The sequence below is a fragment of the Phycodurus eques genome, chromosome 14, assembly GCF_024500275.1.
Source record: "Phycodurus eques isolate BA_2022a chromosome 14, UOR_Pequ_1.1, whole genome shotgun sequence".
Taxonomy (NCBI): Eukaryota; Metazoa; Chordata; class Actinopteri; order Syngnathiformes; family Syngnathidae; genus Phycodurus; species Phycodurus eques.
This window is the reverse complement of record NC_084538.1, coordinates 12,637,576-12,709,664: the sequence shown is the minus strand read 5'-3', so window position 1 is coordinate 12,709,664 and position 72,089 is coordinate 12,637,576. Positions and strand designations below refer to the sequence as shown.

The 72,089-nt window shown below is 42.8% G+C and overlaps 2 protein-coding genes and 1 pseudogene across 9 annotated transcripts in view; 2 read left to right on the top strand and 1 right to left on the bottom strand.

The window, feature by feature from the left end:
- The window catches only part of peli2 (pellino E3 ubiquitin protein ligase family member 2), a 22,863-nt gene extending 16,589 nt beyond the window's left edge, over positions 1-6,274 (top strand). The window contains exons 3-6 of the mRNA XM_061696112.1: positions 1,605-1,706; positions 2,186-2,383; positions 2,797-2,985; positions 3,785-6,274. Coding sequence (XP_061552096.1) covers positions 1,605-1,706; positions 2,186-2,383; positions 2,797-2,985; positions 3,785-4,363 — 1,068 coding nt within the window. The 3' untranslated portion in view covers positions 4,364-6,274. The remainder of the gene's footprint in view (positions 1-1,604; positions 1,707-2,185; positions 2,384-2,796; positions 2,986-3,784) is intronic.
- A 13,661-nt stretch (positions 6,275-19,935) lies between these two features.
- On the top strand, positions 19,936-54,273 carry tmem260 (transmembrane protein 260). 8 transcript variants are annotated; one of them, XM_061697185.1, is made up of 17 exons: positions 19,936-20,262; positions 27,942-27,973; positions 29,753-29,904; positions 44,066-44,243; positions 44,329-44,442; positions 44,541-44,720; positions 44,797-44,837; positions 45,763-45,849; positions 47,042-47,150; positions 47,258-47,430; positions 48,316-48,487; positions 50,313-50,452; positions 50,917-51,093; positions 52,119-52,172; positions 52,385-52,469; positions 52,619-52,899; positions 53,006-54,273. In XM_061697185.1, the coding sequence occupies exons 1-16, from the start codon at positions 20,154-20,156 to the stop codon at positions 52,877-52,879; spliced, it is 2,064 nt and encodes a 687-aa protein (XP_061553169.1). In that variant the 5' UTR covers positions 19,936-20,153; the 3' UTR covers positions 52,880-52,899; positions 53,006-54,273. The 8 variants fall into 8 exon arrangements, with proteins under 8 accessions (XP_061553169.1, XP_061553170.1, XP_061553168.1 ...); XM_061697186.1 differs by having other exon boundaries at positions 52,619-52,907; XM_061697184.1 differs by having other exon boundaries at positions 52,619-54,273.
- Positions 54,274-70,521: 16,248 nt separating this feature from the next.
- Positions 70,522-70,641, bottom strand: LOC133413281 (5S ribosomal RNA; annotated as a pseudogene).
- Between the last annotated feature and the right edge of the window lie 1,448 nt (positions 70,642-72,089).

The window sequence follows — 72,089 nt, the reverse complement described above, 5'->3', positions numbered from 1 at the left end:
TAGTCACATGGAATGATATAGTTTGGTTGAACAGTTTGGCATTTAAATATCCATCCATCCAATTTCAACATCGCTTATCCTGGTTAGTGTCACGGGGCACTGGAGCCTTCGGTGCGAAAGGCGGACTAAACCCTGAACTGGTCGCCAGTCAGTCGCAGGGCACATATAGACACGCGCAACCATTCGCACTCCCATTCACACAGTCACTCAGTGGGAACTGAACCCACACTGCCCGCACCAAAGTCAGGCGAGCGTACCACTACTCCATCAGACAAACAACTTGAAGCTCGCACGCTTTGCCTTTTATTTTGAGTAGAGGTTGCATGATTTCAGATTATCTTAATTCGACACCTCACTTGTCTATCTCGACTAGTCGTTGATTTTTTTGCAGTATTGCAATAATAAAATAACCAATATTCCAAACTAGTATATTCACAGACAATTTTACGCAGAACATGCACGTGAGAACACAGAAGTGTATCGACGTAGGCTGGATGAAGGCTTGTAGTAGTAGCCTGGGTCGAAAAGTTATTTAAAATCCTGCTGTGCCTGGCTTTTTTTTAACCTTATTGGTTCTCCCTCACCTACCAAAGCAGCACATTCAGAAATAGAAAACAATGTAAATGAATTGTGATGTACTAATTTTATTTGGCACACTCATCTGTTATTGCAAGTGACTCTGCTTCCTCCTCGACCTCACACTTTTCACATCATTGTGGACTAGTAAAGTCGACAAATCGACTAGTCTGTACGTCTTTAAATTTGTTTTTTTAAATATGCTATATGGTAAAAGCGTTTGGATGGGATTAAACAATTAAAAAAATTGTTTATATGGTCTCACTCTCTATTTTATTATATGGCCTGTATTTTAACCTATTGCGGGTAGGTCTGGAATGTAACCCTCGCGGATAAACATGGGTTCACTGCAGTGCTTTTCCTTTTCCTTTTTGTTTTTTGCCGTTGAAGAAGTGGAGCAACATTTGTTTGTGCAGTAAGCCTACATGTGATGACAGTTGTCCCTAACCCAAAAGCAGTGGCATCGTTGACCCACTTTCTCCCTCCTTTTCTCTTGCACGTGACAAAGGGAGGAGGTTGGTGGTGGGGGTGGGTTTCTTTTGGGGGAGTGGAATTTGCAGATTAGAGAGGCATGTGGTAAAGTGTCTGTGGGAGCTGAGCGGCTCTAACTTGATTTTAGCCAGTCTGGTGTGTCGGCGAGCTGGTGCTAACTGAGGCCAATGGGAAGTTTATGGTCACTGTCATGGGAGTGTTACCTTGCAGACATTTCTCACTTCCTTCTCCACGTATTTCTACTACAGACCTTTTGATGTCATGAACAGAACTCGATGTTAAGGCACATTGTATTATTGGTGCTATTGATCCCTTAAATCTGTAATTAGACCTGAGAAAATGCAGTGGTTGCGAAAGTCTTTTGCTTAAGTTCTTCTTTCCAAACCTCTGGTACACAAGCATGCATGGTTAGTTCCTTACTTTACAATGAACACACCTCTTTTCTTTTAGCAAGTTTGTGTTAGCATTAATTAAAAAGGTGCTTTAAAAAATAAAATAAAAAATTTATATATACATATTTTCTTCTTCAATTTCAGGCTGTCAACTCCAAAGGCCAGCACAGCATCTCCTACACGCTGTCCCGCAACCAGACCGTGGTGGTGGAGTACAGCTATGATAAAGACACAGACATGTTTCAGGTAAGAATACTCTTATCTGAAGCGTTTGTATAGTATAAGTATCTTTTGTTGATTTTGCATCTTCAGTGTAAAGTGACTGAATGAGGACCAAGGGAATAATAGCTCTGTATGAATGTATGTACTGTATGAATTTGGACACATTTTAGTTCTTCAAATTAGAACTGTTTTTTTAACAGTGTTCATTCACCCTGAATATTCAGATTTTTTCCCAACATATTTCATTTGAGAAGTTCCTATCAGCTTCTACGACAAGTGTTACCCGAAATGCTTGCTGCACAATTGAACCGCTGCATCAAAACTATGAACAAAAGTTAATCTATGCTTTTTTTGCTCACTACACAGCAGCATGAATGTCTTGAAAAACTGAAAAATTCATTCTTGCACCTCTACTACCACTAAAAGAAATCACATGAAGATATTGTGTTAGATTAGTGATTTGTTCCATTTCTGAACAATGTTTTCCTCGCACCCACAAATAGATTGGCCGTTCCACTGAGAGTCCCATTGACTTCGTGGTGACGGACACTATCGCGGGAGGCCAGGAGGGCGAGGAGACTCCCATCACACAGAGCACCATCTCACGTTTCGCCTGCCGGGTCGTATGTGAGCGCAACCCTCCCTACACCGCTCGTATCTACGCAGCTGGGTTTGACTCGTCCAAGAATATCTTCCTTGGGGTAATTACTAGTTACTGCACATCTCTTAAGAGCACTGCATCTGTTCTTGTTATGGAGTATGCTTACCCATCAATGTGTTCTCATGAGAATTTAGTGGGAAATTTGATGAAAAGTCTTTGTGTCGCTGTGCCTGCATGAGCAGTGTGTACATTCAAACCCCTGCAGTGAGTCAAAGATGGTGAGCATACTGCCTTGACAACACTGTTTTTGCCTTTGAAAAACAATATTTAAACATAATTCAAAAGTTGTATTTTATTAAAATTCTATTAAAAACAAACTTTGTTGAAGTAATAAAGGGGATTTGTTTTTGTAAGTAATCCTGTGAGAACATGCTGCTCCAATTTATAAGTTATTTGTACATATGAGGCCAGTACATCAGTTAACATCCTGATCCATGCCTCCGTTTCTCCCAGGAAAAAGCTGCAAAGTGGAAGAACCCTGATGGTCACATGGATGGTCTGACAACCAATGGCGTGCTGGTGATGCACCCCAAGGGCGGCTTCACGGAGGAATCCAAGCCCGGCGTATGGCGGGAGATTTCTGTGTGTGGGGATGTATACACCCTGAGAGAGACACGCTCCGCACAGACTCCAGGCAAACTGGTCAGTTGTTGCTAAACCTATACACAGGGTTGGTGATTGCCGTTTAAGCAATACAGGAGATGTCTTATAAACTCAATAACATACCTTATTTCCTCAATGGCTCTGCTCTAATAGGGATGTAACTGCAATGCACTAGTTTGCGCAATGGCGTAAGAATGTCATCACGTGGTACCAGAAGTCACACTCAGTAATTTCAATATCAGTTAAAATAATCTGCATGGCAATACCACTATACTGTGGAAATCTATTTGTAGTGATAGTTTTTTAAGGATTTGTACAACTGACTGTAATGCCCTCGTATCTGGGAAAGGAGAGCCACAGTCACCGATGCACTTTTTATTGAACATTAAAACAAACGTAATGAGCACACTCTCTCAGAAGCTACTCTCTCCCATAGTTAACGCTCTGACCCTCATACACAGACTCTGCAACTGTCACATGCCACCCCGCAAGGCCATGAGAAACATGCATGTGCGGTATCTACCACACTGACACTACAATACATATAGTATTTTCTATGGATTTTATGCTAAGTTTTTTTGAGTGTTCAAATAAGTATCGGAGGGGGTAACACTATATTTAAAATATTTTCTTTTAATATGGTCTCACTATAACACAGATTTTCACCTGTTGTGGATGGGTGTGAAACATATTTCCAGTGACAAATGGGGTTTCATTGCAATTCTGACTTCACTACTGCATTGGTGATTCTGACTTGTGTACAAGTCTGGGTTACCACCTGTATGAGGAAAGGCAATGTAATGATTATACAGTTACGAATAGCTTTTTTCATCGTTAGGTGGAGAATGAAAGTAATGTACTCCTGGACGGCTCGCTGGTGGACTTGTGTGGCGCGACCTTGCTGTGGCGCACTGCTGAGGGTCTCTTTCACACTCCCACCCAAAAGCATCTGGAGGCCCTCCGGCAGGAGATCAACGCAGCGCGGCCCCAGTGCCCCGTGGGTCTAAACACCCTCGCCTTCCCCAGCATGCAACGCAGCCGTGCCCTTTCCTGTCTGGAGGACAAACAGCCTTGGGTTTACTTGGCATGTGGCCACGTTCACGGTTACCACAACTGGGGTCATCGCTCAGAGCAGGAGCCCAACACCCAGCGAGAGTGCCCCATGTGCCGGGTGGTCGGCCCCTACGTCCCACTCTGGCTGGGCTGCGAGCCCGCCTTCTACGTGGACACGGGCGCCCCCACTCACGCCTTTGTACCGTGTGGACATGTGTGCTCGGAGAAGTCTGTTAAGTACTGGTCGGAGATCCCGCTGCCCCACGGCACCCATGCCTTCCATGCCGCGTGTCCCTTCTGTGCCACCCAGCTCAGCCTCGCTCAGGGCTGCTCCAAGCTCATTTTCCAGGGCCCCGTGGACTGAGCTGGTGGGGGATTCTGCTCTTGGACAAGAGTGACAACATGCTGTGAAACTGTTGAGAATATTTTGTGTTCCTTTTTCCTCATGTTAGACCCTCTGTGGGAAGCTCAGGTGGTGATAGTTTGGATTCTAAAGGCTGTCTGGATGTTCTGCGAAGGCCAGGTTCCTTCTGCAACCAAATACTGTTTCAGCTTTTCTACCATACAACCGCTTAAAAGAAGAAACGCTCTAGCACAGGTGGGCTACACATGTTTTACAGTAGCTGGTGGATTTTATGCTTTAGGTAGAAATAAATCATTGCTTTTACGCTTTTAAACTTGATAACAATGAGCAGGTGTTGGCAAGACTGAAGCAGGTTCACTGTAGCTCCTGGTGATTAGAGAGGTTTTGAAGAGCCAGACAGCTGGACTGTTGGCTTGGAGAACCTAAGGTTCTGGTGCACCTCATGTGCTTCTCATTTGGAACTTAAACTTCTAAGAGCATCTCCTTGCAGAGGTGGCTTTCATACACGTCATCTACACAGTTAGAATTCAGTGCCTCTAATCCCATGAAGCAGTGGGAACATATTTCACAGAAGAGAGAAGGATATTTAGTTGAAGGCAAGAGGAGAGGTAGCTTTGCATACTGGTGTAAGGAAATGACAGCCCACAACGATCCAACTCCGCATTTGTATACTACAGAAGAGCTATTTTGCGACACGGAGGCCCTCGCACTGTTTTCTAATGCAAATGTTAATATATTTTCCTGCATAAATAATGTGTGCGAGAACGTTTTGATTGTGTGTGTGTGTGTGCGTGCTGGACGCCGTGGGTGCCCTCGGGCTTTATTTTAAAGAAAGGCCCTGCATCATTTCACCCCAAAATCCTCCTTTATGATCTCTCAGCCCACTAGCCAAACGTTTGACGAGAACCTTGCAGGGCTTGACAATGATTGTACTGGATTACAACCTTTTGGTAGACTAGATAGATAAGACTTGAGACTGTATAGCAAGCATATGCATCACTGATAAGTGTCTCTCAGTCCCGCATGTGTACTGTACGCAGTCTGCACTGTTGTTGGCTTCATCCTGCGCCAGCTTCAATCCAGCGACTGTAGCGCCAAGAAACCTGGGCATCGCCTCAGCAGCGTGCAGAGATTATACCAAATATAAGGAGGAGCTATTTTCTCTCCACACGCAAGAAGCAAAAGTGGTTCTGTAAACAATCCCTAAACCCGGAACCGCTGCTGCGGCGCAATGTTGACAGCTTTGGATTGCAGTCCCATGCACCAGCTCCATGGGAATAATGATATTATCTCACATGATGCCAAATTTGTTCTTTTGTGTGCGCAGATGATTCAAAAACAAACTAGCGGATGAAGTGAAACTAAAAAATCGGGGACAAATCTGTGTATTTTTTTTTTGTGATGATAGCTCAACAGACTGTGTCCAAATGTGGAAAATATTGGCAACTGCCTTGATTTTCCCCCCTTCACAAACAATGCCAAGCATTCAAACTGTGAGTTGCTTCCAGTTGCTGCATTCAAGTTGTCTTCCAGAACTATGGATGGCTGAGGTGTAAAGCCACCTTGAATTCACCCAAAATGTTCTCCTCTCCCAACTAAAACTTAGTTTAAAAGTTGAAGCTCAGCTCAGAGGTGAAATGATGTCGTCACATTTGACAAAAAAGGCGGTGCGGGGTCAAGCACTACAGCATGTACCAGGCAGTAGCATTCCTCACTGCACGTTGCTTAAACAAGAGCGTGTTCTCCAACAGCTGCCTCAAACATTCCTCCTTGGTAAACATGGGTGGGGCCCTTGCTTCACTCAAGGGCATGTTCAAGATTTTGTCTCCTACAGGAAGTGTGTACACAAGCCATAGGATGCACTGATACTTCTCCCAATGCGAAGAAAAATAAAATATTTTTTAAAAGTAACCTGCATCAATGTCTTATTTCTCTTTATTTTAGCACTGAGAACTCAAATTTCACACTTGAAATGATTTTTTTCAAGAATTCTATCTACCTGAATGAGTATTGTACTACATAGCAACATGGTTACGCACACTTGCATTCACGTTTCATCATTTTCCTCTAGTGTATTTCCTTGGGATCTTCATTGCCAAATGAATTTTTGGAGATAAGAGGCAGCATTTTCTTGAAGTCAGTTTTAGTCACATTCCATGTTGTATCAGCTCTCTATCTCTTATCAAGCTCATCTCAAAATCCACCATAGAGGATTGGATGAGCTGCATTCCTTGGCGTCTCTACTTTGAACCACAGGGGGGCACTGTTTCCTCAACAATGGAGAACATGGGCACCACTGCAAGGTGCCTGCAGCAGCTAAGCACAGCTGAAAAACACCCTTTGGGTGTTTTTATTACAAACTTAGCTCTGTTCACATCAGAAGAGAGCTGAGTTAGCTAAATTATCATGGGGTATAGCCGCATGTTTAAGGTTACCAATTTTTCTAGTATATAGCTTGTACTAACAGATATTTTACCAAATTAAATATGCTATTCTTGAATTGATTCTTATTGAAATTCTGGAACGTGAGGGAACACTAACATAAATACATAGTTGTATGTAGTATTTTGGATAAATGTTGTAACCTGCCATGGTGAATGTAGTGCACTTGCAGTATATAGTGCTTTATCTACACCAGACTGTCCAAAGCACTTTACAAAGCATCACATTCACGCAGAGATTCACACACCAATGGGAAGTTACTGCCAGCCCCACTGGGAGCAATTTGTGTTACATTGTCTTGCCCAAGCGGACAGTCTGAATCGGGATTCCAACTACTGACCCACTCTACCAATTGCACCACAGTCGCCCGATGGGCAGCAGCACGGAGGAGCAGTATTTAGTACATCTGTCTCACAGTTCTAAGCAGTGCCGGTCCAAGCCTTAATGGGCCCGAAGTGTGATTTGGTTGTGGTTCTGTGAAATACAATGTTGATGTTTCCAAACCTTTATTCAGGCAAGGCACATATTTTGCATCAGAAAAACTCACGGCACACCATCAAACAAGAATGTACCAATAATGGATACACAGGGAAAATAATGTAGTTGTTCTGCCTGTCACTATACATAACTGGCATAGATGAACGAAGGTACATTGCAGAAAAAGTAATATTGTGACCAATTAAGTAAAATGTACCCACCAATCACGTGACTTCATCTGTCCTCCATAATAAGTGAACTGGAGGGAATTAAATGCATACCATGTCAGTTCTGATGAGCAATGGAGCAGGGGGATGCCTTCCTTTCTAACTAACGTTGCTGCCGTAAGAGGAGCTCATATGTCCTTATGTTTTTTAATGACAGACAAGGTGACACGGCATGCTAATTTCCATGTCTCTGTCTGTGACTCCCATTTTAAGTGGGCCACTGTTATGCAAATAAACTGGATCGATGCAACATTTCTTCCTTGATGATAGAAGCAAGGTTCACATGCTTTACTGATGCTGCTTTGGATGATAGCACGAGCAGCATCACCTTCATGAGCCTAATTAACCTCTCTTAGACTGCTTTACTTTATACCGTTCTGAATTTGCATCAGTTATATTACACTGACTCAAAAAAGGTGTTTGGGTTTCTGGCTGGCAACCTATTGCACCCATCTTGCAGCATCAAAGTATCAAAGGGGGAAGAGAACCAGACATTTAGAAGAAATTATGTTGTTAGTGCTCATGTATTCACTGTGGTTTCTACTTAGGAACAAGTCCTTTCACAGACATAAAAGGAGCTTGATGTTCTGATATGATAATTGCATACAGATTTTAGGGTTTAAGCGCAACAAACTTCCGCATTCGACAAAATAGGACGAAGTACTTCTTTCCGGTTCAGGTTACTGGTGGAACCCTATAGTAGGACACCGGTACAAAGCACCTGAACAAATGTTAAACATCTACAATGTCTTCTGTTTTTACACAAGATTTCTTCAAGAGCTACCAAAGGTGACAATCTCTGATGTTGAGGCTTCATTCATGTTTACATATATCATATCATAACGGTATAAATAAATCCTATACAAACCCTGATTCCAATGAAGTTGAGACGTTGTGTAAAAAGTCAATGAAAACAGAATACATCCATCCATCCATCCATTTTCAACACCGCTTATCCTGGTTAGGGTCGCGGGGCGCTGGAGCCTATCCCAGCTGACTTCGGACGAAAGGCGGACTACACCCTGAACTGGTCGCCAGTCAGTCACAGGGCACATATAGACACGGACAACCATTTGCGCTCACATTCACACCGTCACTGTGTGGGAACTGATCCCACGCTGCCCGCACCAAAGTCAGGCGAGTGCACCACTACACCATCAGTGACTTAAAACAGAATACAATGATTTGCAAATCATTAAGTTTGGACTATTTGCTCACGCAGTTCGCAAAGTGATAAACCCCACCCCATCCTTGCCTGTGAACAACTGAGCCTTTCAAGGGGTGCTCCTTTTGTTTCCAATTAAGATGCTCACCTGTTACATGTTTTAGCATTTCTCAACTTTCCCAATCTTTTGTTGCCCGTCCCAGCCTTTTTGGAACATGTTGCAGGCATCCAATTCAAAATCAGAGAATAGTTGCAAAAAAATAATAATGTTCAGAAGTTTGAACATTAACTACTGTCTTTGTAGTGTATTCAATTGAATATATGTTGAAAATAATTTGAAAATCATTGCATTCTGTTTTTATTTATGTTATACACAATGTCCGAGCTTCATTGGAAATTGGGTTTGTTTAGCCATCAATCCATCCATTTTCTGTACCGCTTTATCCTATCCCAGCTATCTTCAGGCGAGAGGCGGGGTACACCCTAAACCGGTCGCCAGCCAATCGCAAGGCACATATAAACAAACAACCGTTCGCGCGCACATTCACACCTACGGGCAATTTAGAGTCTTCAATCAACCTACCCTGCATGTTTTTGGGATGTGTGAGGAAACCGGAGTGCCCGGAGAAAACCCACGCAGGCACAGGGAGAACATGCAAACTCCACACAGGCGGGGCCGGGATTTTAACCCGGTCCTCAGAGCTGTGAGGCAGAAGCTCTAACCAGTCGTGCCGGGTTTGTACATATATGAGTGTATTTCACTTTAGTCCGAAGACATCAGCGATAAAGAAAACAATGTTCTAGCAAGTTCAGGTTCAAACCATCATGTCATCAGCCCGTAGTTATAGTTATCGCTGCACACACAGAGTGTGTGCAACCTGTTTTCCAGATTTGGTCATGGGACGTTCTATAAAGTGGATTAGGGCAAAAAATGCTATACATTGTTATATTCTCACATTTTAATTCTCAAGATTATAATGATGATGCACTAACATGCATTTTCAAGTTGCTTATAACGTCAAATCATGCCCTCACATATTAATTGAATGTATACTTATTACACAATTAGGGTCTTGGGTAACCCATTCAGTAATTGTGCTCTTCTCACATCAACTGATCAGCAAGTGTAATATAATGCTGACACCATGAATAGTGTCTCAGATAGACTTCATGAGCAATCTGATAAAACTGTCATTCTGTGACACTGACATGAATTTTGCCTTCCATAATGCACTCAACATATAAATATAAAAAGTATTTTTAATATAAATTAAATAATCTGGGGATTTTAAAGGACTATTCAAATTGCATCAACCATACTGCAAAAACTATAGTGCTGATCAAAGTTTTCTGTGTTGAAAAACACTATACTGGGGACACGAGCGGAGTGGTCACGACCTCCACTGGGGTGGCTGCGCCCGCTGCCGGGGATGGCCACGGCCACCACTGCCACCATGTAGCTCCGCCCCTGATTGGGAGACGGTGTAGTGCACATAGATGTAAATGTGAGTGTAAACGATATGTGCCCTGCAATTGGTTACAACCAGGGTGTACTACCCAAAGTGAGCTGGGATACAATACATGCCAACTCAACCATGACCCTAATGAGGACATGCGCTATAGAAAATGGATAGATGGACAATGTAAATTAAGAAATTACACACTATATCACATCACACTATACTGTGCTTCAACAAAGTGGAATATAAAGTTCAGCAATTATGACATACCTACATTGAAAAAGTTCATCATGTTTCTTTGCATCCTACCATATAAAGTGCCACAGGTGGCTGTGGTGCACGTGTCAAGCTGACAACAGGAACGCTTTCACTGGCAACTTGATGGCTGTGATATTTACCTCAATTACCCAGCATGCAGCTGAGGCTAATTGTATGCAGATCTGAAAATAAGAGATAGCTCTCTTTGCCCCCTGCATGAAGCAAGCACACGCGATGCGACAACCCAGGATTTATGTCTCTGATTTCAATATAGTAAACTTGGCTGTGCTGTATTATCTGCAGGCAAATTGGACCAAGATGACACATGTTGCTCTGTGCCGTTAAATTCTGTCTTATACTGATTTGAGGCTCCGTGTTGGGCCCTATGAAACACATTTGGGGCCCCACTGCTTCATTGCCACTGAGAGAAAATACTACATATTTTCTCGGGGACCTGTCACCCATGGGCCCTTGAGAATCGTCATCACCTTTCATCCCCTTCAGCACTTCTGCTCCCATGTGGTTGGAAAACATTTTTGACATTTTTTTTTTTTTTTCAATCAACATATGGAAATGAATGGCCTTGGTAGTGAAACATGCAAATGCAAAAGACAAGCGACATACAGTTATTGTAATATGTCTCCATATCAGGGGTGTCATACTCATTTTTGTCATGGGCCACATTGTAGTTACGGTTTCCCTCAGAGGGCCGTTATGACTGTGAAAACATAAAAATGTTTAATCGCCTCATCACATTATTACATATACGCAGAAAATTCATGGCGAACTGCTTTTTAAATCAGAAGTCAAGGATAATAATTTGTTCAACTATTGTACCGAATTGTTACTGTAAAAAGGAGTTCGGTAGCAAAAATGCTTGTAATATCTCAACATTATTTATTACATATGACAATTTGCAATTTTGGTACAGATTTAAACAAGAATTATGGAAGTTGACACATGATTTGCTTTCGTGGGCCACATAAAATGATGCGGCGGGCCGGATCAGGACCCGGGCTTTGAGTTTGACACTAGTGCCATAGCTCCTTCCTCTGAAATTCAAGGTCAATTGCCAGCTAAAAAAAAAAAAATGAATGAACTGAACAAGCAATCGCAATTGCTGACACTTGACCCTTTGACCTGCCAAAAGTTATTATGCCTGGTGAATATCAAAAGTATTGGTCTTGAGATGTGATTGAATATGAGACATTAGACACTTTTACAGAATTCATTGCATCATGGAAGGATATGTTGACTGAATAATTAAAAACTAGCATGCACCCATCAAGGCCTTTAATATTACATATAGTGTAGGTCGGTGTGGTTTGTTGCTTTTTTAACCTTGTTACTATGAAATGAAAATTCTTTATTGTAAAGTTCAGTTGCCAACAAAAATTACTCAGCTCAATGACAATCAAGCTACTATGTGTCCACCAAGTTTAGTGTCAGTCTAATATAAAGTGTTGACCCCCCCCCCCCCCCCCCCTTTTGATATGACCTGTTTAAAGTTTGTGTTTTCAGTATTTTTGTGGTGATATGTGAGCAAAAGAGATTGTAAAGCAATTGTTACAAACAAACAAAGTAACACAAATCATAACTGTGGTACATTGTGGATGATGTCAGATGATGGGATTGTACCATTTTTAATTCAGGGACAGAGCGATATCCTTCTATTAAGACTCAGATGGTGAAAAAGAGAAAATTATATCCAATGGACCACTTTAGCTCATACATATGTTAGCGTAACATGCTATTTCCTGTTTCATGTCAAATGACTTTAAAATGATGGAATTGAGAGAGAGAAAACTCTTTCTATTTCGTGAATATGGCATTGGCATATATGGCACATGAGAAGGTGTATGTCAAGCTACCATTTGCACTCTGAGGCTAAAGGGAACGACTATGTGAGTCAATGAGAAACTAAATCGCTCTGTCCACATTGACATCAAAATTTAATAGATTATTCCTCTACATGTGTTTTTGAAAATTGTTAATGTAGTTTTTACATAATCCTGCTAACTAACTAACCAAGAGCAAGCAAAACAATGGGCCTAACTCTCGCTCTTGTAATTTTATGCTTGGCAGATGTCATGACAACAAATGACAGTCATAAAGAAAATAGTTGCACATTTATTTATCGTACTTTATTTATGGAGTCGGTGCTAATTCAATCTTTATCAGTTCAAAAGTAAATGTATTGCTCCCACATGGGGAATGTTTTCCTCCCTCATGTTGGTCTCCCACTGAAATGATTGTGATAACCATAATTGGGGAAGGGGGTTGTTTTCCACACCCTGTCAGTAGCCAGCTGGTTCTTCCAAGTAATATAACAAACACCATGTTCGGCGTGAGGGAGTGTCCTCTGCTGGGAAACGAGATAGACGATTTATCTGAGCGTCCTGTTGCTTGTGACAAAATTGAATCCTCTCATTTTAATTGCTCTCTAGTAGGTGTGCTGCTCGGGGCCATGAGAGCACGAGCGCTCTATGTTGTCCCTCTTTGGACTATTATGTTCCATTGTGCAAGATGTCGATTACGGCTTGCTTTACCCTCGTCATCTATCTGACTCGAGATCATTTAGGTAGCCACATGTTACAAAGGAACAGCAGTCAACCCCGTTATTAGATGTGTTTGAGTCCCCAGCTTCTCGTAATGAGAAGCAGATCACAGAGGAGATCTAATCTCTCTGAAGACGTGGACTCATTCACGACCTTGTGACACTTCATACAGCATGAAACAAAATATGATTCATATGTTAAGGTTTGTTAAAAATTTGTTTGTTTAAAAGAGACATCTTATGGATTATTCACAATTTAGAACGGTTCCCTAGTTCCTTCAATGCTTTCGTCAGATATATCCCAAGGATCAAGAATTATAGTTTACGTTAAACACCCTATTCACTCAAAATACTGTCCGTAATTGACACCACCTGAAAATGTTGATCATTTCCTCTTTTAAGAGTTTAAACCATACAGTGAATATACTACAAACTACGATAACAATATAATTCAAATCTCATCGTACATTACTTTTAAAAATAAATGTCTTACTGATGATTAGATTTTTGTTTAGGTGCAGTTTTTTAAGTGCTCGTGTACATGCACATTCAGTGAAGACTCTCCGTAACTACCACTAACAACCCAGGCTAAACTAAATTCTTCCCCGGCATACAAAAATCTTAATCTCTCAATCAAGATGTATCACTTCAACAATACTTCCTGGACACCAATTACTACTTTCGTATTAGCCAAGGCTTTGGCACCGTCTTGTGGCATCTCAGGGCATTACAGCACCAAACAAATATGCAAATAGGTGAGTTTTCCCACAAATTGCTAAGGATAAGTTCTACAGCGAAAAACTTGATTAGGTGAAATAACTTCACTGAGCAATCATCCATCCATCCATCCATCCATTTTCTGAGCCACTTATCCTCACTAGGGTTGCGGGAGTGCTGGAGCCTATCTCAGCTATCAACGGGGAGGTGGTGGGGTACACCCTGAAGTGGTTGCCAGCCAATCACAGGGCACATTTAAACAAACAACCATTTGCACTCACATTCACACCTACGGGTAATTTAGAGTCATCAATCAACCTACCACGCATGTTTTTGGGATGTGGGAGGAAACCGGAGTGCCTGGAGAAAACCCACGCAGCGTGCGATAATCTGGGACAATGTTGATTGTGCAAATGTTGCAGTTACTCCTCAGTCAGTGTCCAAATGGAGCAGATGCTACTCTGGCATGAGTGGCCAGTATTGGTCAATAACAGATATGCAAATAGTGCAGCGTGGTGAGACTACTACAGTGAGTGCACGAGTAATATATAATTGGCCCGACAGAAATGTGACAACAAACTCAAGTCAAAAAAATTGCCTGCATGTTGTAATGGAATTGTAGGTTAGGTGTTTAAGAAGTTGATTGCAAGAGGGTAGAAGTTGTTGGAATGTCTGCTAGTTCTAGTTTGTATTGATCGGTAGCGCCTACCTGAGGGGAGGAGCTGAAAGAGCTGGTGACCAGGATGTGGAGGGTCCGAGAGGATTTTGCACGTTCTTGTCTTAGTTCTGGCAGCATGCAAGTCCTCAAGGGTGGGTTGGGGTGTACCGACAATCCTTTCAGCAGTTTTGATTGTCCGTTGCAGTCGGAGTTTGTCCTTTTTTTGTAGCAGCACCAAACCCGACTGTGATGGAAGAACACAGGACTGATTCGATGACCGCTGTGTAGAACTGCCTCAGCAGCTCCTGTGGCAGGCCGCGCTTTCTCAGAAGCCGCAGGAAGTACATCTTCTCCTGGGCCTTTTTGAGGACGTAGTTGATGTTGATCGCCCACTTCAGGTCCTGAGAGACTGTAATTCCCAGGAACTTGAAGGTCTCGACAGTTGACAGTTAAAGTGTCCTTTACAAATCTGCAGTAGAAGGTGTTCAAGTCGTTGGCTAGTGTGCTATTGTTCTCAGCTTGGGGGGATCGACGCTTGTAATTTGTCAGCGATTGGAATGCATGCCAGACTGATTTAGAGTCGTTAGCGCTAAACTGTTTTTCCAACTTTGCTGCATAGTTCCTCTTTGCAATGTTAATTTCTTTAGTCAGCTGGTTTCTAGCTCGATTATACAGGGCCCTGTCCCCGCTTTGATATGCGTCCTCCTTAGCTTGGTGAAGCTGCTTAAGTTTGGCAGTGAACCACGGCTTGTTGTTGTTGAATGTGCGAAATGACTTTGTTGGTACACACACATCTTCACAGAAACTGATATAGGATGTGACAGTGTCCGTATATTCATCCAGGCTGCCAGCTGAATTTTCAAAGACACTCCAGTCTGTGCAGTCTAAACAGCTTTGAAGTTCCATCTTTGCTTCATTGGTCCACTTTTTCACTGTTTTCACTGTAGGCTTCGCACAATTTTGACATTATAGTTATAGTTTTGTAGTGGATGTGGTTATTCCTGTATGGTAGTGTTTCAGAATGGCCAGATTCCAGATCTAGGATTTACACAGTAGATTCATCTAATACTTGATAGGTGGGCAGCCATACTCCAAATATCCAACTCTTTGTATACAAGCCATTTAAAAGGTGATTTTCCATAATATGTTCCCTTTAAATAACATACAGTATGTGTCCACCTCATCACATGTGCCACTACAAATATCAAATTCCCGCTATGAAATCTTGTGTTTTGCCTGGCTATGAATGTTTGTGAGGTTATGAATGGGTGGAATGTGGCTGTGAAGCACATTCAAAAAGGGCTTAAGTGGATTACACCTCATTTCAAGGATGCTTATGGTAAGATTAAAAAAGATATGGGGTAACTGAGGAAAATGCTAAATCTGATAGATTGAATTTTAGTCATCCTTTTTCCTCTGCCCTGAAAACCACTTCCCTGTGTGTGTGCATGTTTAGTTTTTTTGTGAGGCATTTGTGGGTGTAAAGTAAACATCAGCAACCACTGGAGGTCTTTATCATGTGTGAGACAAAAATACAGATGCATCCATCTGATTTTGGGGCAGAGGTGAGATACAGAATACCAGTGTATTGTGTACCAGTGTACCAGGGTTGCCAGCCTATCACAGGACACATACATGTACAGACAAAACAACCATTCACACTCACATTCACACGTCTGGACAATTTGGAGTCTTCAATGAGCCTAACATTTTTGGAATGTTAGAGGAAGCTGGAGTAGGCTACCTGGAGAAAACCCACGCAAGAATTGGAAGAACATCCGAACTCCACATAGGAGGGCCTAACCCGAGATTTGAACCCAGAGCCTATCAAGTCTGTGGCAGATGTACATGTCATGGACTGCCCTGCAGTACTGTTTTGGAGCCTGCATGGTGCTTTGCGCCTTCTCGTCCTCTCTCTCCCCTCCCCTCTCTGTTTCAGCTTCTCCAAGCCACGCACCTGTCTCCAATCAACCCTCATCACCACCTACATTTAAGCCTGCCTGTTCCCGGAAATCCTCGCCAAAGTATTGCAGCCTCTCCTAGCGGTACCACGGCCCACCGTGCTCATGTAAGCTACTCAACTCCTCGTTCCCGTGTTAACTCTTGTGCCTCCTCGTTCCCAATGTTCCTGACCCACGTCATTCCTGCCAGTCCCCTGTTCTGTCCACTGCCTGCCACCTGTCCACACCGCTGCCTGTCAACACATCCAGGACCGCTTCCATAACCTTTGCTCAATAAAATGTTCATCATTTTACATCAGCCTCCGCCTGCTCTTTGGTTCAGCTACTTCCCACAGTACAGGTATGTTTCTCACCTCTTTTTTTTTTATCTTTAATTTATTGCATATTTCAAAAAAGAAAACTTTCAATGAATAACATTTCTGAGCTACAAGGTAACAGGTCAGTCCAAGGCCATGAGGGTTTTCCCCACTATGTGTATGCCCATGAGTGCATGAGAAAAGATTGACACCTAGTCCGTTATGCCGTCTGTCACGGATTGGTTGATTTTCATCGGGCGCAGTAGTTTCTTGCAAGTCAAATTAGAGGCACAAGTTGGTGCGAGAGAGGGCTGATTGTTTTAACAACTCATTTTACTCATGCATTACTGTCAGGTCACGGTAGTAGTGGTTCGCACATCTGCATCACAGTTCTCAGCTCAGAGTCCAACCGGCATCCCAAAATGGATTGTGTTAAACCTCCACTCTATATGGAACATGTGTACATGGGCTCACATATAATCACATTTAATCTGAAACCATTATGAATACCATCACTACTACAGTCAACTAATGTGTGTTAATAACTTAGTGCCATATGGGGGGAGGCACTTTAGGTAATTCCTCTTTCTGGACAAGCTGCCAATAAAAAGGCCACATTAGGAGGAGAGTAGGTTTAATCCACCAGACACTCTATTAATGTGACTATATCATGCTTTCATAGTTTTAGCTTCTATTCAGAGTTTAAATAATGTGTACATATTAACGCTCAACTGGGCATTTCTGCATAATGTTTTGCTTTTGAATGTCGTATTCTGCGTGGTGTACTGGAAGTGTGCTTGGAGAGTAGACTTTATGACGTGCCCGATTACAGCCCCCTCATCCCCGTCGCTCCCAAATTCCTCCCCACATCCCTCTGCCATCCAACACTGCAGCCCAGCGGATAACCACGCATGGATTAGCTGTGACATCACACTGAAGAGATGGCTGAGTGCGAGGAAGGCCGAGCACTCGGGTGTGTGTCAGATATGTGTGTTGGAGGCTGATTAGACGGTGAGGGTGGCAGCGAGCGAGAAGCGAGGATTAGGCAGCTATTGGAGAGTTGGCTATAGGTGCTGACACCACTCTACCTCACCAAGAGCTCAATTTACTGACGGATCAGACTCATTTATTATGGGCGGGGATTATTATCAGTTCAATGGGGTAATTTCTTTATTACAGTAACCCTTCAACCTGCGAAATACTGTCACAATATGGAGACATTTAAGGAGGCCTAGCTAATATCAATGGCGGGTCTCTCATTTGGTACCCGGGCCTTCAATGGGGATTTACCTGACTTAATCCACCTCTTAATACCACCACTATTGCGTCGCAATTATAGAACCCATCGATACTTTACAAAATCACAATGTAACAGCATGTATTGTGCCATGTACATCATCTGGAGCAATTCAGAATTAATATTTATGTAATAACATTACAAAAATATATCACATTGAAATTAAATACATCATATGCACCAGAGATTCTGATTATTAAATGTATTATTGTGTGCAAATCACGACAGATGTGTTATGCTTGTTGCACTTGCCTTACTCTTGAAATCTGATTGGTTAAAGAAACAATTCCATTGCTAGTATAGTTTAAGTTACATCGGCTAGCACTACTGAGTCTGAAGACCCTGGACACTAATTTGCAACTTGTCGACGGTCTTCCAGGGTCTCTGCCAGCTTCCTCAGGATTTTATCAAGCCGCCATCTGTAGCTCCCTTGTTTTTTTTTGGTGTTTGCATGTTTTCCCCGTGCCTGCGTGGGTTTTCTCCGGGGACTCCGGTTTCCTCCCACATCCCAAAAACATCCATGAAAGGTTAATTGAAGACTCTAAATTGCCCGTAGGTGATTGAGTTTGAATGGATGTTTGTTTCTATGTGCCCTGCAATTGGCTGGCGACCGGTTCAGGATGTACCCTGCCTCCCGCCCGAAGATAGCTGGGATAGGCTCCAGCAGCCTGCGACCCTTGTGAGGATAAGCTGTAAAGAAAATGGATGCATGGATGGATACTATGTAATGTAAATATGTAGCTATCACGGTGTACAGTTTGTTCTATATGTATTTGTTTGTTTTTATTTGTAGTATTTGCTTTGTTTTACTCTGCTGCTGTCTGTAGCCAGGTTGGCATTGCAAATGAGAATCTGTTGTCAATTGCCTTACCTGGGTAAAATAAAGTTGAAATTAAAACAAATATGGTGCACCTCCCTTGATGATCCCTGTGACACGGCCTCCATGGCTCTGCTCCGCACTTGATGCCACCATAGCTTTCTGCTCTCTTGTTGGCCTTGGACCAGAGATGTGAAGCTTCTCCCCAGCCCCGTTCCTCCAAGCTCCGTTCTGCAGAGGATCTTCTTCTGTCGGAGTCTGCTGATGGCATTCGTGGCCTTTGAACCTGCTTGCCATTTCCTGTTTGTTCTGACAGTGACACTCGTATTCCTCACTGATGGGTCTGCAGATTCCTTCAGCTCCAGGAGCTCCCTGACCTTCTCCTGCTTGTCGTACAGGGTGATTGAATGAATTGGCAGTTGCAGAGCATTGGCCCAGAAAAGCCCAGTCTCTGAGAAACAGCGTGGCAGACCCCACCATTTTTCATAAGTGGCTACCCTACCCATGCTGGTCCTGGAAGGGAATTTCGCACATCTTCATGGGCCACATCACCCTTTGATAAAGTGTGAAGTTGTCATTTATCGTGGTCTTTACCTTTTAATTCAAATCTATTTTCAAAAATGGATCCATGACCACCTGCATGGAAAAAGTACATTGTGATAATTTGTGTCTACTTACAGAGAAACAAAGGCCTTGTGGTTGCTTGTCTTGGGAGCGGGTGAACAATTTTGAAGGGTTGGAATGTAACACAAAGGGTGATATAACTATTGGACAGGCTACTGTACACTACCATCCTTTTAAATGTTTGCTTAAACGACTAACCCTTCTGTAATTTTGTTTCTTTGGTACACCAAAAAATGTCCGTGCTGCACGTTTCACTATCCAAAAATGTGACATTTCTGCCACCCCCCTTTAGCCTGCTTGGGTCACTGACACAGCCGGGTCAATATATTTAATGGATATTCAATCAATTAAAATATATTTTAAAACTTTATTCTAAAAAGTTTTTAAATTTTAAAGTACAGTATTAACAGCCCAATTTGACCCACAACATATCAGGAGGGTTAAAAAATTTACAAATTGGAAAGTGTATTTTATTACAATGCAATTCTGAAACATTTTTCTTGCTATGTATTATTTTCTATAGCGTAACCGTTGAAATAACAGATTTTAAAATAAAGATTGCAAAACAAAAAAAGGCTCGCGGTAGTCTCGCGAGATTAGTTCACTGGCGCGGTTCCGTACCAGGAAAAGAAGTGATTCAATTGAAGTTAGGGACTTGTTTGACGGTGCATTTGCATTTTGCGGTGAACGCACTACACTCAATAGGTTCAGGGCTACTAATTTCAAATGAATCGAGTCGCATTGCTTTATTCCGGCGTGGAAGTAGGGCATGGGTCGCTAGTTATCTCGCGTTATCCTCCGCGCGAAAATTGTCAGCGTACGTCTATTTAAACAATGGCCACGGAGCAGAAGACAAGCTGGATATTGACTGGCGCTACCGTCGCCTGTGTGCTCGCTCTGTATGTGCCGTGTGTGCAGAGGACAGTCCCCGGTGGAGATTCAGGTTGGTGCTAAGCTAACGAAGCTTCCTTGGTACAGGTCACGTGTGTATGTTGTGGTTTCGGGCAGCCACACATATGGCACATTGTTGCGCTGCCTCTGGTCGCTTCCATACAAATATTAGAATTAAAGTAAGAATGTATTTTTTTACAGGCGGTAACCAGAAAATACACAAGTACAATATTTAGATCTAAAAAAAAAAAACCTTTTAAAACTGTTATCTTCATGTAATGTATACAACTAAAATCCCCCTAGCTCCTCTTTTGTATTGTCTTATGTATTAATGACAATATTGACTTTTGTTTTCTTGTAAATTGAATATTTTCAATAAAGATTGTTAAAAAAAACATTGTTTAGCTGCAGTTAGTTAACCAACACCTGTGATCTATCAGGGAAACTAATGTCATTGCATCAATTTAAAAATAAAATAAAATAAAAATCTTTGATCTCCTTTTATTGGGTTTGCAAAATAATTTGGGTTAAAAATGCCCAGGATGCTCTTTTTCAAGCTATTCTAGTTGGTCTTTTACGCCAAGCATTTGAGACAAACCGGTTTCTAATATTCGATACGTAAATAAGCATTGCTTTGATTGGGTTACTGATATTGCTAATTTAAATACGGAAAACAGCATTGCTCTGATTGGTCCTTGGCAACATCTCACACCCCGGTCCTGTTCAGCAGGCCCTTGCCGCGCTCGAGAGACACGCCGGTAATTCCGGCTGGTTCCATTAATTTAATTTTTTTTTATTTTTCCCCTTCCAAGTTCTTTTCCGCTTCCAACCCCGCCGGCCCATGACCCTTGCTGCCGACGAAGGTGCGGTGTCCACCCAGTTGGTTCTTTTTTTTTTTTTCTTCTCAATTCACCATCGTGCCCCGTGCGAGACTCTCATCGCCCGCGCACATTTTGTTGACAATGACTGCAAGCTTTGCTATTTTGTCCATGGTTATAGTTAAGTATAAGTTTTGTCGTAAACAACAACACATGCTTTCGTAAACTGTATTTGCATGGCTTGGTAGCTTAGTTTTTTTGGAGGGGGAATCAACCCTGAAAACGATTATATGCGGTTTATCCCTGCTCATTCATTTTGGGGGGTAAAAAAAAGCCTTTCTTTTTCAGTGTCAATTATCAACTGATATTTTTCTATTCGTGGTCTGCCCCGTTCCCTATCCCCCGCGAGCGAATAGCGGGGGACCACTGTATTAGCAGTCGTTGTGGCGGAACCCAACCGCCACAACGATTGTTAATACAGTGGACAATACACTGACTTAGACTTTTCCACTGGCCTAGCTCTTAACCATGCATTCACCTCCTGGTGGTTGGCTGACTACTGGTTGAAAAAGTGCTTCATATGTCCGCATTTTAAATGTAAAAATCGGCGACAATCAGGCTAATTTAATCATGGCAGCCAAAATCGTGATCATTATTAAAGTTAGATGAATTGTGCAGCCCTAGTAGCGCTGCAGTCAAAACAAAGTAAAACAATAAACATTTGGCTGCAAACCACAGGAGTCCTGGGGCAACCTGTGCTGGTGGGAAATGGTGCTGCTTTGCATGCTGAGGTTGCATAGGGGGGCTAAAGGTTTCTACATACATGGGCGGGCGGCGACCGCCCTGATGTCACTACGGATATCCCGCACACAGTTTGCCTTTTAAGGCTTCTTCATACTCGCACGCGCAGCGACCGTGCTGACGTCACTGCAGCTATCCCGCACGCAGTTTGCCTTTATACTCGAGCGCAACCCACATGCGCTGTTTTGAATATGTGCTGCAGTTCTCCTCCAAGTCGGGGGTGTCGCTACGGCTGGTATTGGCTAGGACACCACAGGGTGTAGTTTCCTCTGCATTTTATGGCCATTTCCGGTAGCTGTTTTTACTTTCCTTTCTGGAACAAGGAACAAAGCAATGGCGACTGTGGAACAGGGTCTGCTAGAGCAAATGGACCTAGATGAGCAGATGATACATTTAATTATACTGCAAAATCGATGAAGAAGGCGGCGGAGTAGGTGGTATGTGGAACCAAGGGGAATGCTGAGTACGTCATCACAGCATGTGACTTCAAACGGACCAATCACGAGAGATTATCTCAGCGGCCTTCTACGAGCAGCAACAATTTTTGCCGTGTGCGCGTCATGTGGCGTATAGGGGCCGCGCAGCCCAATGCGTTGGTCACGTGATGCAATGCGGGCGCTGTCGGCCGCGCGAGTGCGGGAGTATAAAGAGGCCTTAAGGCTACGGTGTTTACTGACTTGGATCCACGCTGTGACAACGTAAATGAATTCCACTCGTTTTGATAACCACATTTTAGTCCAAGTTTGGCAAAACTGTCTTGAGCCAAAGCCAACATGGATGCCGCCATGTACAGTATCTACCCTCTTCAGCTGATTGTCAATCATAAATCGAGCACAGCTGCTGTTAGATTTGTGATTGGATGAGCGAGTGTTCGGCCTACACACAACAGCCTTCTATCTTCTGCTGCAGAAGTTTTGTTGTGGGGAAAACTAGTTTGATGGCGCTGTTGTAACGGATTCCACTGGTTTTGATGCTGTGTTTAGTCCTAGATTGGTGAAACTATTGTAAGGGAAAGCAAGCATGGACGCTGCTATGAACAGTGTATATCCGCTCCTGCTAGGTGTCACTCACAAATTAACATGGCTGCATTTCGATTTCTGTTTGGATAAGCGATCAGAAGGCTGTTGTATGTGTAGGCAGAAGGTAAATTTAAATTACAATAAAAAAATTTAAAAAAAGGGGGAAAAAAATTATAATGACGAAACATTGTCTAGTGGCGGATTTTTATTACCGCCACTAGACAATGTTTCGTCATTATAATTTTTTTCCCCCTTTTTTTAAATTTTTTTATTGTTTTTACGTTACATTAAATCAGGAGGCGGCACGGTGGACGACTGGTTAAAGCGTCTGCCTCACAGTTCTGAGGACCGAGGTTCAATCCTGTATGGAGTTTGCATGTTCTCCCCATGCCTGCGTGGGTTTTCTCCGAGCGCTCCGGTTTCCTCCCCCATCCAAAAAACATGCGTGGTAGGTTAATTGACAACTGTAAATTGCCCGTAGGTGTGATTGTGTGTGCGAATGGATGGATGTTTGTATTGTGCCCTGCGATTGGCTGACAACCAGTTCAGGGTGTACCCCGGCTCCTGCCCGATGATAGCCGGGAAAGGTTCCAGCACACCCGCGACCCTAGTGAGGAGAAGCGGCTCAGAAAATGGATGGATGGATGGACATTAAATCAGGAATAGGTGAGTTTTTACACAAACAATGGAGGATAGGTTCCCCCCCAAAATTTGCGAATAGGTGAATTTGCAAATACCAGACCGCGAATACCCAGGGGTTCACTGTATTTGCAATGTGAGAGTTTTGTCATTACCTCAATGAAACATAGGTTTGTTATTGTGTACATGTATACGTATAGTAATTACTGTTCTGTATTTGGACTGTATTTCACTCCCTACCTTTTACATGCTGCAGGCCAATGTGTCTTCCAGTATTCTCTGTAATGCATTTTGTGAAAGACTACCTTGCATATTTGCAGAGAGTGTTTAGTTGAGATAGTCAAGTTACAGACTTTTAAATTGGCCAAATGAAGGCTCTGCTGGTTGCTCGCTTAGCTCTGGCATACAAGTTGCAGAAAGAAACGCATATTTGCACATTGCAAGTGTAAGAAAAGCTGAGCCAGATATGAATGTGGAACGCCGAGAGAGCACGGAGTATCCTGCCTGCTCTCATGAATGAGGACGGTAAAACGGGCGGTTGGGGGGTGCGGGGGGGGGCTTTGGAAAAAATGGCCAGCCCCTTCTCCACAGTGTTTAGGGACGGTGCAGGATGCCCACTCTGATAGTGCCAGCTGAATTTCCCAGGTCTCCGTCTCCGTGTCCTAATCTCTTTAGGTGTGATGTGCCCTGGAGAAGTTTGAGCACAGCCCCGCAGGCACACTGTTGTCTAGGAATGTGGAGTGTGGAAATGATGGGGATTACGGCAAGACCGGTGTGGGTGCCCATGCCCCACGATCACAAAGACTCTTGGCAACCTCGCTGTTCCCCCGTTGAGTCAATACATTTGCTGTTTTTGGAGTCGGGCTACAGAAGTGCCTCAATGTAAGATGCTCACTTAGTTTGATTTATGTTGAATGGTAGAAAAGTGTGCCACGTCTGAGGGAAAATGGGAAGCTCATGAAGGACAAGAAAATGTGGAAGCAGTGGCAAGTAGCTGGTTGGTCGTGCCAGGTGCAATGGAGCTGTGAAAGTGCTTAAGGTGTGCAAGTGGAGGAGTTCTGACTTCATGCTCCATTAGACTGATAAGAGTTAGTGATCCACGTGGCACCAAATGTAGTCATTAAATCACTGTAACAGTAAGGTTGCAAAATATGAATGCAATTCAGCGTGGCCTTTTTTCATATTGATTTGTTTATGTTCAAATAAAGCAATCAAGCAATAAATCTTTCTTTTTTTAAATTACCATCCATCCACCCTTCCATACATACAGGTGCTGGTCATATAATTAGAATATCATGAAAAAGTTTATTTCAGGAATTCCGTTCAAAAAGTGAAACTTGTATAATGTATACATTCATTTCACACTGACATATTTCAAGTGTTTATTTCTTTTAATGTTGATGATTATAACTGACAATGAAAACCCCAAATTGAGTATCTCAGAAAATTTGAAAATTGTGGAGAGGCAGTGATGCAGGTAACGCGTACAAAGTAACGCGTGACTCCAAAAATGTGGTCCGGTGACGTCATAAGTAACCAGTTCAGGGTGTACCCCACCTCCTGCCCGATGATAGCTGGGACAGGCTCCAGCACGCCTGCAACCCTAGTCAGGAGAAGCGGCTCAGAAAATGGATGGATGGAAGATTACAATTACTTTGATTTATCTGCCAATAGTTACTTTTTTGTTCAAGAGAACTAGAGCTTAATATGCTTCTTTCCTACCTCCTTGTTATATATATATATATATATATTTTAAAGTGGTTAATTTATTTTCACACTTATATCCATCCATCCATCCATTTTCTGAGCCGCTTCTCCTCACTAGGGTCGCGGGCATGCTGGAGCCTATCCCAGCTGTCATCGGGCAGGAGGCGGGGTACAACCTGAACTGGTTGCCAGCCAATTGCAGGGCACATAGAAACAAACAACCATTCGCACTCACAGTCATGCCTATGGGCAATTTAGAGTCTTCAATTAATGCATGTTTTTGGGATTTGGGAGGAAACCGGAGTGCCCGGAGAAAACCCACGCAGGCACAGGGAGAACATGCAAACTCCACACAGGCGGGGCCGGGGATTGAACCCTGGTCCTCAGAACTGTGAGGCTGACGCTCTAACCAGTCGGCCGCCTTCACACTTACATGTGGCAGTTAAAATGTTACTCTGCCTGTACGGTTAATAAAGGCTATATGATGATGACAGTTTTACCGAGCAAAAAATGTATTAATTTTGCATTTGTTTACATTACAGTAATCCCTCGTTTATCGTGGGAGTTAGGTGTCGCACCGCCCCTCCAATAGGTGAAATACCTGAAGTAGTGACCACATATATTTAAATTATTTATGCATTTTTTTTTTAAAGGTCCCATATTTTGGCTATTGAGAACCCCATAGATTAATTGTCTAATATGACCTTAGTATAAAAGTGTCAATTTCATTTATATATTTAAAAAAAAAACAAAAAAAAAAAACACCTTGGTTTTGTCATACGAGTGTCCAGAAAAGGCCCCTCTGACCGGTACTTCTGTTTGACCCAGTTTTGTATCCGCTTTCCGCTATCCTTTCCTCTGATTGGTTGCCTCCGTGTTGAAGACCCACTTGTCAGAGCCCACGTATTTGTTATGTTGACAGCGCTGGCTCAGGAGCAGAGAAGAAGGCAGAGATCTTCACTAGTGACGCAGATAAGCTTGAGAAATTCGAATGACCTGATTTCAGGCCTCTCCACAGAAAGGCGTCTGGAAATCAGGAATGCATAGACGATTATAATTCATGATTCACATGTTTACTGAGGCCCAATAGAGCCAATAACATCTCAAATACTACAAAAATGTGGTTTGGTAAAATATGGGGCCTTTAAAGATGTATGAACTTCCCCAGACTCTTATTAATCTTCCCCACACTCCTATTAATCTCTACTATACTTTTATAAACTCTTTCAATACTCTTAAATACCTTTTCAATGTTTAAACATAAACACAGTAGTACCATGCAGTATTTATATTTTATTCCTTGTAATATATGTTTCGGTGACACGGTGGCCGACTGGTTAGAGCGTCAGCCTCACAGTTCTGAGGACCCGGGTTCAAACCCCGGCCCCGCCTGTGTGGAGTTTGCATGTTCTCCCCGTGCCTGTGTGGGTTTTCTCCGGGCACTCCGGTTTCCTCCCACATTCCAAAAACATGCATGAATTGGAGACTCTAAATTGCCCGCAGGTGTGAATGTGAGTGCAAATGGTTGTTTGTTTCTGTGTGCTCTGCGATTGGCTGACAACCAGTTCAGGGTGTACCCTGCCTCCTGCCCGATGACAGCTGGGATTGGCTCCAGCACGCCCGCGACCCTAGTGAGGAGAAGCGGCTCAGAAAATGGATGGATGGATGGATGAATATGATGAAAAAATCTGCAATGCACTGAATTTGCAATAGGTGAACGTCGATATAGCGAGGGAAAGCGATATAGCAAGGGAAGACTACTTATTTTGGAAAATTTGTTTTGAAATAAAAAAAATTGGACATCAACCATCACGGAAGGGATTGTGTTCGACTGGTCATTCTGCTGTATGTGAAGGCACACACATATCTTTTCCGTTTCACTGAATGGTTCTATGCTCTGTGCTATGTTGATACAGGACATGAGGACGTTGTTGAATTTGATGGAGCAGAGGCAGGACTTTCTCTCTAGTGCCAGAAGAGGGTGCTGTCTTGAACCCAAACATTTATCAGTGTCAGTTAATCTGAACCAAATTTCAATTTTCATGAGTGGGAGATGTAAACATTGGGTGAGAAATCAGCATAATTTGAAACGCTCTGGGTGTATTCTGGCACAAATGGGTTTGTGCCCAGCTACATTAAAGCTTGCTCAAATAGCTTTTAGGAGTGGGGGAAGAGCGGTGTGTGTGTGTGTGTGTGGGGGTGGGGGGGGTGTTCTCTTTTCATTCTGTGTTGTGCCTCACACAGAGCTTGTCATGAAATTGTACAGCCGGTACTTATTTTTGCAGCTTACCTCATTCTGTGACTGTCACCAGTGTCGCCTTTTTTTTCTGTTTGTGCCCAACGGACTGAATGCGACACTGAGACACTGGCAGAGACGCATTGAGAGTGGCAGAAGAAAGACCCTGATGCACGGGGAGGATGGGACTGGAAGCATTCTTCTCAGATCAGCATATGTGTGTCTTAGTGTGACAGTGCATTGGAGAAGGTGTCTAATGGCTTGTGTGTATGTGTGTCTGTGTATGTGCTGGAGAAGAGAAGGGAGGCATCATGGGAGAGTCAAGCGCTGAAGAGAATGAGCGTGCCGCTTAGAAAATGTCACACTGGGAAGATTTGCAGGTTTTGATCCTAGCAAATTAATGCAAAACCCCAGTGCAAGTATTTGATTTGGGAAAACTTTGGGAGCAGACTTGTCTCTTAATAATAATTATTGGGTTTACATTAATTTCCTACCCCATTCTCTTCCACAGGAGAGCTGATCACCACTGCCTGTGAGCTGGGTGTAAGTATTAGCTCTATTGTTTAATCAATTCACTCATTAACTCTTAGAAGCATTAAGCAAGTTTAATTAAGCATGGGCAGAAAGCAGATTAATTCAGTTTCAGTCCACAGGTTCCCCCCTTCTTTTCTTTACACTTATTTTACTAAGTTGCAAGTAGAGAATGCTATAATTTGCAACCCGTTTTTCAAATCCAATTAAAGTCAATAGTAAGGCGATGGCTTTTGTAGGCTTTGCCTTATGTACGGTATAAGGCTTATTATATCCACCCCTCTTTTTTGTGTGTGTGTAAGCCGCAAAGAATGAACTAAATCGGGTTAACAGTTATAATAAGTTTTATTATTTAATAAAGTTTATTACGCCGCTGTGATCCATTTAGGGAGGCTGTGTCCCTATGCCAGTAATCCTGCCGTTAGGGCTGCAGTCCGTGTGGCCTGCCTGGCTGCCTTGCAGGCCTCCCAAAGGCCTTGGAGGCCACCCGTGTCCCAGACTGCCATTTTGATCCCAGGAGTTCGTCTTCCCTTTCCTCTCCCTGACTTTTGTGCCTCAGCTATCCTGCACTTGAATCTGTTCTCTAATGTCAACCTCAAATTAATTTAATTTAATTTGAACTCTCATTTCTTTCTCTATGTATTCTGACCTTCACATGTGATGTAGTTTTATCGTAGAGTATGTTCGTCTAACGTTGACCAGCAAAGTAATCAAATTCACCTTTCCACATTGTCTTCATTTGAAGAGCTGCCCCTTCTTTCCGCCTGTGCCACTCAAGTTATCAGCGCCAGGAAATGAATCTGTCTTTAATGACTGAGTGCTTATCTGGGCGAAGGAGACTTAGCGGCTAATTGCTGTGATTGCTGAGATTCCCCCAGACGAGAACGACTGCAGCTCGGAGGTGGTTTGGGGGGCAGGGGCGGGCAGAGATCACGTGTTGTGCTGCGTGCTCTCAGGAGCTGCACTGTCCTTGGGAAGAGGCCAAAGGAAGACAAGTAAAAAGTGTGAGGAGAAGATGCCTTGTTCAGGGTTGTGAATTGATCCCACATAAACTGCATGAAACTGAGTTATGTGAACCACTACTCTACCAATGACTGTCTTTTGGTGTCATGTCAGTCATTTTGTCAGAGGGGATATGGCTTATTAAGCTCTCCAAGTCTAAGAGCTCATCAGACTGAATAAACAGCGCCTCCGATGTTTGCATCCAATACTGTACAACACATTTTGCTTCACTTTCTTCATGACAAGATGAATTCACAATACAGAATCTATCAACTTTATTAATTATCAATTGATCAAAGTGATTATTATCCTTACACTGATGTTGCTTGTGCTTCCATCAGTGGGTGGGATAGCAATAGCTGGATGAGATCTGTAACAATACAGAGGACACAAAGTGAGTGACTTCCAGTATTTTGTTTTTCTTCTTCAGTTCACAGGTTCCCCCCTTCTTTTCTTGACACTTATTTTACTAAGTTGCAAGTAGAGAATGCTATAATTTGCTATATTTTTTTTTTCTTTTATAAAAAGAGAAGCTTTGTAAGAAAACACTGTTTTCTTCCTATTCCATTTCTCTTATTGCACTAAGTTTCCATACTTTATCTACCAACCAATGGACTGCTGTTTGTCTTGTATTATGTTTTACCAGTCAAAACATTGTTACTCTTGCCTAAGTCTCCTTCCCCTGAACCCAAATGCTTTAGTGTTTTAGTATTAAGTGGGGTCACTTAATTTATGTCCTGACATCACTTACTGTGATTTCTAATTTAGCTTTTGTCTCTGGGTGTCTAGGTGGCCCATCCTCCCGGATACCCGCTCTTCACGCTACTGTCTCGCCTGACAATGTGTCTTCTGCCCACACTCTCACCAGCCCACAGTGTCAACCTAATGAGCAGCCTGCTGGGGGCAGTGGCGTGTGGCACGCTCTGCATGACTGTATGCAGGTAGGCGCTAATAGATGCAGAGAAACACAGTATATACAGGTGCGTCTCAAATTGAATATTGTAGAAAAGTTTATTTTAGTACAGTTGAGATTTAGTTAGCCAGGTGATGAGCAGTGCCTCTTATTCTCCAGATATGACGCTTGCAATTCAGGCCCAAAAGTTCTATTTTGGTTTCATCAGACCAGAGAATTTTGTTTTTGCAGGTCTGAGAATCCCTGAGGTGCCTTTTGGCAAACTCCAAGCGGGCTGCTATGTGCCTTTTAGTGAGAAGTGGCTTCCGTCTGGCCACTCTACCCTAGAGGCCTGATTGCTGGAGTGCGTTAGCAATGGTTGACCTTCTGGATGGCTCTCGTATCCCCGCAAGGGAACACTGGAGCTCCGCCTAAGTGACCATAGGGTTCTTTGTTCACCTCTCTAACCAAGGCCCTTCTTCCCTGGTTACTCTGCTTGGTCGGACGACCAAATCTAGGAAGGGTGCCGGTGGTTCCAAACTTCTTCCATTTCCGAATAATCGAGATCACAGTGCTTTTCGGGACCTTCAATGCTGCTGAAATTCTTTTGTATCCTTTCCCAGATTTGTGCCTTGACACAATCCGGTCTCGGAGGTCGGCAGACAATTCCTTAGACTTCATTGCTTGGTTTCTGCTCTGATATGCACTGCCAACTATGAGACCTTATAGAGACAGGTGTGTGCCATTCCAAATGATGTTCAATCAACTGAATTTACTACAGGTGGACTCCATTCAAGTTGTAGAAGCATCTCAAGGATGATCAGTGGAAATCAAAGGATGTAAATACTTATGTACCAATTATGTTTGAATGTTTAAACATTAGTGTGTGTGTGTATGTAAATATCCGTCCATTTTCTACACCGCTTATCCTCACTAGGGTCGCTATATGCTGGAGCCTATCCCAGCTAACTGCGGGCAGGAGGCGGGGTATACCCTGAAGTGGTTGCCAGCCAATCACAGGGCACATAACATAACAAACAACCATTTGCACTCACATTCTTTGTAGTGTATTCAATTAAATATTGGTTGAACATGATTTGTAAATCATTGTATTCTGTTTTTATTTATGTTTAACACGACGCCCCAACGTCATTGGAATTGGGGTTGTATATATAGATAGTGTGTGTGTGTGTGTGTGTGTGTGTGTGTGTGTGTGTGAGAGAGAGTGTGTAAGTTGTTTCACTTTTTGAATTGAACTGCTCACACACCTGAAAAGCTCAGTTTTTTTTGTGGCCAGAAGACGAAAATGTAACAACATCACGACAAATATCCAAACACGAAATGTATTAGAGAAAAACATTTTGGGAGAAACAGGAGTTGACATTCTTCCACTGACTTTTTGCATCTGGATGCTGTTTGAGGCACACAGTGGCATTTTGGGGTCCTGACAGTCTACTGGTGGTGTCCCTAATCCTCTGTTTAGCATTCAGGAGCATTGCTCATGCTGCCACAACCCTGCCCACCCTGTTTACCCATCAGCCACCCGTTGTGAGTTAGCGTGTGTGTATGTATATCATCATTTTCATGCCCTCCAACCCCCACACCACCACATCTCTGTATTCCTGCACCCCCCGCTTTGCCCAGCATGCGCCCAATCCTGACATAGCACGATTTCTAATCTGCCGCTTCTTGGCTCCTGGGTGTAAAAAGGAACATGATCACAAACGCTGTCCTCCCTTCTGTCACAATGTGCCTCGCTCCTGCACATGATGACGGTTTTGGTCTCTTGTGTTGACCTAATCATACGTGTTTTTTGTGACATTACATTTTGTTTTCATACCGCTTCCCCTTTTGCAGTACACCCTTACTTCGTGTGGTTTGTTTGACGACCTTACTTCACCCATTTCCTGACTACCACTCAAACTTGGGCTATTCCATGCATGTCATATGTAGTAACACAGTACCTTTTGGTAACATTATTTACCTGGCTTCATCGGGCACAATCCTCGCATCTCCAAAACCATCACTTTTCAGTAAAAAAAAAAAAAAAAAAACGGCATGTTTGTTGAGCCATTAACATTGCATTTTCAAAGAGACCAAGCCATTTTCAATACTTTGTTGGTCAATGCTTTGTAAAAATAAATAAAATAAAATACATAAGGCCTTCCACACACCCAGCGATGTGGCCGAACCTAACTGAACTCTCACACGGTGTGCGGGTTTGGCACCTAGTTTTCATGAGTGGCTGATCACTCGGTCACTGGATTTGCAGAATTGTCGTTGCATGATGGAGCAACGTTGCAGATTACAGCCAATCAAAATGCACATAAACCTTCACACACGCCCAAAATGCATTTCCGACTTTTAAGATAGTAAGACCCAGCCGGTGCCGCCCCAGTGCCAAGCCACACAAATGCAGTATATATAGTATACATAGTCCCCTCCAAAGGTATTGGAACGGCAAGGTCAATTCCTTTATTTTTGTTGTATACTGATGACATTTGGGTTTCAGATCAAAAGATGAATATGAGACAAAAGTTCAGAATTCCATCTTTTATTTCATGGTTTTTATATCTAGATGTGTTAAACAACTCAGGACAGAGCACCTTTTGTTTGAAGCCACACACTTTTCAAGTGAGCTAAAGTATTGGAACATACATTATTAAATTAATTCAAAGTGAATAACATTTAATATTTGGTGGCATAACCCTTATTTGCAATAACTGCATCAAGCCTGCGACCCATTGACTTCACCAGACTGTTGCATTCTTCATTTGAAATGCTTTTCCAGGCCTTTACTGCAGCCTCTTTCAGTTCTTGTTTGTTTCTGGGGCTCTATTGGGTTAAGGTCCGGTGATTGACTTGGCCAGCCTAAGACCTTCCACTTTTTCCCCTGATGAAGTTCTTTGTTGTGTTGGCAGTGTGTTTTGGGTCATTGTCTTGTTGCATGATGAAGCTTCTCCCGATTAGTTTGGATGCATTTTTCTGCAAATTGCCAGACAGAATGGTTTTGTACTCTTCAGAATTCATTCTGGTGCTACCATCATGAGTTACATCATCAATAAAGACGAGTGAGCCCGTACCAGAAGCAACCATGCAAGCCGAAGCCATGACATTACCTCCACCATGCTTCACAGATTAGTTAGTGTGTTTTGGATCATAAGTAGATCCTTTCTTTTGCCATACTTTTGAACTTTCCATCATTTTGGTAGAAATTAATCTTGGTCTCATCAGTCCATAAAACTGTGCCCTGTGGAGATTGGCAATGACGTCACTGACTGTTGTCTTTGCATGTTTCGTCAGAGCTCTCACGTTTCTGACATCAACTTCTGTTGATACCCTTGGCCGACCTTTCCAGACTCGAGTCAGAACGACTTAGAATATCATACTTCATACTTATTCTGACAAGAGTTGCAACTGCTGTCACTTCGAATTTACTTAAAAAATACCAACTATTTCATGATTTTTAGCTTGTTTTTATTGCTGACGGCATTTTTGACTTACTGCACATAGTTTCTGCGCATCCCTCCACCGAGACGAGGTGTACAATAGTCAAGCCTGAGGAGCTGCACAGATGTTAATGGCAGCGCCACAACCGAAGCTGGAAAGGAGTGAAGATTTACAGGACCGACACAGGAGCAAAACCAAATAGGGTTCTACTTTTGGCCAAGATATAATGGAGCCTGGATAAAGTAAGCCGAAAACGTCAGAAGAGAGAAACAGCAGCCAAAACGCGCCAGCATACTCTTTCCGGTTCAATAGATTTAGAATTGAATAGAATTCTAATACAATTCTAATTGGCTAGAATTCAGAATCCAATAGGCGCTGGATACATTCAAGTGCAGGAGCGAGCTGAGCCACTCCATTATATCCTCACACTTGCTTTTATTTTCACCCACATCCTCTCTCTGTAGCACCCTGCTTCTCCCTTGACTGTCAAGCTTTCTTTTTATGGTTTGAAGTAATCAGGCTTCAAAATGGTCAAGAATTGAGACATTCTTTCAGCTTGCAGATGCTATGAGCGTGTCGCTGAATGCTCTGAAAACCCCACCTCCCTGGAACTATCAGCTGTCAATCATATGCGTGCCTTCTTTCATGGTTCCTAAGTAGGAAGAGGAGGGTTCCCAGCTACATACGTTGCACATGCTCTCACAGGCTGTAGAGAAGCAGCCTCTAAGCCAGCATAATGACCATCAGCCGCGCCGCTGGGACCATTTTCCCTCCATTGAAATTAGCGGGACAACGTGCTTCTGTGGCTGCCTAAGGTTGGACCATAAGCCACCATAGTAGCGCAGCGCGCACTGGTACTATAGGATGATTTTTGTTCCCTCCTCCTCACCCTGCGACGTTCGGCCGGTAATTGTGAGGCTGACGGTCCGAACGCTGTTGTGCCAGACCACCTGTGGCTACTCTAACCACCGTCGGGCTGGCAAGGGGCCGCAGGGTGAAGGATCTCATCCGGTTCACCGCTGCCTCGCAAAGCAACGTGCATGGGGCTAGACGGCAGAGACAATGTAGCCCAAATAACACAAAACAAAACACACACACACTTCAGGGAAGATGTATTTTTTTTAGTTGTGGGCATAGTTTGATGGCCAGTTGCACTCTGTACTGGTAGTGATGGGTCAGGTTACAATGAATGAGGAAGTGGCAATTCCGCCGAATGGCCACTGCATGAAGTAAGGGCTCTTGGTGTTTATATAGTGGGCGAAGGCCTTATGCTAGAAAGTATACGCACCAGCCCGCTGTTGTCACGGGGTTAGTTTTTAGCCCCTCCCCAAAAAATCCATTCAACTGAGAGAAAAAAAATAATTAGGTTCTAGCTCAGCAACAGTACTAAATTGTTCTCAGTCTTTTCACTTTTTCAGCACTTAAAACCTTTTATTTATTTAGAAACAAAACACGACAATTAGTTTGTTCAATCTGGTTCAACTTTAATTCATCTTTCCTTCATTGAATAGATTGATCAGATCGCTGTAAAAAAAAATTGTAACTGCCAAATTCGAAAACAAAGCTAAATTCATATATGTTGCTTAAACAAAACATTGTCATTTGTACAGTTTAAAGTAATTTGTATGAGTGTTATGTGTAATCAGGGAGTAAATTTATCTTTATCTTAATAGGTCAAAATGTGCCAAGTTAGCGTGGCATAATGTGTTAAACACGTATTTGAATCACAACTTTGTTGTGCCTGTAGAAGAAAACCTAACTGCAGTTTGTTGACGTTCAAAGCACAGTATTTCATTCCCATTTGATGGTAGAGTGTGCAATTATTAAATTTGGGACTTTGTTGTTACTTCATATTTGTGGGTTCAAGCTGAATGAGCGGATTCATTTTTTACTTTTTTTTTTGTTTTTCCCGCTTGCCAAGAGCACAAAAAGCAATATAATCAGGTTGATCTAATTTTTCATATCTGCATTTTTGCAGTTGTGACATGGTCGTAATGTTTAACAAATCAAAATGTGTTTTTCAATCGAGTTATTTGTTTTAACTCAACTCAAGGGTTAAAGCCAAAGTTCAGAGTTGACCAGAATGTGCTCAGTTGGGGCTAGCAGGTTTTTAGACCAGACTACATTCTCCAGATGATCTGCTTAGGCCTTTATTTTTCCTATGACCCCACCGCTTTAATGCCATTGATGAGTTACTATTCAGTTGGAGGACTGGAGGCAGCTTTTGGCCAGACGTTGAGAGACGGTTACTTCCAGGCCAGAAATACCCAATGCTGTCTGGGAGCGTTTTGGCTCACAGTGTGCATGTTAACTATAGCCCTGTTTGTAATCTCTGGGGATTTAGATCCAATTTTGGATTATGGTGAAGTAAAAAGTCATTATGAAAACATCCCACACCACTCTCCCTCAACTAGAGCTTTATGGGTACCAAGGACCTCAGCCAAAGCAAACAGTCACATCACATAAGCTGTTAAGTGTGAACGTAATGTAATCTATGGATTTGATTTAAAAAGAAAAAAGCATAAAAAAGGTTTTTGTTATCTGTTCAGGGCCTAGTTTGAGTTTGTGGATCAGCAAAGGGGGCAGGTGGACCTCCTATGTTGGTTGTTCGATAAAATTCTCATATTGACCCGTTGATACCAACTCCCCCTTCAATGATTAATGTCCTGTGTTATTTTTTTCCATTTGAGGCATTAATCAGCCTAGTTGCTCAATGTATTCCCACACAAAATTTTTTTTGCCTGCACATGAAAGTTGTATTTACGTTAATATGAAGGCATTTGGTCTCAAGGAGTAAATTGTTAAGACCGTCAAATTTATCTGAACTAGTTCCAAACCTTTGAAGTATCAATTTAAATTAGTCGGCTGGATTGCGGCGCTTAATGTGGGGTAATGTGCATTCATAGGTTTCTAAGGCACTTGGGCAAATGTAGAAATGTAACACTTCCCTTTGATTTGTCAATTCTACTTCCCTCTCTTGCCTTGATCATGTGGTTTGATGGCCAAATTGCCCGTCTTGGTGTGTTTTTGCACCGTGGCCTGACAAGCCTTTGAGGATGGCGCACATAATGATAATTATTATCGATTGCACTCGGGGGTTCACCAAGTTAAAACATTTGGCCCACAGAATGCTACGGGCTTCAGCAGTGAAACTCCAGAGGAATGCACCCTTCATAACGGGATAATCCAGACAGCTCTGTATTCTGCGCTCACTCTCGTTTCACAGTTTATCTGCTAAAGCTGCTCTGTATCTCCGCTACCTTAGAGGGATCTCTCCCCATTCCCGAGCTTATCCCGAGAAACCAGGAGCAGACACGTTAGCATGCTGACAGCCTTCAGAGTGGAAAAACAACCCTGGCACACTCCGACATCAGCATTTTTAGTTTGATCGTGATTACATAATAAGCACACCAAACATGTCTGTCCTTCTCTATCCCCTGGATGAGAGGCTCTGTCGCTACAAATTGACCCAGCTGATACCTCAGGTAACTGGAGGGTGTGTGTGTGTCATCTCTTACGTCATCACCAGTATGGTTGAGATTGTGGCCTGGCCTTGCTTGATTCTGCTCTCCGAAGCATGTTGTTTTCCAAAATAATTATCATGTGAGAGCTACATTTGTGTTTTCAGCCACCTCTATTTATTGTCTATCTTTTCTCTTCTCAAGCATTTAGACAAAACAATTTTGAACAGTGAAGCAGAATTATTTGGATTAGAAGGCTCTTGTCTCGTATCTGCTATTTTAAGTCTCCCAAAACGGCAATCAAGAATACAGTGGAATCCCTTACATAAAATGTGCCTTAACTCATAAAGTTCTGAATTCAACCCAATTACTGGAACAATGTGCTCCTAAATCACACTCAAAGCATAATAGGTCCGACAACAGTCATGTCAGCATATCTGATACCATGAGGAAATTTAGAAGAATTGAGGGGCTTTTCTGTGATGCCACCACAGAAGTGTACTACTGAAGGATCATGACAAAGGATGAAAAAAGTGAGTACAAATAATAATGGAACAATTTATTTATTTATTTATTTTTTGGACGTAGGGAAGCGGAACACGCCTCTGATGTGGCTGCTCACTACAACATGGCTAAAAGTCCACCACAAAATAAAAAAGTAGTAATGCAAGAATTAATGCAAATGTAGTGAGTTCACACTTTATTTTAAGTTATAATTTGGACTAGTATAACTTGAGAATGTTAACGAGCTCAAAAGCGCAATGCATGGTCTGTTCACATTCATTAATATCACACATAATATAAGTTAAGGCTGGATGCACAATTTATTTAATTTAACTTTATAAAACAGACACTTATGACAGTTAAGAATTTTGCCTGTACAGTTATTCAAGGCAGACTGGCAACAATATGACTGGAACAGAATTGGATAAATTCCTTTCTCTGGGAAATATCAATCGGCTTCTCATAAATGACTGTGTTCAAACTTGGTTCCACAGAACCTCCACTGCTGCCCTGAGAGAGCAAAACGAAACATTTTCAGACTAGTGCTTCATTTTATTTTAAGCTTGGTACCATCAGACACTGTGTGCTGTCGTCCAACACTCTGAAAACTAAGTACAATTGAAGACAATCTGTTTTAAGATCAGGAAGAAATACAATGAAGCATACAACTGTCTTTTTGTAAGTACTGTACAAAGAATGTTACCTTGTTCCCATTGACAACCTAAAATTTAAGACTGCAGATTTGTTTTTTCTTTCTGTAGCTAACATTCAAAGATCTAATGGTTAAGAACTCAACTATGAACATAAATACAATTACATCGGTGAAAGCAAACATTTATTTACCTTTGGTCTGTCATGGACATTGTCTCCAGATTCAGGACTTGTTTTCCTTGCTTCGTGTCCTGAAGTTTCTTCCTATGACAACTTAAGCGTATTCTGTCTCACATCATCTTAAAAGAGGTTTGTTAATGAAGCTTTGTGATCATGGTGAGCATTACTTAAATGTATGGTACATGTAATTTAAAGTCTTTGCAACATGGAGATTATTACCTAAGAATACATGACATTTACACCCAATTTGTGGATGTTGTGCTATTTCCACTCTCTCATGTGGTATATTGTGGTCCAATAGCCCCGCTATACTCCACCATCAGCATGACCAATGGTTCCCCCAGGACTCATTCTCTAATACAGTTAAACAGATGTCTAATGAAGATGTTATTTCCTCATTACTGGCTATGGGATGGGGATAGAGAGGAGGAGGGCTGGATAGACAGCAGAATACAGTACCAGTTTAATAGTCCTTTTCACCCTTAGGCCTGAGATTGTGTCTGTCTCGGACGTCAATATTACATTCCTCAACCACCACAGGCAGTGTTAATAAGGCACCCGGCACAGAGACGGACCAGACGCGGCAATTACAGTTCAGCCTGAATTAGTTAATGGAATCTATATAGCAGCATTTATATATCACTGCTGTGTGCCTAATGACTTTGGTAGAAAAGCAGCAAGAAAAATGGTTGTCAGTGAATTGCATAAACATTTTTTTTTTGTTTTTTATAAATTGCTTTCCCCCCTTCCTCTTGTAATTTTTTTCGTGTTGGGCTGAGATTATGATGGTATTGCGGGAGAAATTGTCATGTCAGTGGCTGCATTGTTTGAACAAAATTGTGGTGATTAATTTTATACGCACTAGGAACACTGGAGCGCTTCCTGGAAGAGAGGTGTCTGAGTAGCAGAGCCAAGGTCCCTCATTTACCCTCTTTGCTTGTGGAGCAGACTGCATCCTTGTTGAACACCAAGGATGAGGGAGGGGAGTATGTTTCAGTAATTGGTCTAAAATTGGGTTGTGGCATCCCGTTCAACTGCGCCTGACTGTATTTTTAAATCAGTTGAAGAAGATTATAATGAGGCAGTATTGAAAGGGCTATCGTTGCCTTCAACCTATTCTTTGTTTAATTAGTATTATGACTATGTGATGCTGATTGTTACTTTAAAGCAGTGTTTCACAAACTGTTTCAATATAAAATAGGCACATTTTCTTGACAACGGGCTTTTGGATTCATGTTTGTTCTTATCAGTTCATGTCTGTTGCACTTTTTAATCACTGGTTAAATGTACAGTGCTTGACATATATATTAGACCACCACCCAATGTAAGGTTTATGCCCCAGCTGCCTTAAATTAAAATGTGATTCTATAATGGTTAATAAACCAGTATGAGAAGCTGTTTAACTGAAATCATTAATACTAAAAAAGAATGTACTGTTATACATTTTTTAAAAGTAAAACACATTATTTAAGTTGTCACAATATACTGTAGTTATTTACTATACAGTACACACTTTTATTCTTGACAGGAAAATTTCTTTTTTTCGTGGTTGAATGTTATGCTTGATTAATTTCCACTGAATTTGAAAGAGTTCACATTTTTTAAGCACTGCATGATGCTGGATGATCTCTGCATGACAGGCAGTCTAATAGTTAAGCACTGTATACGTCAAAGGCAATACATAATGTATTTTAATTTAGTACTGAATAACATTTCTAATTTGGATCTTGACCTTAAAAAGCTTGTGGTATCATGCTTAAAGTAGTTAGCAGATTTTCTTTTTAGCTCCCAAGTTGACATTTTGTCGTTATTCAGTTTAGAAAGGACTAACATGTTTAGAATATTGTACAATCATATCAATGATTTTTCCTAAAAAAGGTTGATTTGAGAGATGTACTTTGACAATTGAAAATTATGCTTCATGCCACAGTTATACACTACATATGTTTCCTGTCCCCTAAGCGATTATGGTGTGCACTTCCCTACAGTTAGGCCTTTTTTTTAATGAGAGAATAATGTCTCAAGCTCATCAGCTGCTTGTCCTATATTTGGTATGAATTCTCCATTTGAGTCTTGCTTTTTTTTGTGCTGATGTGCAATTTGGATTTGTTATCACCACAACAGACAGTAAAGAATCAATAATGCGTATCAGAATATTTGCATTGTTCGTCAGAAAACAAAAGTTCAGCCCATATGTTATGAATCTGTGTAATGCTGTGCATCTCTATTAGGAATATGAATACCATAGTGCAGACACATGCTGCACATCTTTCAAATTGTGTACGTAACAGCTTTACTATTACCATACCATCCATCCATCCATTTTTTGACCCGCTTCTCCTCACTAGGGTCGCGGGCCATTACCATACCTTTTGGATGTATAAATATATCAATTGCAGTTTGGCTTTGAAGTTCAAAGCAATGCAATGGTCTGTAATATAATAGCTACTAAGAAACCAGCCTAGTGTGCTGGCCAGAGGAGAGCCCGAGGGTCTCATCGAGGGCCAGCTGGAAGCGTCGACCGCAGCCCGAGCAGGCCACCTTCTCTACGGGTTTCCTCCTCTCTTCAGGAATGTGTGATTCCTTTCCAGCGCTCCCCCATAACCACTTGGTCGAGAACAGTGCAGCGTTGATCTGTGATGGCGCAGTTGTGGTATTTGTTGTCTGGTCCCTGAGGTGGTGTGTGTTGCTGGCTGCCCCGACCAGCTCCATTGTGAAGTGCCATTCAGTGCACAGGGCTGGTGTACGCTTTTGTGTGCAGTTATTTAGCACAGAAGACTGCTGCTGCTGGCATGTCTCGAGGACACACTGTGGAGAGAGAGCTCGAGTGGTAAATGAGGCAGGTCCCATTTTGACACTTCAAAGTGGTTTATACTTGGCTTTTGTTGAGTCCTTGAAGGGGGCACTGCTTAACAGATCCTGTTGTACCATTGTAATTTCTTGTTTGTGTATTTACCTTTCATCTTTCTCTTTGAATCTGCTCATAATATTTTATGCCAGATATTTTTCAAATGTGACTTAGGATCTTAGGACCATTAAAAAAAACAGACCATTGGTAATTGACATAATTTTGTGGTTGATGTCTCATTATTGTCTTCATGTCTTGTCAAAGGCGTTAATTGCCTGGGTGAGGACAAAACCATTTGGCAGTGGGGCTTCTGTTCAAGGTTGAAGAGTCTTCTTGTCAGCTGCATTGTTGTTCCGCCACATTCCAGCCAGGCCTTCTTCGCTGAGCCGTAGCATTTCTACACAGCAGCATCATGCCCTACAGAGAGCCACGATGACAGCCAATGCGGCCACTCTGGTGTCAGAGTGTCCTCTTTTATCTGTATGCCCTGGGAGCACCCAGGCTGGAGAATAAACTGTGGAGAGGCTGAGAGGCAGACGTAGACCCAGGTGGTCCCATGCAGACAGACGGGTCATTTACAGCTGTACTGTAAACACATCACTGGGCTCCAACGGACTGTCAAGTTCTAACAGAGAGATTTGTCAGCCACCCAGTGAGAATAAAGTAGTAGATGAAAAAAGGTGGGTGTCTGAATATGTGACAAGTGCTGCATATCTATCAGGTGGGGCTTAAGGAGCCAGAACTGACTTGCTGTAATAATTGTGTCCGTGAACCCCCCCCCCCCTCACTGTTCTGCATGTACAAAAAACCCGCCCCACTACTAGGTGTCTTTGGGTTAATTGTCAAGCGGGGAGGTAAACTTGTGTGTGCAGGGGTCTTCGTTTGCCCCCACCACCTTCATCCCTGCTTCAAGTTACAACTAATTCCTGGAGCGGGGCGGCGAGGGAAGACGCCGCTATCTCTTATTAAGACTCTCGCCTAGACGCCCTATCAACACGCTCTGCCCCCCGCACCCCTCCGTTCGCACACGTACTCACGAGCTCGCCTTACAGTGAACACAGAGAGGAAAAAATAGTGGAGAAAAAAGGGGAAGTAGTCAGCAAGCAAGAGTTTTTTTCCTACTCTCTCCCTCTTTTTTCTCCTGATTTAGCGCACTTTCCTCAGAAAGCTCCATTGTTCCCCTCGCCTAAGTCTCATCAGGCCTTTTGTGGCTGACTATCACAGCGGCAGGCAGAGAGCTGGAAATGTATAAATGGTATCATGCCTTCTGATTAATGGCGGTGCTTATGAGTCAGGTCTGATAACGGGCCTGCTCTCTACTCAATTTCAGATACCGTTAATGGAATCTGTCTTCTGCGATTGTAATGTGAGAGCGCCTAATTTGCTATGGAGCTTGAAGCTGTCACCGGCAAGGGATTGTGGGGTCATAAGGGACCTGGCAGCCGTTTGGCCTGGAGCTTGTATCTGCTGCGCTGAATAGAGCAGCTCTCTGCCTGTCAGTTAGCTGATAGGCTGATGAGGACTCTAAGCCACTCCACACAATGGTGGAAAGGGCCATACTGCCTGACTTCCCTAATTGTCGAGCCTGCTCATATTTCCGAGCCAGCGTGCAGGGGACCAGGCTGCTCCTTTTTTCACCCCCCATTTCTCTTTTGCCCCCTCTCTCTCTCTGTTTGAACTTTTTTTCATGCTTTAGTTCCTCCTTCATCTGGCACACTGTCTCAACACTTTAACATACATTTGACTGCACTATTTTGCTTCCCCCTCCCCTCCTCCCATCATTTGTCACCTCTCTCTCTACCCTCTGTCTCTCATTTTAGTAAGTGGTGGGTCTTAGCGTATGAGAGATTAGGCCAAGTTTGCTTCAATTACAGCAAAGGGGATGGAGACATTACAGGAGAGGAGGAAGGGGAAAACTTTTGTGCACACATTATATTTAAGAAGCAGAGGATAAAGTGTTATCACGACCGCAGTGCTTTCTGTCGGTTGATTCGAGATCCACTACCTTCTCTAAGAAAGGGTGGTGGTGGTACGTTATATTTCTCATTTGGGCCAATTCACAAAATGTTTTTCTAGGTCTTGTCTGTCTTGTGTGTGATGCAGAATTGGAATCCAAAAAGTCTGGGGAAGTGGTGGCATTTTTGACTGCATAACTTTGTGAAACTGATTTTAACTTTATTTTTTTTCTTTTTGTGCCACTGCCAGGGACAATGAGGCAGAAAGATGAACAAGAATGAACATTTAAATATAGTACAGCGTGGATGTGTGTTAAAACGGAAGATTATAGTGATATGTAGATATACTCGTATACAGATGTATACCTTTGTTTACTCATGCTAGTGCCTTAAACAGGGTCCTAAACTAAAAATAAAAAAAATAATACGCTGCATGAACAAAAGTATGGGCACCCAGCAATTACACCTTCAATTGATATAAAAAGTCTGCACACCCCTCTTCAAATGCCCGGTTGTTGTGATTTACAAAAAAGAGAGGATAAATCATTTCAAAACTTTTTTCCCACCATTAATTTGACCTACAGTACAACCTGTACAACTCCATTGAAAAAAGGTTTTAATCTTTTCAAGAATGACAGTAAAAAAACAACTGAGACACCATTTTAGAGCTTAAGTGTGACTGTTGAATCACATTCAAAGTCATATGAAAAGCGAGTCAGCACACACCACCCACCATTTAACTCATTCACTGCCAGCATATATGTGACTGCTTTAGCCATCAATGGCAGTGAATGAGTTTTTAAGTGCCTGTGATTCACGCCCCCCAAAAGTTCAGATGTCCTAGTATACTTTTCCTGACATTTTTGTTGTCATATTGTACAGCACAAGCCGTGGTTCATAGAGTGCTTCCACAGCTTCAGAGGGATTACACAACCTTTTTTTTTTTGTTTAAAGAAATTAATTTGTTGCATAAATGGATAGAACTACACACCAACGGCAAGGCAAACCATTTTTTATTTTATTTTTTTTAGATCAAAAGACACGGATGAGTCTAATCATCTCCAAAATTCAGTTAATTCTTCTTGTGTTCACTGAGAAATTTATAAATAGCTGTAGCCTACTCATTTATGTTGAGCAGCCCCTTTTTTCCTTTGTTGTCAGATTGGTAGGTCCTGGTCCTGGAGCAGCACTGGCTGGAGGGGTCTTTGCCGTATCCAGGCTGAGTTGGCAATGGTCAGTGGTTGCGGAGGTTTTCACCCTCAACAACCTATTCACTGGGCTGCTCTTCCTTTCTACTGCCAGCTTTCACTTGGCTAAGAATGTAACTGAGAGGCGAAAGGTATTTAGACTTTCAGTTTTGACATTTTAAGATTTCCGGTCAAGATATCTTGTCAGTGCTGTACTTGACTGTTTGCCCTTGTTAGCTTTCACAATGGGGGGCGCTTTGCTGCGGGCTGGGGCTCTGCAACCAGCATACCCTGGTGCTGTATGTACTTGCAGTCATCCCGTGGGTCTTCCATAGACTCCACTCACACAGGGTAAGCCTGAGGTTCTGACGTGTTTATTATTTTGCAATAGCATTGTTGATTGCAAATCTGGTTGTCCATTTTCCAAATATTCCATGCTGTGTTGACAGGAGCTGTCTCTGCGTAGCTTCATGTCCATGGGAATATGCTTCCTGCTGGGTTTTATGCCCTACATCTTCCTGCCTTTCTCCTCCTTCGTGAACTCAGCCCGTTGGAGCTGGGGGGACCAGACCACCATGTCAGGCCTGCTAACCCACCTGCTCAGGGCTGAATATGGCACTTTCAGTCTGGTAAGATTTGCTTGCTCTATTTAACCTTTTTCTCTTACATACCAAGCTTTACTTATGACTCTTTATATGTTTCCAGGCAAAGACGGAGAGCTCTGTGAACCTGACTGCATTGCTTAAGTGAGGTTTTTTTCCTTCTTTTTTGTACCAAATCTTTTTAACCATCATTTCCACAGCCCACATCCCTCTCTCTTTCATGAGCTTTTGTTCTTCTACTCGCTCCCATCAAAGCACAACTGAACCTTCTTAGAGGGCCAAATCGCTGTGTTTTGTTTCACCAGCAGTTTGAAATGATCACTCAGCGCTGGTGTTTAAAGCGTGACGAGTTGTGATGACAGACGCTGCAACAGTGCTGGAAAATTTTATTTTCTCCACTTCGCCCCCCAACACATACACACCCACACAAACCCGTCCATCCAATTCCACTACCCTGCTCTACACAACCAGCGCTGCAGTCATTCCACTCCTTGAATCTTTCTCCAGCTGATGGAATGGGGGTGCCCATGCATCTTAAGGCCCCCCCACTGCTGCACCCCCCCACACACACACATCCCGCTGCTAGGCACCCACCACTACTCATCACCCCCGCCGCTTGATGGACAAGCGCACCTTCAAAATGGGGAAGAGAGGCAAACATGACAGCCATGTCGCACTGGAGACGTAAACCCACTGGAGAAGCTGACACAACCACTCACAAGCACACACTCACACATAATGTACATTGGGAGATATAGAGACTCAATAAGCTGTCAAATAGAGATGGGGTATTAAGCAAGAGGCAGGAAACTATCTGTGCTTTCTGAGAAAGCGCTCAGTGACTGACAAGCGCTGAGAAGAGAGAACGGGGCAGCGGTGGGGTGCGTGACACTGTCATTCGAATCTGCCAATCCGTTTGAAAGGAGGAGCGCACAGTCCAAGGAGTTTGTTTTGATAGGGGACAGTGAGGATTTCATAATTGGTGTCCTTGAGTTCTGTCACAGGACGAGCATCTGAATTTATCTTTCATGTCCTTGTGTGTTCATAGTGTTTATTTGTGTATGTGTAGGGCCCAATTGGACCACCTCCTGGCAGACCTTTCTCTTCCTATTGTAGCTCTGGCGGGATTAGGGCTGCTTCTCTCCTCAACAGATAGGTAGGAGGAAGGATCAAGTCATCTGACTCTGCTGCAAGCATCACAGCCACTTTTGGTCTGGAACTAATAATGGACTTCAGTTTGGGCACCCAGCAATTACACCCTCAGTTTAAGAAAGAAAACCATTAAGGCCCGATGCACACGGAGCGACATGGCTGAATGTGACTGAACTGGACAATCGCAAAAAAATAAAAAATAAATTGTCAGCAACTCAAACATGCACACCAGGCAATTGAACCTTGCACACATAACTAACTCACTGTAATGGAAAAACTGCGACCCCTGGTGGTCTTATTGGGAAGTAACGTTTTGACGCGCCACATGTAATACTGTATTATCATTATTATTATTATTTTTTATGTAACCACAAACAACATGACATGATAGTCAAGAAAGAAGCGGATTGCCCTGGCCATTGTAGTTATTGTAAATTATATCACTGAGAGGAAACAGGCAAGAAATAAAGGAGGGAGTGTGGACATTTCAGAGGCTCTTGGCAGTGATAGCCCCATTTACTGACTGCACTTTGTGTATTTTGGCGAAAGACTCATTATAAATATAATTACTTTATCTGACTTCATACAGGGAATTGTAATTTTTGTTGCGAAAGCTCATGTGATACAAGTAAGACATGGCACTTTTGATGGCAGTTACAGCTGCAACGTTGTAACGCAGTTCACCTCCGATTCACATTTCGAATCGCAGCAAAACTAGTGTCCGACGGTCAGCCGCGCATGAAAACTAGTTGAAGAACCCTGCACACTATGCAACAGTTCAGTCGCATTCGGCCACTTTGCTCAGTATGTGGCAGGCCTGACGAAACACTGTTTTTAACATTTGCTTCCTTTGACTACACACTAATGGATCATGCAATGAGATACCAAAATGAAATCATGCAAATGCAAGTTTACCTATGGTTCTGGTTATTAATATATAGCATTTAAAATACCGTATTATGCATTGTGTGACCAGGTTGTTTGTGAAATCCAGCTAAAATCATGGTTACATCTTTCTTCCCCTTCCCTTTTGAAGTACATTTTACAGCGAAGCTGTAATGAGTAATGATTCAGAGCTTGGCACTAGATTGTAATGACTCAGGCTACTTAAGGAAAATGCCCCTCTTAACAAGCTTATCTGATATTTCAATGGAAAAATCTATTTTTCTCATGCAGTTTCTTTCTTCCTGTTACAGAATGTATCGTTCTGTGTCCTGGCTATTGACTTTCATGCTGCTTATATACTCGTTTTTTTTTGCTTGGAGGGCTAACTTGGACATCAGTAGACCTTTAATGCTAGGAGTGGTAAGAAAGATCATTTAATCTTTCTTTATATTAATTGATAATTTGTACTGTGATGCAGCACAAGCTGCATTTAGTATAAAATCTAACTGCAGGAATCACTGCTACAGGTTGAGCGTTTTTGGATCCAAGGTGATGCTGTTGTGTGTGTACTGGCTGGCCTTGGCTCCAGCCTGACCCTTACTGGACTGGAACGGAGTCTAGGCTACGGCGGGTTTTGGAAGACCATAGCCTGGGTCCTCACCACTGTTCTACTGGCACATATGGTGCACACTAATCACAGGTAAGTGCTACATTTGATCAATATCAGCATATTTGTTTTAGAATTTAATATTTATGGGGAAAAGTCATGATATTCTCTCTGAAATAAAATTGGTTTGGTTTGTCGCCATTTTGCCATTTTGGTCTTGAATTTGCAATTCCATAACAATAGCAGATCAAAGAATGGCTCTAAACCTTTTTAACTAAAGTTTTCGTTTGTAGTTTGAATTGGCATGAGAGAGGGATCACTCAGTTACAGTGGGTCTAAATGCTCTCGAGGGATTAAGCAACTTTGAATTGTATAAACTCCCACTTTTCCAGTCCCAAGTTACTTCAGTAGAGAAAAGTTAAAGCGAAAAGAAAAGGAAAAATAAAAAGTCCTCTCTCATACCTTCTAAAATCCCTGTGCATAAGTTTTCCCTGAGTCAACCTGATTTGTTTCTACTCTGTGCTTCAGACCTGCGGTATGAACATGTCAGGTTTCTCTCCGCTCACCCCGTGGTAAGGGCTAAAGAGAGGCACGGTTAGCACATAGATTCCACTCGCTGAGCTCAGCCTGAGATGTTAGCTGTCCGAGGAGGCAGATTACACCAGTGAGGTGCAGGGGAGTGCCAGACAGCCATCACTGAGCAGCTTTGATCAAGAGGAGAGCATGGCCTGCGCTGTCACACCCATCACACCTGTCTGCTCACGATTAGATAGGCAGCCAGAGCGCTTTACACAGGCGAAGGGGCGGGGGCACTGACAACTTACCCTCAGAGCACCTTGTAAGCGCACTCAAAACGCAAACACGGCTGACTCTCTTTTATACAGTATCGCACTTAAGACGGAGGTGAAGATGTACCCTTAGTTCTTCTTTAATGCAAGTAAACAAAGCTGCTATTTCCATATGTGGTGGTGATTTTAGGGAATGTGATCAGAGCAGCAACAGCGTGGTGGAACGGTTCGGGAGGGAGCTTTTAGCTTCCTTCCCAGCAGACTCCATCGTCCTGACCAGAGGAGATCTGCCGGGAAACTCCCTCCGCTACCTGCATTACTGTCTTGATGTACGGCCCGATGTGCGCCTGGTCGACCAGGAGGTCAGAGCCTCACCTTGTCCTCACTCTCTCTGATTAAGCCTGGGTCTTGATGAGAATAAAGTATGCACGGAACACCTTCATAAAGTCAATAAGTTGACCCCATTTTATTCATCCATACATCAATTTTCTACCGCTTATCCGGGTCGGGTCGCGGGGGCAGTAGCTTTAGCAGGGACGCCCAGACTTCCCTCTTCCCAGCCACTTCATCCAGCTCTTCCAGGGGGATCCGAGGCGTTCCCAGGCCAGCCGAAGGACGTAGTCTCTCCAGCGTGTCCTGGGTCGTCCCCGGGTCTCCTCCCGGTGGGACGTGCCCGGAACACCTCACCAGGGAGGCGTCCGGGAGGCATCCGAATCAGATGCCCCAGCCACCGCCTCTGGGTCCTCTCAATGCGGAGGAGCAGTGGCTCTACTCTGAGATCCTCCCGGATGACCGAGCTTCTCACCCTATCTCTAAGGGAGAGCCCGGACACCCCGCGGAGGAAACTCATTTCGGCCGCTTGTATCCGGGATCTTGTTCTTTCGGTCACGACCCACAGCTCATGACCATAGGTGAGGGTAGGAACGAAGATCGACCGGTAAATTGAGAGCTTCGCCTTTCGGCTTAGCTCCTTCTTTACCACAACGGACCGATACAAAGTCCGCATCACTGCAGACGCTGCACCGATCCGCCTGTCGATCTCCCGTTCCATTCTTCCCTCACTCGTGAACAAGACCCCGAGATACTTGAACTCCTCCACTTGGGGCAGGATCTCATCCCCGACCTGGAGAGGGCATGCCACCCTTTTCCGACTGAGGACCATGGTCTCATATTTGGAGGTGCTGGTTCTCATCCCAGCCGCTTCACACTCGGCTGCGAACTGCTCCAGTGAGAGTTGGAACTCATGGCTTGATGAAGCCAACAGAACCACATCATCAGCAAAAAGCAGAGATGCAATACTGAGGCCACCAAACCGGACCCCCTCTACACCTTGGCTGCGCCTAGAAATTCTGTCCATAAAAGTTATGAACAGAATCGGCGACAAAGGGCAGCCTTGGCGGAGTCCAACCCTCAACCCATTTTATTGTTTTCCATAACTACCATAACCAGAATACTCATGGGAAAATTAGTTCATTGATAAACTGTCAACTGAGAATTAATAACATTTGTAAATTCTATTTGAAAAATTCTATTTTGAAAAACCAAATTATTAAATTTGTAAATTTATAAATGTCTATTTAAAAGGACCATTGACTGTTAAAGCACAAACCCCTCCTGTTTTTATCATTTTAAACAAAAGGAAACCTTGTTCTCTTTATTAGGAAACCATGTTATTCAAAAGATAGAGTTCAAAATCTACAAACTCCACAAAGCACTGAATGGTCTCAGACCAAAATACATCCTGGACTTTTTAGTTCCATATGAAGAATCTAAAGTCCTCAGGTCATCGGGGAGAGGTTTATAATGTGTTGCCAGAATGAAGCAGAATTCAGCTATTATGCACCTCACCTATGGAACAAACTTCCTTGAACACCTGAGGTCGGCTGAAAATGTCAACTTATTTAAATCAAGCCTGAAAGCCAGATTGTTCACTGTAAGTTTCTCTTAGGTGCTTAATCTTTTTTACTTGACTTTTAATGTACGTGTATTGCTTTTTTAATGCTGTTTAAATGTTTTATTTTTATGATTTTGTCAGATTTTAATTGTCTGAATCATCTTTATAATTAATTTTAAAGTTCTGTGCTGAATGTATTTATTTATTTTCATCCATTGTAAAGCCCTTTTTTTGCCTTGTGTATGAATTGTGGTAAACACAAATAAATTTGCCTCACCTTGCCTTCTCTCTAGATGATGACATACAGTTGGTATGTGGGAAAGCTGGGGCCTCACCTCCATGGTGTGCACTTTCCCGGTCGCCAGTGGGACCCGGTCCACTCCAAGGAGAGAGACACCTTCAGTTTAGAGCGGTTTCTGATCCACAACTCCAAGTTAGTGACAAACTGATGCTGAAATTATCCATTGAAATGGTCCAACAGAACAGTGGGTGATCTCATTAGGCAGTGGAATGTTTGACCCAGCGCTAAGCACAGGGTGAAGCGCATACGTATGTTGAGGCCTTAAAAAGACTTTGATGAATCACTAGTCACTAATCTGCTTGATTTTGTTAAATGGTCTTTCTTGCCTCTGTTCTGCAACTGTCAAAGGACTGTTAATACCAAGTCCACCAGGGGGCAGTGTTTGCTTGGCAAAAAATGCCAGTCTCTCAGTGGGGCAACACTGAATGTGGGTTTTAACCCTCTGGGCCTGAGGCTTTGGTGAGCAACACCTGGTAAAAGATGCTAGAGTGTGCTGGGTAAGAGGAACTGTGTTTGAATTAATTAGCCTACTTGTGTTACCTAGGATGAGGGAGAAAGGGGGATAATTTCATATGTGACACTTTATTTTTCTACAGGAAGGACGTGTTAGCCTGTATTGGGCTGCCTGATGGAGACCCAAGCTGGGGACGTAGCTTCTCCCGCTGGCCCTTTGGTGTGTGTGACTTCTTGGTGCCTGCTCAGAGGCAGTTTCACCCCAAAGAGTGGGCGAAACGCACATACAACCTTTACAACTGGAGCGAGCCACACAATCGGTAAGCAACCAAAAGAATGTATCCCTTTAGATAGCAACAATGTATATTTTACCTTAAACCATGCATCCTATACATTAAATGGCTACAATATTAAGTTCGCCTGCACAATCTAATAAATTCTCATATGCTATATTAGCTGTTCTGCCATTACTTTATAGTTTGATCTAATTTAGATTTACAGACAGACACTTTATCCATCCTGTGAGGGAAGTTGTAATAAACATTTTTTTATTTTTATTTATTTTGCATTAATGTTTTTTGAATATGATCCCGCAGAAAATATTTACTGTGATGGAAAAGACTTCCTGATGAAATTGTTTTAGAGAATAAGTGTGATTTACAGTCCATGTGTAGGGTTTTATTCTATTTACTATTCTGTTTGTCATTCAGACAGACAGTAAACATCATGCATTTAATCAAAGGATGCAGATCAGTTTGCTTCTTGTCTCACTGCTCCTCAGTAGTCCTCATGGAGCTTGGCTGTACTCTGTTCTCCATGCTGTGATCCGCTTTCTTTGTGAATTCAAGCAGAGCGTAGACATTAGGCTCTCAGCCATTTGAAACGAGAGCGAAGATGGAAAATAATGAGTTTCATATTGCGTTTTGTCAATAACTGTGTCAAAAGTGGAATTAGTCAGAGCTACATATTTTGTTGCGGTTGCCAGCAGCCCCTCATTCACTCAGATATCCACGGTTGAATACTGTGACATTATTTCCCGCACTCTCACGACAAGCGTGTCCGCTGATGCCCACCAGCCAAATATTAGCACCGGGACCCTGCTAAAATATTCTTTTGAAGAAGAGGTCAAGTGGTAACAATCTTGAAGTGAAAAAAGGCAAACGTGGTTTTACTCCGTCTCTAATGTGCAAGCTGGCATTGTTGCTCAGTCATTTAAAGTTTATGCAGCAAACGCTCCAGATCATGCACAAGACTAGTGGAACAATATATTCACATTTGTATTCATTTAGAGTTACTCCCTGAAGCTGTTTAGATAAATGTCCCCTCCCCCCTTATTTTTGAACAGTTTCCACTCTGCATCGTGGGAGCGTGTGGCTAATGAGGAGATGTGGCAAGCCAGGTACAGTCAAACTGTCTAATTTAAGATTCTGTTACACTGCAGAAACATGCTGTACTTGCTACAACATCTCCATAAACCATTCTTGTGTGGTCGAGCAGCTACAGTATATGTGCATTCTGTTCTGCAACTGTATCTCCATAAATCACTCTATTGAAGTGGTGTGTCATCCATCCATCCAGCACTTAGCCTTGATCCTGAGCGCTTTGTTTCAGGATGAAGATGGCTTTCTTTCTATTTGACCTGGCAGAGAGGATGCAGGGAGAGGCCAAATATGACCTCTTTGAGCTGTCTTACACTGTGAGTCTGACATCAACAAAGCTACATTAATAATACTTTTTTATGATAATAGCGGACAGATTTAAGTGCCCCTTCCTGGAAGTACTGCAAAATCAGTTGCATTTTAAAAGCATCTGCTTTGCTAAAGGTCTCGATGTGTCTGCCTGCAGCTGTATAAAGCCCTTGTGGAGTCTTACTCCTCCTACCCTCCAAACTGGGACAAGAACCTGGCACTGGCCTGCGAGAGGCTGGTCCGCACAGGTCATCAAGGCCACAGTCTAGACGGCCTGCTGAGCTGCAGCATCCAGCATTTTAGCCTCTACTTGGACAAGGAACCCGCAGATCCGCAGGCGCCCGCCATACGCTCAGCTGTTGCTCACCTGTTGAAAGAGAGAGACCAGCACCGGCAGAGCCTTAAGAAGACCACCTGACAGGTCCTGACACCCACAAGGTGTGAAGGTGACCTAAAAGCAGAGGGAGCAACAAGCTCCTTGTTACACGGGTTCGCCAGAATGAAACACAATTATGTGATTTATTTCTTTTTTTCTTTTATGAAGGTTTTGACTAAATTGCCACGTTGGATTAACTAAACCAACTAAACCAGAGTAGTGTGGTGAGAGAGCTGAACTGCAGTACAAGAAGCTTCGAATGACCCCAATCAAGTGTGCCCCCGTGGACTCCCACTTGATTGCTTTATCATTACATCTTCTGTGCCGTTCCCCCCTCCTCTTCTGCTCATGGAGCTTTTAATGTACTGATTATTTTTGCTTTGGCCCATGCACCACTTCTCTTTTTTTCTCTCACATTAGGACGACGAGATTGAGGGAAACCCAATTTCGGGGCAGAAATGGGGGATTAGAGCAGCTGTTTAATCTAGGACAAACTCGCACTGTGCCACCCAGTCCCGCCGCTTGCCACCCATCCCCCTGTCCATCCATCAGTCTATCTTAGATAGTCTTTTAAATGTTTAAAACTAATGGATTCGATTAGGTTCCCCCCCCCCCCCCCTCACTCTTCTGTCCTAACGGGAGGCCTGTAATCCGTCATGGATTTAAATGAAATGTAAAATGTCACAATGCCAGAGACCCTTTTTAAAGAGTGTGTGCGCGCACATGTCAGTTTGTTTTTAAATATTTACGCATGTGTGTGTGGACGTGCATAGATCTCACCCAAAGTTCTTTCCGTGCCGGACACATCCAGAAATACGGTCGGTAAATGGATCAGCGCTCCCTCACTGAGAAGTTTTGCCAAGTCCAGACGCACAATTGACATGCAAGCTTCTGTAGAAATGGACGTGCCTTTATGGGCACTTGAACATGCGATTGAGGCTCAAGACGAAGGATCCAGATGTTGACCTCCCACTGGAGAGCTGAATGCAGCTTTCTCTGAACATAATCTTGACATTTTAAGAGGAGCAACGGCAGTCAGTTACGTTTTATAATTAAAAATCTGTCTGACTTTACACAATTTTTCACCTTTTTGTGTCCAGTCATTTCTATTTGTTTAATAAAGAAATGGGGAACACAGAAGACTTCCTGTCATTGTTGCCCACTGCATTCGTGACATCACAAGTTATGTTTGTGGTGTTTCTTGTCTTACGCCCTCTTTTTACTTGTCTCCCTTCTGCTGTCACCCTGTCCTCCTCCCCGACCCTCTCTTCTCCTCTCGCTGCCTCTTTCTCTGAGAGTCAGTTGCCCACCCTAAGTCAGCAAGCTGCCGAGGATTGTGGGAACCCGTGGAATTGGCGTGACCGAGGATGCAGGCAGGGAGCCACGACGACGCTGGAATGTGGGGCGTTTGAGGAGATAAGAGCTCTGTGAGCTCAGCCAGGGAGAGTAGAGTGATTGGGGGTGGGGGGTTGTCTGAAGCAGTGAGGGTGAGACAGGAACAGGGGGAGCACCAGGTCTATGAATGGGGAGACAGAAAGACAACAGTATAAACAGGCCGAGAGTAAGGCAGCGCGAGAGAAGGGTGGGGAACTGGGGGGGAGTGCACACTCTGGAGATGGGAAGCCAGCCTTATTCCTCTTTGCATTTCATTTACATCCCTGGCCGTATCGACCAATCGGATTGGGAGCAAAGCCCAGGGCTTAGGAGGGGAATAAAAAGACAAAATGTCTTTGCTGCTCTCATCCCTCCCTGATAATACCCTCACTGTTTTTTCTTTTCTCTTTTTCCTCCCGTCTATAAGTAGATACTGTCCGAAATGCCAGCAGAAAAGCGACACCTCCGCTTGCTGTGTATCTCAGATAGACGGAGCGGGGAGCACGGGCTGAAAAGACAGCTTTAGCAACTGGGCCTATCTCCTCTGCTCTCTCTGGCTGCATGGAAGCTGGAGTGGAGGGAGGCGGCGGCTTGGGATGCGTCTGCTAGTGTTTGGGAAGAGAATAGCGGGTGTGAGAGCCATGATATACAGAGCTGGCCACAGTTTTCGCAGAATCGTACACTGGAAAAACTTTGTGTGCGGATCCCATTTTAAAGCATGAGAAACCTGTTTCAAGGGTGCTTACCAGGCACCACCCATCTCTGTGCAGGTTGCCAACTTCTGCCTCCAAACTTCCGCACACGTTCTTTGTTGATATCAAGGGTGCTTAAACTATTTCAAGAAGACGGTAACTTCACATACTGTATGAACAAAAGTAAGGCAACACCTACACCTTAGAAAGCAATATGAGGTTGGTCTCCATTTGACAGCTTTAACAGCCTCCGCTCTTCTGGGAAAGCTTTCCAAAATGTTTTGTGTTTGTCCGGGGGAATATTTATCACCATATTCGTCGTTCATCCCCAGGGGAGGGGTTGAGGGCAGGTCTCGAGTTCTTCCAACCCAAACTCATGTAACCATGACTTTATAGAATTTCCTCTTGAAAAGGAGTCTATTCTCAAGCCCAGAGATGCCCTACATTTTTGTCTACATAGTTTACTGCTGTTAGACCCTAACTGTTGGATCTATACATGTGTATTGGGTATAATTACGCCCATTAGCGCCTGTGTTGACATGCCATGATTGATTATCAGGAGTTTGTTTGCTATCACCCTTAACGTGTGTGCTTCTCAGTGTGTGGTAGTTACTGTCTGTCTGCAGTGCAGGTACAGTATGTTTGTAAGCTTAATGAGCTTATTTGTGCAGGTGTTAGTAGCTCACTTCATTGTTTGTATTTGGGTGGCGACCATTGTGTCAAGCTTTTTTGCCATTTTGTCAGGGTCCCACCCAGACTACTGGTGAGATGGACTGTTTGTTGCCAAGGCAAGTTCACTGTGGGGCCTTTGACTTGCCACTTAGTCATTCTTGGTGAAAGGCAAGGTTCACAAAACACCATCACAGAAACACCCATAAAATTACACAAAGCAAAGAATGTTGTTGATGTAAGGTGGATTTGAGGTCAAAGGTCTGGGGAATGGGACATCTTCCATTTTCATCGTCAAGACTGAAGGCCCAACACACAGTACCTAAAATAGAACATTTGACTGTACTGATGATAATTTGATGAGGTGGGGCTTTAGTGTCAACAGAGGACGTGCATGCTTGCTTTCCATACCAAAACCTGACTGTAATCCTCAGCAATAGACCCGTGAATGTTTTTATTTGCAAGTGTGATAGCACTTCACATGCAGTGTTTGTCCGTCTACTTTGTGCACACTTTCATAGAGTTCTAATCTGTCCATGCGGGATAACTTTTCGGTTCTTGCGAGAATATTATCCCCAAGTTGCCATTGTTATCTTGTGTACACACATTTGTTTATTCGATGTGGTGCCTCTCCACTACACCACGTGTGTATATCAAAGACAGCAGTGCGGAGTGTAATTGAAAATGGTTACCGTGGCGAAAGGTCTCTTTGTGCTCGACTGCGAAGAGGCAGAAAAAAAGCCCTATTCTCTGCTGCCGTCTTGGATCTATTTAAATAATTGAGGAGTAAACTGACAAATTAGGCACCTTTATAGATGCCCCTGGGCTCTCTGGGGTCCTTCACTTTTTGCCAATTGAACACACAGCCACTAGGCACAGGATAATATCTCTGTACGCTTGGAGAGGCATCTGCCTGTGTGCAAATGTGTGTTTGTGTGCGCAAAGGACTGTCGTGGGCCAGGAGGTGTTTCGCCAATCAAGCAGGCCACACTTCCTCCCCCAGGTTCTAATTTTGTGCCACATTAAAGAGCTCGGCCTCCATTTAGGACATAGAGAAGCATTTTCATAATTTGCCGGGTCTCTTGACTAGCTCGGGGTGCCTTCTTCCCCCTCTCACGCTCTCACTCTACGTCTGAATGGAAGGCCTGAGGAGGAAGAAGGGAAAATGATTCTCTTCCTTTCAACCGAGTCGCTCCTCTTCTGCATAATGTTGCTCCTAGGTGTGTATAGCAGCGAATATTTATCTTTTTTATTAATGGCGCTATATTAGGCCTGAATATTATATCCTGTATAAAATCTAACAAATCTCTATTTTACGTGTGAACAAATGGTTGCGTTTTGCCTCTATATCATCCCATCCTATGCGCTGCATTCTGCAGCCATAATGCTACAATTGTTTAGCTCACACTGATAAAATCAGACATGTAATATAGACTTGAACTAGGTTAAATGTCCTCTAACTACACCATCCATTCATGCGATCCAGTATGCACAAGCGCTGATTCCTATGTGATTGGTCACATAAGTCACAGTCTCAGGGGGGGGCATTTCATTGCTGACAGACAAGCTAATCTAAAATCCCCCAATTTACAAATGAAAATCCCACCATCCAATTGAGCTAATAGAGAGACTTGAATGGGATAATAAGATGTGCTGTAATACTGTGTAAAAAGCCTTTAACGTTGTGTTGGTGTAAGAGCCCATGTGGCTGCGTGTTTGACTGTCTGCTGTGATTACAGGGGCCCACAGGCCTGGTGGTAGCTCCGTGGCTGGGATGGGGCACTTCTCCCTGGGCAAGAAGATGGAGCTGGTGCCCCTGCTGCTGGAGCTCCACGGAGAACAGAGTCAGGATGGGGGATGGATTCACTCTCTGTCTCTTTCCCTCTCACTGTCTGCGTCTCTGTCTGTCTCTCTCTCTCTCTTTCGCTCTCTCTCTCTCTCTTTCCTCCCTGTCTTTCTCTCTCTCCTCAATGCCGGCCTCGCTATGGATGTGCGGGCGCGCTGCTTGCAGATGTGCACAAACAAGGGGGGATTAAAGCAAAACGAATCTAAACAGACCGATGGAATTAGAGTGATGGGTGTCACTGGGCTGGTTCACAGTGATAAACAATATGATGCCCTGTGTGAGTGTGTGTCTGGGGGATTATCAGTGGTTAGGTGTGTGTGGCGTGTACGGCTGCTTCTGTGTGTTTGCCTAGCTGTCTATATTTTTGTAATTATGCGTGTGTATATTTGTTTTATCACGTATGTGCTTGGTAATGTGTTATTCCATATGAATGCTGCATGATTGTGCTGCGCTTTTCTATTTCCTTCTTGTGTTTACATTTTGCCTCCACCTAGAAGGTTATGCTTTTATTGCCATTTGTTTGTTTGTGAGCAGGATTAAACAAAAACTATGTAACCGATTTCTCCAAAACTTTGTAGAGAGGTAGGTCACAGGCCACGACAGAGCTCATAGAATTTTGGTGAGGATCTGGAAACAAGTGCAGATCCCTTTTTTTTTAAATGTTTTTTTTGTTTTGTTTTTAACATTTCAAAGCCCTTTGCCCTGACAATTTTCTCAATTTCTCAGTAAATAATGCTTGAATCTTAATAGCAAAATGTTTACACATGCTGTTGGTGATTATAAATGCATCTTTCTGTTTGTGATTTTTAACAGTCGTCATTTTACAAAATGTTTTTATTTCATTTTATTTTTCCCAAACACATACAAATAGTAAATCCAGAGAAACTCATTATTTTGCTGTGGTCTCCAATATTTTTCCTGAGCTGTATATCCAAACTTTAGCCTTCAATGTATAGTATAAATGTAGTACTCCCAAAAAATAGTTTGCAACAACCACTGCCTGTAAGTGTCAGGGCACAAGTTCATGTGTGAACATATTTTCTTGTGGCAGGCCTTTGTGTTTATTTGCTGAGGAGGTCAAGTGATTGGAGGAGCCAGCAGGGGGGCTAGTGATCAACAATCTGTGGAACCCCTGCCGAGGGCCTCTGAGCTTAGTGATAAGCCCTCCCTCGCCAGATGGGCACAGCATATCCCCAACATTGCACATCAGCACCAGCACCCTTAGGACCGCACTCACCCCGCTGCCCCCAGCTCCCTCTTGGGGGAAATAAGGTGACTGTAATCCCCATTTCCTCGACTGACTTGGAGGTTATTTAGTGACACCAAAATCCTTTGTGAGGTCTCCCCAGTACAGTCATTTGATTAAAACATACGTTTCTAATGTTATATCTTGACAGGACCACATGGGAAGGAAGTTGGAGCGAGTATGATGAGGAACTCTTCAAAGTGTCAGTGAGTGGACTGTGGGGCCAGTCAGCATGTTGGAGGCCATCACAAATAAAATATACAGGCTGTTTGGATGTACTGTTATTTCAGAGCCAAAGGGAACACTGAAACTGTACGTGTGCATGTTTTATTGCATTCTAAGGATACATCTGGTCACACATTGCTTTCCCTTCGGAGACCAAATTGACCATATCGTTTAGCCTAATAGCATATTTGCCAAGTCATTTTTAAAGGTTCCCCTCCTTCAGTTTTTAATTTAATTTTTAGAATCTTTTGTCCTTTTATTTGATTTGCATGATAATTTGGGTTGGAAATGCCCAAAATGTCCCTTTTCAAGCTATTCTACTTTGTCTTTTCCGCCTGGCATTTGAGACGGTCAGATTTGTCATTATTGAAATGCTGTGTTGCCGTTGAGTGAGTGTCAGCGATTTCAAATCCACCCGTTTTGCAAGCCTTATGCCAATTATTGACTTTTGCATTCAATCGACAAACCGCATAGATGTCAAGCGTAAACCATGTCACAGACTCATTTTGACCTTTGTTATGCACAAAACAGTAGAATTCTGACAGAAGGGGTCCTTTAAGTTACTGTCACAGTATCAATAAAAAAATACCAATGTGCTTGCCAAAATTGTGTTTTTTCTTTGTCTATGTAGCTTTATAATCATGCAATGTAATCCGCAAAGGTTGAATCGGCAGCTGTACTCTTGTTTATTATTTGTTTTCCTTGTTTTATAAACACATTCAAATATGACTTAAGCTATTGTGCTATCCTGATTAGATCATAAATAGTTACATTTTAGAGGCGTGATATAATAATTTCCCATTTCATAGTGTTTACGCTGACCAGTCAGTGAGCCAATACAAGAGCTACATTACAAATTCAGCTGTTACGAAGATAATCAAGCTCAGTTATCTTGGACACTTATTAATTTAACCATATATTTACTACTGTGGTTGTAGTTTTCAGTGGTTTACAGTACTGCTTTATGGCAGGGTTTGTGCATACGCTTGTACATATTGGTTGAAAGTACTGTAGTCCAATTTGAATGTAATACTGTATAGTGCTTTATGAGTGATATCCAACTAAATTCTTGCAAGATCACATTGAATTGTTAGGCAAGTTGCTTTTGTCCTGTTGAAATAAGGATAGTTTAACAATTGTTTATAAATGTAACCGAATGAGCAGCTCAACCCTCAGCGTCCCACATTCCCGCAGCTGCCCCGACAAAATGCCTTCCTGTTATTGTCCCAACCTGTCGTGAATCTGTGTGCTAGTAGTCATACCTGAATGAGCTATTCTGGGGATCTTCGGCTTGACTCAGGAAATTGTGCCAGAGTTGCTAGCTCACAGATTACGCGAGACAAATGCGCAAACAAATAAAAGATTACACGTCTCACTGTAATGCCCTTTCAACAAGCCTCACAGCACAATGCTCCTCGCTCCCCAAGCTGTGATGTGAAGGCCTGCTGGCTAGCTATGTCATCACACTAGCCTCACTCCTCAGCCGCTATTCGGTATACTTTGGAGTTCAAGTGACTACAGGCCTTTTTTTTTAAAGGGGGGAAGAGAGACTCTGCTGTTGTTCTTGAAAAGCTGTGTTTATCCAGGATTAGAGACACCAGCATGTTAATAATTGTTTCTCACAGAACTGCAAAGAAGCACTTTCCTGTAATCCCCTAATCAGGCATTACACCTCTGAGCGAAGCCACAACGCAGGCGCGTGGTGCGTGTGACGCAGCACGCCCACAGAGTGTAATACGCCCTCGTCTCCCCTACGACGTCCCCACGTGGCTGGCCAAGCACCTGCTCGCCTCATGGCCGTCATCCTCTCAATGACCAAGACCGGACGCTGTGAGTCTATCACATACTTTTTCTTTAAATAGTACAATAACAATAACTTTTAACATGTATTTCAATGAAGTTACACTTCATGCATTGGTAAGTGATATTATATGTGGCACTGATGCCCTTAATGAGCATAAACGTTGAGAATGAAATGTTGTTCAGGTCATCGAGTTGATGGAATACTGTGCCTGAAGGTCACACACGAGGCCACCTACTGTACACCTGCTCTGATGTTGAATACTACACACTTGGCATGTTGGTCTTTGGTCCTTACTGAGAAAGGACCCACACTCCCAAAATGATATACTGGCTCAACATAAAAAGTAAGGTTTGCATTGACTTTTAAAGTTCTTTCAACTAAGCCATTACTGAGTAAATCCCACAAGAATGATGTAGTTCAATTATTGTAGTATAAACAAGATGATTTTCTTTCTCACTTTCTTTTCTTTCTTCTTTAAGTTGCACCTATTTTAGTTATGAAATGATATGAGATGAATCCATTAAAGTTAATCTAATTTATTTATTTTACTTTCAATTTACTCAGAAATGTGCATGCAAATGTAACTTTTTTTTTTTTTTAAAGTTTTGGTAAAATGAAACCATAGATTGTTTCTAAAGACATTGCTAAAAACAGAAGAAAACTGCAGACTGAGAAGTATGTAGTACTGTTTTGTGGAGACTGTTTTGTGCGTTACACTATTTTAACCGTTTTTTGGGGTGGGGAGGGGAGGGGAGGGGTCATGGATAAAATGACGCCTAGATGCGCTTGGGTGTCCAGAATGAGTCACGCCTTCCCCACTATTTAATTTCTACCAGTACAGAACGCAGTTAGCATCCCAAATATGTATCTTCCCTGGATGCCACAATTTTCTAAACAGTTCAGTGTCCTTTAAATTTCCCAAAAATGAGGAGATGAAGAAAAGGTGGATAGACTTTGTCAAGAGCCACATTGATGGAATGTTGCCAAACAACAACACTCCCAAAACCAAACATACTCAAACATGGAGGGATATGTAAGCATAAGAAAGTTGCTCGAAGAAGTAGCATTGATTTTTCAGGTTGTAGTTGTGGTACTGTATTTGATTGATAGTTGAACGGGTTGTAGATTCAGCGCATTCAGCGGACATGGCCACAGCAGAGAGAACGAATTGAGTTTACACACTTAGGGATTTGTTTGGGGGGGGGGGGGAAATTGCTTCCCTGGGAGACTGCCCCTGTCGCCAATATCAAAAACTGCCGCTGCATAAAGCACAAGAGATGCAAAACACCCGTGAAAAAACATTCACATTTCGACAGCCATTCTTTTATGTCAACGTAAACTACATGTACTGAGCCGTCTACAGTACTCTACGTTACATAACAAACATTCGATGACAATGCAACATTTCCTGGTTATTAACATTGTTTTTAGTACAGTACTCCACTTTTTAAAGGGGTCCCATATTTTGGCTAAAAGACCATAGATTGACTCTCTAACATCGAGTATAAAAGTGTCAATTTCATTTCAATAAACACCTCATACGTGTCCAGAAAAGGCCCCTCTGACAGCCACTGTATTTCTGTTTGACCCAGTTTTGTATCCGCTTTGTCCACCCCCTTTCCTCTAATTGGTTGCCTCCGTGAAGAAGACCCACTTGTGAGAGCACACGTGTTTGCTATGTTGACAGCGAAGGCTCGGGAGCGGAGAGGAAGCCGGAGGTCTTCGCTAGTGACGTAGATAAGCTAGAGAAATTCGAATGACCTGATTTCAGGCCTCGCCGCAGAAAAATTGCATGGATGATATTTATTCATATTTCACGTTTACTGAGGCACCATAGAGCTAATATTACATCCCAAATACTAGAAAAAGTTAGTTTGGTAAAATAGGGCACCTTTAAAGACAAAGTTAAAACCTTTGGATTGACTTTCAGCTCATCCGGCTCAAGAACTATCTTTTAAATTACACACACACACACACACAAGTGGTTTTCCGTTCTTTTGGGGATCTGAGATTGTGTTCACATCAAGATGCATGTCTTTTGTATCTAATTAGTTAGGCTTGTCATTTTGGCAAGGTGTGAACATCATAATGATGTTCCTGTTGCTTATTCACGTTTCCTCTCTTGCCTCTGAACCAAAATGACTGTTTGTCCACGCATCTAATCCACAGCCGTGCAACACTTCCACTCCTCTCATTTTCACGCCGGGCCTCCTTTTGGCTGGAAATTGTTTTTCTGGGTCCTGTTAGTGGTGAGTGTTTATTTGCAGTCTCTGACCCCCACCTCTCTTTCTCTTTACAGGGCCCGCTTGGAGAGTGCAATGTGGAGATCGGCAGGGATTAACCTGAGGAATTTAATTAGTGCTCCTTTTCCATAACATTTCAATCAACCCGGGCATGGTTGTGCTGGAACCGGACATGTGATGGCCAACAGCTGGGGAGCGAGGGGCGAGAGAGGGTGGACCGTGCAGAGGTAAGACACGCGTTGGACAAACGGATTATTCTGACGCCCTGTGGTGGTGAGGAGTTGGAGACAGACCAGCCTTGAGAACACTCATCATCACACAGACTCATCTGTCTGTTTTAATGACACTACAATCAGCCATGCCCACTGACAATGTTATGTGTCCTTTTTTTGCCCTGTCAAAATGTTTGAAAAGTTATATCCAGAGTTACCAGTAAATATTGATGTATTTGCATTGCAGTAACTACGCTAAATGGGGACAAAATATAACTGCTCACAGTCACCATCATTGCATAGCAATTACATTCAAACAAATTACATTTAAGTGCAGTACGAAGAAAAAGTTAGTTCAGTGTTCATATATTTTTCAAAACAACACCATACAATATTGACACAATCCATATAATTTTTCCTGCAATGTCAATATGTTCTCGCTTATATCCATATTTGCGAAGGTACAGTGTTTAAAAAGTCCAGCACGATGACAATAATAGTATAAGACCAAGTACATGAGAAAGTATTTTCTTGTATTGTTTGTGTTTTATGTTTTAGATTTAAGATTTGTATTTGTCCAATGCACAGCAAAACCACAATGGTAACTCTGAGCAATGACAGAGTTATTGATCTTTGATCTTTGACGACCCCATTATATCACAGATTTTAAAGAGATTGTTTCTTATGGGTTTTTACATTATACAGTACAGGCAAGTTGAGAGATGAGTCGAGAGTTTAATGTAGTACCACGTTGTGCCACAATATGCCGGGGCAGCATTGAGGAATACTGGAAGAGATGCAGCATAATTAAGTGCAATACGATGAGGCAGAGAAGGTCCCCAACTCCGCTTCAGTAAGTCGTTTCCACATAGCAGAGAGAATCTATGCGTGTGAGTTTTATTGTATACTCTGTTTGTATGTGTTGCTACTCTGTCTCTGTTGAAGTAACAGTTGGTTGAAGGTATTTAATTACTGTAACATCGATGCTAATTTCCATTAGCCTGTCCATAGCTTTTCACATTACATATTAGTATTAAGCTGTCTGACTGTCGGTGGTGTGGGACAGACAGCACGTCTGAGACAGACAACACATAAAATACCGGATCAGACTACAAGACAAATTAGGTCTTTCACGATTGCACTATGTCAGACTACTGCAATAAAATCTTGTATTCCGATACCACCACATCCCATCTTTTACAATCACTGGGCTTTATCTTGTCAGCTCAAACGCGACCGGATACACTCGTTACCATGGAGGTATGTTCATGTACTTTTAATACGATACCGCTTGCAAGCAGGCAACAAAGCGTTATGTAGCCTAGCAAGCTAGTGCTAGCACTAACGGTTGTAAGTGAACAGGCAAGCGTTCTGTCGAATCATGCTCTAGTTATGGTGTGTGTGAAGTAATTTAATTACAGTAAGTTAGCACTCATTATTTCTGTCATGTTGTAATGTTGGTTTGACCTGACTGATTAGAATACATGACCTGAATAGAGAATACTTTTGAAAATACTCACTATACAGTAAATTAACAAGTCATTTAAATAGACACATTCTTCCATCTTGTGATTGGCTCGGTGATCGGTTATCGTTTTTTTAAACTCGGTGATCGTTGATCGGCCCCAAAAATCCTGATCGTGTAAATCCTACTATAGAACATAATTAAGGGCTGCAACTAATGCTTGTTTTATCTATTTTCTGTACCGCTTATCCTCACAAGGGTTGCAGGCGTGCTGGAGCCTATCCCAGCTATCTTCGGGCAAGAGGCGGGGTACACCCTGAACTGGTCGCCAGCCAATTGCAGGGTACATATAAACAAACAACGATTCACATTCACACCTACGGGCAATTTAGAGTCTTCAATCAACCGACCACGCATGTTTTTTTTGGGGGGATGTGGGAGGAAACCTTAGTGCCCGGAGAAAACACACGCAGGCATGGAGAGAACATCCAAACTCCACACAGACGAGGCCGGATTTGAACACCTGCACTCAGAACTGTGATGTAGACGTGCTAACCAGTGGGCCACCGTGCCGCCATGCTTGTTTTAATAATCAAAATAATCGACAAATTAAAAAAACATTTAATTTCCATATTTTTATTTTTAAAAAACAGGGCATATGTTCAAATTGACAGTGCAGAAAAAGAAAAAACGTGAATTGATTGTGATTCAGTTACTTGTTTGGTCCGTAACATGTCAGGAAATAGGCAAAAATGTTGATCATTTTTTTCCAAAGTAAAAGCAGAGATTTGCAAACATCTTATTTTGATTCAACACTTTGTCACTTTTGAGACACTGAAATTCTGACAAGTGACCATTTTAAATTAAACAGTCTCTAAACTTTTAATCGATGATCAAAATAGTTGTCGATTAATATGATAATCGATTAGTTGTCGATTAAATTGAATTAATTGTTGCAACTCCAAACACAATTTTATCTTGTATTTATGCATACACATAGAACAAAAAAACTCTCCCAAAATTTCATTTTACTGTATAATTGCATTTGTAGCTGATGCTATTCAGGTTATTGTGTCAAGAGGTAGTTTTTCGTTGTGTTCATCGAGGCGTACTGCGCGTTGTTGGCCCAGTGGTGGTGCTTGTGAATGAGTGAGCGAGGGGTGGCAGGAGGTTGCCAGTGAGCTTGGGGTAATCGCAACTAAATCTGTAGCCACACTGTTGCATTGTAATCCTGATGCTAAACTCCCCATTAACCCATCTGGGACCCTACAACAGACGACAAGCCCCCCCTGCACCAAATATACCCCCCTACCCCGCCCATTACCACCACCTGCCACACAAACACACACTTAAAGCCTCTCTGACTGCATGTTAAAAGTGCTGTTTGTCCCGTTAGTGCCTGCTCGAGGGGAGGGGGAGGATGGGAAAGGGCCGGGGGGCCGGGGGCAGTTTATGTCCAGCAAATTAAAAACGCTGCCGTAGGAATGTGGCAATGAAGTCCCAGGAGCAACTGGCACCCGCGTGCTGACCCAGTGGTCACCGGTGAATCCTGTGTTTGTATTCCACACACACCCTCTGCTCTGGGGGTGGGGCGGCCGACGTTGGGGGTGGGCGGCCGCAGACACCTCCTGTGGGACTGCTGATAATTTAAGTCAAACATGATGTCCACGCTTGTTTGACACCCATTTCAAGTGTTTCAATCACATGTGTTTGATACAGTTCAGCCTTGAGGGGCCGTTCATGTCGCCACCTCCCCCACCCGCTGCCACACAAAGAAACAATCAATTTAGTTTGATCGCACTCCTCATGTCAAAGCAATACATCTACTACTCAATCACATGTATTCTATTTGACGGTTTTTTTGATTACAATTTATAAACATAAAAGCCAATGGGGGCTTGTGGATTGGACGCCCCTCCCTCTACATTCCAACCAGTACCCCCCTCCTTGTGCAAAGCAGTGTGCCACTAATTAAAGACTCTTAAAGTGCCATGGAGCATATTCATTAATGACATCTCTACTGTCTCTGGATGAGAGAATAGGGGGGTCGGGGGCGAGTTTGGAGGTCTGCTGCTCTCACGGCTGACCACAAACTCAGGAAAGAGTTTCATTGGTTTTTCGCATTTGTTGCCCTTTACATTATTGTTGTTAGATGGATACTGGATTTTCATAGACTTTTTTTTTTTTTTCCCCCCAGAAATATTGTCATCGTGTGTTTAAGTTTTGTCCAGTCAGGAGGCAGTTCCCTGCACTGTACAAAGCAAAGAAAAAACGAAGCAACTGCTACCCCCCGCAGTGCCCTCCACTCCATGCCATTTGTTTATTCTATTTTCATGGAAATGCACAATAAAACAATTGGTGGTGTTTGTCTTAATGAAAGTAGGCCAAACAACCGCTGACAAACAAGCAGAGGGGGGGTGCCGGTAGTTGTAGGTCAGGGCGCCACAAGCCGTGTGTAACCGTGCCTGTCGAAAGAGCCTGACACGCTGTTGTCGCCTACAATAGACACAGTAAAGCACAAGCCAGCCCTGCTCCCCCCAGGAGTGGCTGGCCAGTAAAATGGATGCTCAATGAGGTGAGGAAAAATTATAAAGTGCCGGCTAATCTCTGACACATACTAACATCTCCGTTGACAGAGATGTATGATAAGTAAAAGATAACAAAAGAATGGATGTCATAGGAGGACACTACAGATAAAACCACTACTGTCAAAAAATATTGTTGCAGGTTTGAAGGTTGCCAAAGAGCACCTGTATGTTTCACAGCTCTACTGGCAAACTACTGAGAACAGCTCCAATCTCGTCACATTGATTGGACTCGAGGTTGGCTGACTCCTGACTCAGAATAGCTCTTGGAGAAGTCATTATTGTAAGGGTTCATAAACCTTTCCCACCCTGCTGTGAATGTTGATACAGTGTCTCCAATACAAACATGAATGCATCATTGTATGCGGTATTACGCAAGGCTGGGTTTGTCTATTTTTCTGACTTAGAACACAGGTGTCAAACTCAAGCCCTGGGGACCAGATCCGGCCCGCAACATAATTTTATGCGACCTGCGAAAGCAAAGCATGTGCGTCGATAATGTTCAGAAGAGATATTGCAACCATTTTCATTAGTTATTTTCTGATTTCAAAACTAATTATCCATCCATTTGTTGGGTATTTGTAATAATATGAGGCCATTATGTATACATTTATATGGTATCACATGGTGTCGTAACGGCCTTCTGAGAGAAAACATAACTATGATGTGGACCACAATAAAAATGAGTTGGACACCCCTAACTTAAAAGGTCAGATGACATATTTTGACCAATCAAAAATTAGCATTTTTGTTAGTCTTTAGCCGGCACTTTAGAATTATTCTTCACCTCAATGAGCATCCATCTTACTGGCTAGCCACTCCTAGGGGGAGCAGCAACAGTGCTGAAGATTCTCCATTTATATTCAATCTGTCTTACCGTGGACTGATGAACATCAAGGCTTTGGGAGACATTTAAAACATGAACACATGAAAACACATTTGTTTGTGTGGCATTAGTTTGAGCAGCCTGTGTTTGTCTATTGTTGTCACTTACGTACAGTACATAAAGATCAGATCACATTCTATGACCAAATCCAGGTAATTCTAAAGGGTTCACATGCTTTACATTTTAAACTGTATATATTTGTTTCCAAATCCCCTGCGATTGACTGGTGACCAGTCCAGTGTGTACTCCGCCTCTCCCCCAAAGTCCAGACAAATCAGGGGTTGACCAGCATCTCGGAATCGTCCGTATTCCACCTTATAGGTTCCACTGTATTGCTGTTTGGTATCAAGTATAATATAGTGCATGGTTATTGTCCTCCACAGAAAAATACACTATTGTTTAAAACAAATGTTCTCCTTTCAAGTCATACATACACTTCCACATGAAGTAATCAGAGTCAGTTTTTTTAAGCTTGAAAATACTACCACCTCCTCATGTTTTCAGTCCTGTCTTCAGGACAGCATGTTATGTTAGTTTCTTTTGCTCGGCAACCCAGAGGTCAAGTTCCTCACAGGCTGCTCAGGCTCAACTTGATCCGACCTTGGTAACCTCACCGACCTGAGCCCGATGCCCCCCTCTGTGTCAATGCTCCGCTCTCTGCTGGAGTTCATAAATCACTCAGCAGCACAGTCAGCGTGTGTGATGAGAGCAGCTAATCAACGGCTTATTTGAACTGGAAGATTGTATAGATTTGTGAAGGTGTACAAGCAAGCATAAATGCATGACTAGTGCCTAGCGACAATACATGTTGAATACATATAGTGGAACTGTATAGCTTCACTCTGAAACCCACACACTGCATTTCATAAGGATGTTAGGTTTTCGGCCTGACATTTAAACTACCTGGCAGCTGTAGCTTTGCTTCAGTGGCACACTTGATAATTGTATAGTGTCAGAAAACACAAAATTCACAAGGATTTTTTTAAATTATTATTATAATATTATTATTATTATTGTATTATTGTAAAGATCTTATTGTAAAGATCAAATACTTTCAACTCAAGCAATAATGTCGTTAGCATCTTACCAGGTGGCCTTGTATTCCAGTGTAGACCTCATTTAATTATAATACATGCAATTGTTTTCAAAGAACCCCTCCCCCCCAACCACCCCACCTCTACCCCCTACCCCCACCGCCACCTTGCACAAACAAGCACTGTATTATTAGTCCCCCTTGTTTGGCATACCTTAGGTTACACACACACACACACACACACACACACACACACACGCACCAGATGCCCCCTGACGCTTATTCAGATAAAGCGGGCACGTGATGCACTGCCCCGAGGCCCTGCCAGCCTCACGTCATTATGTTCCCCCTCAGACCAGGCGGCCGGCCTCCCTAATAAATACTCTTTTGTCTTGGGTGGGGTAACAAAGCGGTGGCCAAGTGGCTGGTGTGGCACGCGCACCGCCACTCGTCCCACTGGTGTGTGTGACCCGAAACAGGTGGATAGGATGGTTGTAGCGGGTGGGCGCGAGTGTGGGGTTGAGGGAAGGGGGGTGCGGGACAAGTGCATCTGTCCCCACACTCAACGACTCCCTGGGTCAGCCACAGCTCCATATGCTCGCAAGAGAGAGGCAGGCACGCATGCGAAGCCAAACTTAACCGGAGTATGGGGGTTGATTAGGAGATGTATTATTGATCAGTCGATGGCTTGATTGGCTATGAGCAGTAATTGGACTGCTTGATAAAACATTAAACATTTGTTTCATGAAACATACTTTTTTTTTTTTTTTCTTTTGCCATAGTAGCGCAGAAGGTGATAGAGTACATCAGAGTACACCCTGAACTGGTCGCCAGTCAGTCACAGGACACTAGTAAGAGTTTAGAAATTGTGAATTATTGTGCTATGAAACATTAATCATAGCATTTGTTATTGCTTTGGCTCCATCTGAAGAACAAGAAGAGGCTGTTTAAATGCCGCTAAAATTTGTGCTTGACAGCACTATTTATTTATTTTATTTTTTAGAATTATTATTTTTTTTTTTAACCCATATGGCCATGGCATCAGCTAGCCTAAAGCTGAGCTGCACTGTGTTTGTTTACGGACAAAAAAATAAAAATTAACTGTGTTGCTAGACTGTGAGACAGTTACACGTTTGGTCTCTTACCTAATTTGTTCCGTGTGGGAATACTTATAATTGGCCTTTAAGGCTAAATTTGAAAAATTGTGACAAGCTTTTGCTGAGGGCACATATAGTGACATGGTGGCTCAGATCTGTCTCCCGGGCCTTGAATTTGACACCTATGTACTAGAGCAGTGTTTAACAACCTTAATTGAGCTGTGGTTACATATTTTACATCCATCCATCCATCCATTTTCTGAGCCGCTTCTCCTCACGCTCTAACCAGTCGGTCACCGTGGCGCTAAGCTTACAGCACCTGGTATTCCCAGGCCCGTCGCCCATCCAAGTACTAAACAGGCCCGCCCCCGCTTAGCTTCCGAGATCGGGCGAGATCGGGCATTCTCAGGGTAGTATGGCCGTAAGCCACATATTTTACATTTTTTTAAAAATCTCATGGCACACCCTCAAATAAAATGTCACAAAAAGTATGTATCCTCAAATAAAGATGATGTGTTGTAGCAGTGGTGATGTTGGAAGAGTATTTAATTGTGCTTCTTGTCACAATACATGGCTGGCTCGATAGAGGCACAAAGATTCTTGATTGTAGTAAATAAATAATAATTTTCAGATCCATCCATCCATCCATTTTCTGAGCCGCTTCTCCTCACTCGGGTCGCGGGCGTGCTGGAGCCCATCCCAGCTATCATCGGGCAGGAGGCGGGGTACACCCTGAACTTGTTACCGAATGATATTCCATTCAGATTTGGCCTGTTTATTCCAATTGAGGTGTTTATGTGGAGAATTTCCATTCGTTTTGGGCTTTTAACCCGATTCTAATTGGAATACAAGCCTCCATGTAAACGTCCCTAATGTGATTGCAGCGTAATTGAAAGTACACACACTAGTTCATTGATATCCAACCTCTGTGCTGCAGAGGTTTGCTGCAGAAAAGTATCCAATTTAACTTAATTGGTCCCAATTTTTTATTCATGTATTTTTTTATGACAAATAATATTTAATGATAATGTTTGTGTATTTATGCCGGCAACATATAGTGACAGGCAGCTCAATTAAATGCTCTTCCACTCGTTGGCAGAAGGTACAATTAAGCTGTGTTTTCGCCTGTTGCCCTGCTACAACAGAATAAAAATTGTAAATTCAGACTAAATCAGAATTATTTAACTATTCATACTTTTTATGACATTTTTGTTTGATGATATGCCGTGAGATTTTTCTAACGTAAAATACAGTTTATGTCTTGGCTGAATAAAGGTTGGGAAACAGTGCACTAGTGTACCAAAAACCACACACCTGAACGATAGGAATAGCCAGTGAGGTAATGCCAAGATTACCTCCATTTTGAGCTGTGTGCACAGAGGTTCTGTTTCAGCTGTTTAGTAAATGTAAAAATAGTAACACTGAATAACTTACAAATAAAGGTAAACAGTGGAAAAATATTGGCCATATATTGTAGTAGGCAGTGGGCAAACTCAAAATTAGGCATTAAGGCCTGCTGTATAAAGTATTCATTGGATCAACACTGGCCCTCTTGTCTTCATGTCTGGCATGTTTTTTATTTCAATTAAAACCTCGACTTGTATATTACAATATGCTAAAAAAGGGCTATGTTATGTTATGTTAACGGTTTCAGTTTTTTAAAATGACACTTTGACAAACGTGCTGTAGTTTCAAGAAATCGTTATTAAATCTTGATTGTGTTAATGAAAATTGGGATCCCAAATAACCAGTATTATAATTACAAATGGAATGCTGCTGCTGCTGCCAAATCAGGGAATGTAAAGATTAATCATAATATTGTCTTGGGAAATATATGTGGAATTGGAAAGTAGCAATAGCTCTTCAAAAGATGTG

Excerpts from the sequence above, each read along its gene's own strand:
- tmem260 (XM_061697185.1), top strand. The coding sequence starts at position 20,154 with ATGGCCACGGAGCAGAAGACAAGCTGGATATTGACTGGCGCTACCGTC. Across the intron at positions 44,721-44,796 it reads AATATGGCACTTTCAGTCTG|GCAAAGACGGAGAGCTCTGT; the intron begins GTAAGATTTGCT and ends ATATGTTTCCAG. Across the intron at positions 52,470-52,618 it reads TCTTTGAGCTGTCTTACACT|CTGTATAAAGCCCTTGTGGA; the intron begins GTGAGTCTGACA and ends GTCTGCCTGCAG.